Here is a 62,966-nt window from a genome sequence, read left to right as displayed (position 1 = left end):
ATGCAAATATGATTTAGATTGTACATCATTAAGTTAGCCATGCATAGATTATTTAGCTGGTACGTCATTAAGTTCGGTCATGAATTTATGATTTAGATTGTGTTTTGTAAAATTCAATGCTAATTGAAGTTTACTGGTATAATAAGGTAGATTAAGTCGTAGAATTGATTTTTTCGCTCTTAAGTGATTCTCAGTGTTACGGTCGGCATGGGTTTTATTTATCAGACGGTGATAAGAAGCACACGACCTTAAACAGTTGGGTTATAATGAAGACATGAAAACGATCGTGCTACATTTCCATCGTTGACGTATTCATCTATATGCACTCGATACGCAACGTGAATTGTTTTAATTGAATAGCTTTCTAAACCCTTTATTTACATACGTATTGAGTATAGCGCATTGTTGCTGGATTGGCTACTAGTTTTTTTTATATAGTTCGTAGTGTTTTATACCAACCGACCTCTCAGCACATCATCTGTGTTGAAAGCAAGACGATTTTAACCGACACGTCCTAATGAAATATAACATACATGTGGATATCTCGTTATATAATCAGACAATGGGCAAGTGTTATGCTTATCACAATAGCGTTATTGGGAAATATATGTATTTCAAGCGCACCAACCGACCTCTCAGTACATGTTGATATCTCGTCATATAATCCGATAATAGGCAAGAGTTATAACGTAATTGAAAATACATATATTTTAAGCGTTTTGCGATGTGAAGATCAATGTTTTTAACTACGCTAGAATACTGCAATGAGAACAAACCAGAATAACTATAATTATCGTACCGTTTATGAAAACATTTTCACAGTAATTATGGTATTATTCTTCATTTCTCAACGCGCTGTACAACGAACTATAATTAAACTTCTGTTTTTTTGCTTGGTTCTGAATGACACTTACGGTTATCTATATTGATGAACTATAATCTTTATTATATCAAAACTGTTATCTATATAAATTTACGAACTTATGATGTTAGCGTGTCCTGTTGTTAAGTAGACACTGTTCTTGTTTGGTAGACGACATTACGTGCGTTTTACCCATATAGATTTTCATTGTGGATGGCGTTTATCCTTCCGGAACACCTTCCTCTTCTTGTATTCCTTTTAAGTGTGTTTAAATATGTCTGTTTCTCATTCTTTCCTCCGTTTTATCATGTCTTTGTTTGCAACACGATTTTGTTCCCACCGCTGTTTTCTCTTGTTGTATCTTTAAATGGTGCTAATAATCTCGACCCTGATGCTCAATCATAGTAGGTAGTAAACTATTTTTTGCATTTTATGTCTACAACATCAAAACCATTGATATTTCTCTGGACCTTTTTCTACTTGAATTACATTAAACGTAAATAAGCGACATTCAGAACACGAACAAAAATGAAGTCTAATTATAGTTCGTTGTACAGTGCGTTAAGAACTGTTGATTAATACTATAATTACCGAGAAAAAGTTCTCTAAACCGGAACGATGCTTATTGTTATTCTGTTAACATTTAAACTCTTTCAGCATCTTAACCTTTCCAACCATGTGACTTCTACGTCTATAATAATTTTACTCATTGATAAATGATGCAATCATTTTCAGAAAAATACCGACTTAACATTTAGGAACAACAATGGATCTGATAAACATTAGGAAACAAAATCAATATGAACCTATGAAACATCAAGGACAACGGGACGTCATTATTTACACTAAAACATCGGAATAACGAGAACATTTTCTGTACAAATGTCTCCTTTAATATCCAGGAAGAGAGATATAATCACCAGTATAATACATCAAATAAAACTAATCTGTGATACTGTACTTTGTCAATTTTGTGAACCCTCGTCAAATAATAAATAATAAAATAGTAATAATGAAAATCTCAATACAGGGATTACCAAGGTGTCCAGAACACCGTAACTCGCACATAACACAACAGATATAAATATAGCAAAGCACGTACAAATGAAATATTAATACATTGTATGGAGACCCTTTAAACGTAGACACCTGCGATCCGGAAAATGGTGTATTGTACTTCACGTATACATATTTAACAGCGGGTCTGATAGCATCAGGTAGGCCACGTGATATACAATAACAAATTATACTTCCTCGTGTTATGGTGCTTACTTTAAAAGCGATCACATTCTACTGGGGAATACAAACAACGCCCAGTTTATTCATTTCCTTCCGCCTCATTGTTTAAAAATGTATTTCCTGGTACAAGTCTATAGATAGTTTGTGTATCTGTGCTGGAGGCGCTTTGTTAGTGCAAATGCCATCCAACACGATCACATGTAACTTAAAACGAATTAACCAGTTGTTGCGATTACCGTAAATGCTAAATGTTGAGAAGGGAATAAAACGATAATTTTTAAGGTCTGTGGTAAGTCCCGGCCTGGGGACAAAGCCTATTACCCTCAGTGTGAGGAAACATTACCCTGTGTCAATTAAAACGAAATGTGCCATTAATTCTTATTAAGAATTGTTTGACTATCAGAGATTACCCCTTCTCTTACCCTGGACAGGTTTATCCGCACTTTTACCGGTGTGTGATTTCCTTGTCTCACCCAAGGGTTGAGACAAGCTACATGTGTTCTTTGCACGTTCTCCACAATAAACCTGACGTCACTGATGTGACCCGGAAGAAGATCTACTTTTATGTGGTCACACACATACACAAGTTCGTCTGCTAATCTTGTATATTAATATTAATACGCTATTCGCTTCGTCTTACACTTGGACAGGAACAACAGGGTAAGAGAAAAATAATCATTCACCCCCTCGGGGATGAAATAGGGGGATCTCATCCCGAGGGGGGGGGGGGAGATTCTTAATTTGCCAAACACGAGGCTTTTTCTTTCGTTCTCATATTGAGGATTGTAACAACCTTTATATATTTATAAAAGAAAACATTTTCTTGAGCACCGTTTCTGCTATTAATGATACGACCCAACTGGCTACTCAGACTATAAAGACTTGATATCAACATGAACACAGGTATTATGCAGATGGTTTATAACCAGAAGTTTTATTATGTAACGACTAATCAATTGTATCCACTTTCTTACATCTGTTTCCTTATGTTTTGTTTTCCATTCCCGTCTGCAAGCAATTATTGGAAAACTGCATTTATTTCTGCTTTTGCATTATCTACATCATGTAAAATTCAGCACGCGCAGAAAAATTCAAAATGCAGCCGACATGACAGCCGGTGTAGATAGGTCTGGAACACATGTGACGACACCTGCATGTACATGTTACAAGTACTAATTAATAACTAATTCACATACAACATTAATAATATACACCATTTAATATAACGCCCTATATAGCTAGAATAAGCCGCTCTGAAGCGCTTTACAGTACATAGACATACAATTTATACAATCAATTAAATAAGCATATACATTAATCAATACAATTTTGAAGAATTCGCAGGAGCTGCTTTAACCACTAGTCCTATGCCACCTGGCTAATATCTCCCTATGTGTCTATGCCTGCTTGTGTGCATGAGATGTATTATGTCTACTGTTGTATACAACAATGTGTCTTTTCCTCAATACACTAATGATCAGCGGACTGGGACACATCACTAGATCCCACGCGTTCCCCTCACAACATGTATTTGGCTGCAGAGGGTATGTTCTTTTACTCAGTCACCGGATCGCAAGGGTCACATATTATATAACTACAGAATACTAAATGAAAACGGACTTCACGTTCGGTGCGATACAAGTCTAGTCCAGAAGAGAGGCCGTATAAAGAGGTCCTGTACTGGGAACTAACTCTATGTCAGTAAGGGTCAGATTAGAGAGAGAAGAAATGACAGACCCCAAGGTTCGAAACTGGTTCAATATAGACTAGTTGTTGTTTCTTTAATATCCCTTACAAGAAGACATAAAGTTAAACCTCCGTATTGAGATACACCAGGTCCATTTTTTCCCTGAACCTGCGCAAGGTATTACACGAGAAAGGCATATTTTAATTACAAGAACGGTCTTTTGTAAGACATCAATTCAAACGCACTCAAATTATTCCAACAAATTTTCCTGTAAAATTAGCCTACTGCCAAAATAAAAATGTCATATTCGCACCAAGTAAACATTTTATGTTTCACTAACATCCAGAATCAATACTGCAAATTAATCATCAATTTGCTTGATATCCACTTTATTGATTTTCGTTTATTTTCTAAACAGCATTCAACTTATCAATACATCATTGTTAAAGCAGGAGAAAGTATTTTGTTTAATGCAAAATGGAGAGTTCAGGTGCATTCCGTACTGACTTTGGGGGAAAATAATTATTGGACCCTGTTCTGTGTTGAACTGCGAAACAAATTTGGCTCTATACCCCTTGAAGTTTAAATCCCATTAACCTTGACATAACATGATACTTAGGTTTACATTCAGTGCATGTTTTTTGATTTTATCAATTATTCAGATCCATTTCGAAATATCGTTCTAATTTCACGGATGGTGCCGAGAGATGTGCCGTTTTCACTTCCTGTTATACGTCGTCCTGGTAAAGATAAATAGTTTTTATTGATTTAAAGGGATAGCTTTTAAACAATATTATAACACTTTAAATGTTCGTGCTTAATTTCGTCTATGGTTTTAAGCCATTCCGATTGTTTTGTGATACAAAGTACCGTTAACCTCTATAAAACCAAACAGTACTCCAATGGATATCAATAAACATTTTAGCGTTCCCGTAGTGATGGAGAGTAAATTTTGTCGCATATTGTGTATATTGCCAAATGTTAAAGATACAATCACCCGTTTGTGTGGTTCGTTCATCTTTCAAAACAGCCGCGAAAACCATTGATGTTAATCCACATCAAATATCTTATGCTATACAGTATAACATATGTATACCCTCAGGGACTAATCATACTGCAACGCAACAGAAGAACCTTACTTATCACAGCAATTTTATACACCTACAGGATGTTCAAAATATACCGCAACGTCAACACACATGTAAGTGCATACGCTCAAGGACCATTCACAACACAGCAACAATAAAGGAACGTGCTATATCACAGCAATTGTATAAACTTACAGGATGTATAAAATGTATCAGATTGTTTACATATACTGTCAGGGAGGTTATTTAAATCCCAACTGCTTAAATGTCCCTGGGAAATTTCGTGGTATTCTATTGATTCAAAAATAACAAAGATGTACAACTGTTTGTCATACTCTTGAACTTGCTATAATGCTAAACCCTCCGCCAAAACAACCCTTACCGACATTCTCAATACCGGTGTAAATAGGAAACACTAAACCATTTCTTCAAATATTTACTAAATTTTATTAAAGTATTTAGTGTAATGGCATGGATACATTACAAGAGATGATTGTAATGCTTCAACAAAATGTGTTCTTAACCGATTGTAATGTCAGGTTTATGATCAATATTTATCCCCCCGGTCGCCTTGGTGAAAGTCAAGTGCGCTATCCACTGCGCCACCCGCCACCCGACCACCCTGGTTATGAAAGCGGTTGATTTTGACAAGTAGAAATGTTTCGTGAAACATTTTTGAAGCATTAAACATGAAAAATGTGATGCATTAAAAAAGTGCGGGAACCAGAAGCGTAATAATAAGCGCCATATTCTAATGACATCACGCTTGACAACAAAGCTGCGCGCCATTTTGAATGGGATAACTCAACGCAGTTCCGACGTTTTCTGCTATTTTCTGGTATCATTGCTTATAAAAATGTTATTAATTGCATATTTATGTAAACACTTAGGTGCGTGTACGAAAATTTACCATAACAACCACTTATTCTACCGTCGCTTCATTTGAATCTGAACAAATAACCATTGCATTTGAATGCAGCAAATAGAAGATACCGTTATGATTGGTCAATACCAAAATATCCCTTTTGATATTTGTCACATTGTGAAAGATATTAGTTTTATCAAGTTGATAACATCCGGTATTTCACTAGCAAAAATGTAATAAAGAAAAGTCAACTCTACATCACGAAGGTAGCATACGCTACAATACCGTGGACGTTTTAAATGGAGAATCCTCAGAATCAACTTAAATATGATAATTCACAGAGGAATTTTACAACTGTTTTAACATACCTCTCTTTATGTAATCATATAATCGATACAACTGATTTTTCTCTATGCTGGCATGAATGTCCAAAATTATGGCTGTGCAATACGCTTTTGTATATTCCTAATACTAATAATTATATACAACGTGTATATAGCGCCCTACATAATTTGTGAAATTACTCTAAAGCGCTTTACAACATATGGATAATAGTATTAGTTATTATTGTTAAATAAAAAGGCTTACAATCATCATTATACATTAATAAGAAGATGATTATCGTAATATGCATATACATGAATATATATAGGATGGTATGTACATGACGTCTGTGCAGAGAGCCTAATATGAAGACGAGAGGAGGTGAGTTTTGATGTCTTTCTTGAATTTGGCCAGGGTATTTGACTTTCTAATTGCAGTTAGCAATTTATACATATACAGCGATGTGTATTTTGTTTGTTTTGTGTAAAACATCCTCGCAACAGCAGATAAGGTCAGATGCAGACGGGTTGCTATGGAGACACGACTGAAAAGAAAGGTTTTCTTTTGTTTGCATGTTTTAACGTCTTATATGGAATTTACGAGAGAAGGGAAGAGAAGAAATGAGATATATTTATCACATAATGTACTGTGTTTGCCAGCAACGATACCCATGTCATATTTGTTTGGGGTAATAACCCATGTAAGTGACCTATCAGCCCTGTGATTGTTTGTAAGATTTAACTGTTTCAATTGTAACGTCACGCCTAGGACAAGTACATGACGTCACATACTTACCCACTGGAGTCGAAATGGCGGCATTTAACATTTCAAGGTTGCATGAAAATTGTCGTTTTACATGAATAAATGCTACAAATCTTGATTATGTGATAAACAAGATATTACACTCGTTTTCATTTCATATGCAATTGATGAAACTCGTCACGAATTTATAATTTTTAGCTCGCCAGAGGCTCGCTTCATTGAAAAAATCTGAAATTCGTTTTAATAATCTCAAACGAAATGGAAACTCATTTAAGATCCTATGCATATATGCCAAGTGTTCCGTTTAAGACAACACATTGTCTATGGCCTTTATAATGTCCCCAAGGGCTAGACCCGGATGACAATCCCAGATCATGAAGGGAGGGGTCTCATCTGTCGTATATTCCTATACCATGCAATGGGATACAACAGGTCTATTCCAACCCATTAGCACTGTCAGTGTGATACCTCAAGGAAAGCCTAGCGTCACCTTTATGTTTGTTTCTTAGGACATTGTTGTGATTTGTGAGACGGGACGGGAAGCGCCACAATGACATTGATCTTATTGCATTTTTGTCCTGCCATGTTTGTTGTTTGTAAAACCAGTAACAGCGAAAATCATTGTGACTTCCCGTCATAAAAAAACCTTTCGAAAACCAGACCACACATATAACACTATTTCTTTAAAAACAAAACACAAATAACTGCCTTAATATTAATTTTATACAATATCACAACGTGACAGAGAAAATTAACAGAATTCTTATTTCCAACAACCAAAAGTGATAATATTTCCTAACTTCCCTTTCCAGCAACCTAACAGAAACAGCATTTACCGAAATATATTCAGAGTGGTCATATCTTGTTCTGCACATGATATGTCCATATGACTTCGCACTGGAAAAAAAAGATATTTCGACATTTTATGGAAAATTTACATCAAAAACTACCGTGATCGTATTTACAAGACGACAATAATGACGGACTAGAAGATCATCCTATGACATCCTTTGACGCTAGGCATACTTTTCTCTACGTTTGAGGTTGATGTGTAACTTTAGCGAATGCAAGTAGCCTACCTGAAATCAGTACGTAGGTGTAGACCAGGTTCACAACGGTCCTGTGTATCAACTCCATCACACACTAACTTGTAGTCGGAACGACGGCGTTGGAGTCCAGTTGAGGTTTATAATCCAATGCCGAAAGAAACGTATACCTTGTCTTTCTTGCGTAGACCACAGACGTCACAATTCATACTCACATACAATCACTAAGTAGTCCAAAGTAAACCAAGATGTTACAGGAAGTATATTGTACTGTATAAGTGGTGCCCACGACTATGCTGCTGTTAGTACAGTCCCGTCCCTGACATCCTCTGCACTAAATATACTCCCACTTTATTGATTCACATTGTAATATGTTAATTTCACACTGTTACATGGTAAATATTTGCCTTCGTTCCGAGTATTATATTCAGTTTTCAGTAATTTGGGCCGTAGTCCTTGTGACTCTCTAGATAAGATCTGTTATTTCTAATAAATGATGTATTGTATTTAATTATCCTCGGGCTGTTAAACAACTAACTAACCTACTTATATTTAAAATACTATTACTGTGTGTATAGTTGGGTGGAGTGCTGAGGTCTTGATTCGAGTAAAATTACTTGCTTGCTACCCACGGTATGCTGTAAGACACAATTTACGTAAGAATTTCCCCCCCCCCCCCCCCCCTTTACAGAGAGATAAAAAAAATCTTTTGCACTCACTACAAAACTCGTGAACTTTAAATTTCTTCTTCCTTTTGTTTCCTAGCGCCTTGTCAAGCAATATCTCACGTTTGACGTTCGTGTAGAACGTTTGCTTAAAGTAACCATGCCTCAATTTGTCGGAAAAACTGAGGGTAACATTAAAGTAGTAACATTTCATAAATATCATCAATATGTAAGAATGAAAAGATTTTTTACTTCAATTACTAATTGTTTTTCCAGTATAAGCGTGCGAAGCTTTTCCCCAACTGCTCCATATCTCACCAAGCGCAGGATGGAAGCGGTATTCAAGTTTTAAGCGAATTTACGAGATGTCACGTAAGCAGAATACAACAATAACGAACATGTGTTCGACTCGGTCAAAGGCAATGTTTACACAATACACGTAATTTCATCTTAATTGATAAAGATCTATTGCGTAGGATGGTTTACAAAACGACTTTGTTATTCATTTATGAAGTGGTATTAATAACATATGATCGGTATTAATAACATATGATCGTAATAGCAGAAGAAGTGAGGACAAATATGACAAGAAATATCGTCATTTTGACTAGTTCCATCGGGGCATGTGTGACATATTTAAATCATCATGTTCTTAACGGCACATAAGAAAACAATTCTAAACTTTGAGTGTGGTATTAATGGAATTTCATTACTTTTTGTATGCACCAAAAATAACAAGCAATAGAGGGGAATATAATCCCACAGGCCTAAAGTAATATCACATTTTGATGGGTTATTAAATTCCTGAATTTAAACCTAAAATAGTCGGTATATTTCTTTCGTTATATAGATATTTGCATTTATACTATAACCAGGAGGCGCCATACAACATCTTGTTGCATTTGAAGATGTTGCATTTGAAGAATATATAAATAAATATACATTAGACGATGTCCAACTGTAATATTGCACACAAATCATTATTTGAACAAATTACATTTTTGTTCATAATTACAAAATTTGCTCGAAGCCTAGATGACCAGTGAACAAACTGTACATACTGGTACTGATGTTTGATATCAGGCCCCACTTGCACGAAACTTCTTAATTCTTAGTTCTCAATTCTCAATTCTCAGACTAAGTACGTGCTTAGCTGAGAAGTTCTCAAAATTGGCTTTCTCGAACGCGTTCTCAAATATTTGAGAACGTTCTCAAATATTTGAGAACGTTCTCAACTAAGAACGTTTTTCTCGTGAACTAAGCGGCCTCGCAGATAACTCTTCTGTGAAGGAGGACGTTAAATTAATAAAACTACGGGGAAACTGGTGTGATGATTTCGAGGTAAGTGCCATTATATACATTGTATGTATATGTTCAATTTTGTTTACAAGTGTAAATATTATACATGCGCATTGCATACATATTTATTGTTACCGTCTGCTCATCAACGTTGTTTGACTATCGTACAAAATGAAAAACACGAAAGATACGCTGCGTGTCCGGGGCGCAAACTGGACCGAGAGTGAGAAAAATATCCTCGTAGAGGAAGTTTTAAAAAGAGAACACATTATTTTCGGAAAGTTTGCGGGGTGTGGCTCCTCGGGGGATGTCACTGTTCGTGACAAGGAAGAATCATGGACATCCGTTCTCCAGGCAGTAAATTCGTAAGTAAAATTTGACTTTTTGTTTACAACACGAGTTCCGCTTGGCACATGTGTAATGCGGATAACAGATTGATATATGTGTCAAGTTGTGAGCATTTCGTTTATAGAATATGCGTTGTTTTGAAAAAAATGTATATTTATTATGATATCTGTAGACTCTGTTGAATACAACTAAGGCCTTTTTTTATTTGACGGATCACAATGGCACCGATAGTAATAATATAATTATTAATAAAGTAGTACTATTCAATAAAGTGAAAGTAGGATCGGTCATCCGTGATCCGCACGCTACTATTCACTAGGTGTTTTGGTCGGTTTTGACTTTGTTTCAACGAACATAGTACTGAAAAATTAAAAAAAGATAGTAATTTATAGTCAGTCAGTGTGGTTGGTCTAGCTACATTGTAAATGTAAAATCAAGTCCTCACTATAACACGAAACCTGTGCCAAGTACTATTTATAATATCATGCCAGAATTATAATATAAGGCAATTCTTATGTTACAACATGCATCAATGATAAATGAATATATATATGCAATCTTTTGACAAGTTGTCAAGAAAAGATGAGTTGCACAGTAATCATTTTAAATATAGTAGTTTTCATTTTTAAGTTATCCTAAATGAATGGTTCTTTAAGGGACAAAATGAAATAATGTTCCACTGTATAAATTTCAAAGAAAATCACAATGATGACATGCTGACTGAAATAAATTTGAGAGAAGTTTAGAATTGATTGATTTTTTTTTATTTAAAAAAAAAAGAGTTTTCTGTAGCTTTGTATTCTTTTGCAGTTCAGCCATTACAAAGAAAAGTGTGGAACAGTGTAGGAAACAGTTCCACAATATCAAGCAAAGAGGTAAAATACTGGACTTCCAAAACTGTTCAGTTGATTAATTAAATAATTTTGTTGAAATAATAAACATATATTTATAAAACAGTATTTGTATATGATTTCCTGTTTCTGAGTGCAAAATACAGTACTAGTATTTTATGAAAAAATAGATTGATTATGGAAAATGTCGGGGAAAATGATATGTGCAGGCAGGCAGGGTTTCTTCAAGTACTACAGCACCCTGCCCCATTTGCACAAAATCTCTTTCATTCTGAAATATGTAGGATGCTACTTATATTCTCATTAATCTTCAGTCAAGGAGAGGCATGATGATGCCCGCTACCCAAAAACAGGAGGTGGCCCACCCATGACTTCCCCATCTCCTTCCCAGAAACTTCTGTGGGAAGGGATGGGGAATAGGGCTGGAGTGAGGGGCATTACCCTACCCATTGATTCAGAAGGTACATACAATTGTATATGGTGATGTTTTACATTTATAAGATAAGCCATACACATTCATACATTTTGTAAATATAATGATTGATTTCATCCCATTTCAATATTATATAACTATGAATAAAAACTAATTGTACATGAGGCAGAGCTTACAATGAATTATGGCATTCAGATAGTGTTTTCTTAATACTTCCACAATCCAATTCATATTTTCAATAATACAAGATAAATTGTTACCATTAAGCAGAAAATATGATTTACCTATATATATATAAGTACCCGCCTACATCTGTCTTATCCACTTACTTGTCTGTCAGGCAATGAATGGCATGTATGAAGGTTCCTGACTACAAATTTAATGAAAGTTTGCTAAAAATATTCGAATTTCTGAAGCCAAATTGAAATTCAAACTCACAAGTTTAAATGATGACCAGGCAAATTTTAAGTAAATTTCGTAAATCTAATTTCTAACTTCTTAGCCCGATGCAACATGAAGCCTTCACTGCTTGATTTTACCAATGCATACAAACTCAAATTTTGTCTCAATCACATACATTTCTAGATATTGAAGACTTAGTTGACAACCAATACCAGCAGGATTTATTGTCAAGATCTCCATTACTTGCTGAGGCAGCTGGTCTTTCTGTGGTACCTGTTGTGGCTGCCTGCACTGTTTCCGGCCCTTGTGGTGCAACATCACACAAAGGTAATAAGTTAAATTGATAAACTAACTGATTGCTTTTAGCTCTGTCACACCATCAAGGTAGGAGAAGATTCTATTAGTCTTCAGGTGGTTGAAATGGGGGAATTCCCCTAGTCATAACAATTGTATGACATCATGTCAACAATGCATCAACATGTAAATCCTGCAATTAGCCTTTTGTGTTAACATTACATTATGTAAATGATACACAAATTGTGAACAGGATAACAGATTAAGAATCATTCACCCCGTTGAGGTGAGATTGGGAATCTCAACCCAGGGGGAAAGATTCTTGTGTTGCCAAACACTTGGCATAGTGTCGTGTTTAAATTGGTAACTTAAGAATCTTCCCCCTCGGATTAAGATTCCCCTTTCTCTTACCCTGGACAGGTGTATCCACACTTTTACTGGTGTGAGATATCCTTGTCTCACCCTAGGGTTGAGACGGGGGGATCATGTATATCCCAAATTCTGTTACAAATACAAATAAGACACATTTAGATGACATAGATTTCTCTTACATCTATACTTACACATATACTTGCATGAATACATACATTATCATACATACATAACATACATACATGCATACATACAACCCTATTTATGCAATGTTACTTCAAATAAATCTATGAAACCATATCATTCTAACAATACACAATATGTTAGATTTATTAACCTTTGCACAATATATATTTACATAAATCTTGGATCAATACAGTCTAAGGGAAGATAATCTACCCTCAGCATTACATTTAGCATTAACTTGAAATGATACTCCAAATACAAACTTCGCAATAATGTATAGATATATGTGTACCTGGCTATGGGCCAAATTCCTAGACTTTTCCTAAATGTTATCAATATGTATCTATACAGGTAAAGTGTGCTCCACACCACTTACACACACCTTTCAGATCACTCTAACTATAGGTGAATACACACACAATGACATATACATGGACAATANTCTCATCCCCTTTGGGGTGAGATAGGGGAATCTCAACCCTCGGGGAAATAGGGGAATCTCAACCCTCGGGGAAAGATGCTTAAGTTGCCAAACACTCGGCCCAAGAGCATCTTTCTTCTTTAAATTAGTTCTTAATAGCCGAAGGTTTGTTCAGTTGATTGACTTTGGTCTGCTTCAAATTTCAGATATGGAAAATCCTCCTCCAGCCAAGAGGGCCAAAAAAAGGACCAATAGCTGTCAGAACATAGAGGTTGAGGTTGAGCTGCTGCTGCTGGAGAAGGAGCGGGCAGAGGCAGAAAAACAGAAACTGGACTTGGAATGCAACCTTCTCAAAATTCAAATTAAAAATGAAAAAGAAAAACATGAAAAGGAAATGGCATGTCTGAGCTCCAAAAGGAAATTATTGGAAAAGAAATTTGAAATGTTGGAGAATCAGTCTCCTGACTGATGTTCTAAACTAAAATTTTAAAATCTCATTGACAGTATTTTCTTTTGTTTAGAAATAGTTTATAATATTTGAGCTCACCTTTAACGTTTTTGTTTCACATTTTGGAATCCAGACACTCCATTTCTTTTTCCTGAGCTTATGCCGTGTTGTCCGACAATAAATGACCTTGACCCATTTTTGAGGGGTCAAATATGTTGAAACAATATTTAGTCTTCTTTAATTTTGTTTCAAATTTAATCTAGGCTGATTATTACTTTAAATGACATAAATTCCATGTTGTTAAAGGATTAACTTGAATATATTTTTTATGTTATGGAGCTATGATACAAAAAATTGGAATGTACTGTAAATAAACCGCAAAGCGGTTTATGATGAGAGTACACTCTGTTTTTTTGTGTTATAGCTCCATAACATAAAAAAATATATTCAAGTTAATCCTTATAATTTAATTTACTTTCCACAATCCCTGTGGAAATCAACTTTTATTGATGGAATCTTTTCTCTTTGTTGTTCTCTTTGTTGTGACCATGTGAGCAAGAAATTTTTGTTTTACATTTAAAGCTTTTATGCTTATTTTCTTAAAACTTAATACCAAAAAAGAGATCCCCAGGATAAAAGGCAACTTTGATTCAGATATCTTTTGTAAATTTTAAAAGAATGTGCGGCAAATATGGTCCCTTACACCTGCCCCGTCTTGAACACCACAGTAATTTATATCAAAATTGCCCTCGTCACCTAAATTCTGGTTGTCATGGTCAATGATGTCACCCTGCTCAATACCAATGTTGTGAAGAACTACACAAGCAATAATAACTTGTGCTGCCCTATTTGGGCTGACCCTGAGGCCAGTATGGAGGCAAGAGAATCTTCGTTTGAGAATCCCATATGTTTGTTCAATTGTTACTCTTGTCCTACACAACGCGTTGTTGAAATTCTGTTGCTGCTGTGACAATGCATTATTATAAGGTGTCATGAGAAACTGCCTGGTTGGATAAGCACTGTCACTCAGGAGGAATCCTTCATATGTCCCTGCAGAAGATACATACATGTAATAACTAGTTGTATCATATGAATACTGTGTTATGCAGTGTCATAAAGCCATCACATAAATTATGTTTATGTAATGTGTGTAATATCACTTCGGAAATGACGTCACATCACTGTGAAGCGGACGCAATTTTCTTGTTTCAGAGGCGGACAAGTGCAAAATATTCCTTTCAGTTCAAAATTATACAGTTTACTTTGTATTATATGATAAAATTAGTCTGTCATTTGTTTCCCTTCATATTAGAATAATGATTCTCGTTGGGAACTTATGACAGATCCTCTATATTTTATAAAAAGTAAATCTGACGTATTTTAAACCAGAATACACATATACATTTCTACACCTGTTATATATTATACATATATACATTGGTACACCTGTTATATATTATATATGTACATTGGAACACTGTTATACATGTACATACGGACACCTGTAATATTCAAGGCACTTGATCTATGTATTAATGATATTCTCTATATCAGTGGGTTATCAAGGACTCGTCTTTATACAGTAATGGCTTAAAGTTAAGGCAAGTTTTCTTATTTTCAGGTATACATTTAATAATCAGCAAAATTCCAAGTATTCAACGCATTGATTCTTCAGAAACTGATAGACCTAATATGTCGTGTCCCTGTGAAACCACAACAGTACTAACCATACTGATTTATCAGAGGAAAACTTACCATTTTCAAATTTGTGACGGAGGTTGCTGTCACGAAACATTCGCGCATCATGGCAACTTCCAGGCCACTTTGCTACACAACTGGTTATTTTGAAACCAGCATCACATGTCATCTGAATAAAGAATATATGTGGTATCATTGAATATTCTGTGTGTTGAAAATTATGAACTAAATCCTGATTTAATGAATGGGTAGATCCCTCCACCCTGAAGAATGAATACAGGTATATGTGTCTTTGCACAATTTCAGTAATAACTGAATGCAATCTTCAATAATAAAAAAAAATGAATTTGCATATATTTCAGATAACATCTGCTAATCAACTGTGTCATTTAGACCTATGTGTTTCTAGCAAGATTCATTGAATTTGCCTTTGTACATTTGTAATTCATTTTGCCTATGAATGCCAACTGAAATCAGTTCAATACTTATATTTAGCATTTATGGTATCTGTTAATCATCAAACAAATTCAATTACATTATTTTAAAGTTAAAATAATTTATGTATCGGGAATGCTTGTTCAATGAATAGAACAGCCATCGCCCGGGAAGGGTCAATGGTATCCAATGTAACAAATATGACATCATAATAATGATGACGTCAACAATCGTTCCATGGCATTCATAGCCTTATATTGCAAATGTGATATATTACAAATACCTGGCAATTTAGAGAGTGGTATCCTTTTCTGTTGACATAGTCTTGTTCATCTTGACAGGGTGCCTGCAGTCTGACAAATGTGCCATCAACACAACCAGCAACATTTGGAAATCCTGAATTTTTTAACTTGTGTACGAGATTATAGGTTTTGACTATATTGTTTACAGTGAATAAAATATTAAATAATAGTTAAATTGATGGAACTTCTATAAGCTGTTAGTATCATGTGACATGGCAGAATGCTGTTCTATGTGCCTTCAGCATAGTATTTGTGAGATAGCAATATAAAATCTGCATCAGATCTGTGCTTTCAAAATGCAGCAAATACACCAACATACCTAACTAAATGTAAGTTTTCATCTTGACAGGACACTATTTTTTATATCTTTTCTCCAATAGCAACTGTAGGTTTCCTCACTCATGACTCATTGGAAAAACCTGCTAGGAGTTTTGTTTTAACAAATTTTATTATATATATATGATATATATATATATCGAGATTCTTCTAGAATCCGCCTGAAGAAGCCCTAGAAGGCAGAAAGGCCTAGCGGACGATCTGAAAATATTGTTTTTATTCTATTTTTTCCTTCGCAAGGACTTATTTATTTATTATCTACTATATATATATATATATATATATATTAACATATATAAATGGATAAGATAACAGGATAGGCATATATCAATCTTCTCCATGATGGTGTAAGTGTTGACATTAAATATATACATGTAATGAATAAGCTATTGATATTATTGTATAAACTCATACACTCAATCATACATTCATACAATTACCTACTTACTGACTCATGTCAATACTCATTCGCTATATGATAGTTAAAATATATAGGAGTAATATTTACAAAAGGGATTCTTCCATTATTCAATTTGGATTTGAATATATGTAATGATGGTGCTGAGATTGTATCAGAATCAAGAGAGTTCCATATTCTCATGACATTTAGAAAAAAACTATTGCCAAATAAATTAAATCTAAAGCGAGGAATATTAAAAAATCTGTGTTGCCTAAGCTTATGTTTGAGGTGGAACAGCATCATTAATATAAGGTTTAACAATGTCATGTAAATATTCCGGTGTCATATGATTTAGGATTTTCTAATTGTTCTAGAACATTGTCAATACACCTTTTGTGCACTATAATTTTGAAACGGTATTATAATGTGAAAGAAAGAAGAGAGAAATAATAGAACTTTGGATTGTCACGCATGGATTTAATTTATTTCAAACAAAAGTAATAGGTCCTATTGATTTTTCTTGACTCAAACATGCTCTTATATAAAATCGTGGTCAAATTATGGTTGTGAAAGAAAATATCAGTCATGGGGTTTCCAAACAGTATTTAGTACTACGAAGATGACTTGTTAACCTACTTTTTTTTAAGAACAACCAAAAGTCATGGTTTTTTTCATGTGTTAATTACATAGCTATGAAAATAACCTACATTGTGGTATAATATTTCATTAAAGCTAGTTCAATAAAATCATAACGGGTGTATCCTGCGTTGTATGAGGGTATGATCATGGGGGGGTGGATTGCGGACACGCAGAGTCCAATACAGTATTTAGGACTACGAATAGGTCGCCGCTAGGGGGCTCTATCAGTTATTTACAAAGTTTGTGTTTGCGTACCTGCAAGAGCGAAGAAGTCCTGCTTGACTCTTTTTAGTGCTTGTCCTGTTGGGAAAATAATGAAACGGTTGGAAAGGCGGCAAAGGGAAGACGCAACAGTCGTTACACACCTCGACACTGTTGCCTCCGATAACCCGAGTGTATCTCCAATACAAGTGTAAAAACTACCGGTTGCGAAAAACCGAAGAGAACACAGCAAAATGGTGAGAGGCGAAAGTGCCTGGCTTCTGTGTGTCGGTCTCTCCAGTGTGCATCGAATCAGTGACAATATGTACATAATGGTGCATGGACGAAATCGAAACCGTTCGAAGACATCGGCGTCTGGGAGTGTTTGAAGAGGGTTTTGTAATCTCCGAAAAACTGGAACGCGGTGCTGATTCTGATTTCGATTCCTTCTGCGACGCAGACGACGGAGAACTCGGTGAATGTCCGCCATATTTAAGAATGAGACTTAAGCATGCCAAGGACCGTTCTCAAATATTGGCCCATTCTCAGCTTAAAATCTAAGAATTGAGAATTAAGAAGTTTCGTGCAAGCGGGGCCAGGCCACAGTACTCGAGTTTTCGAAGTTTCCTTCAAGACTATTTCTCGTTAATAATTCTGTAAAACTCCAACAGATGATTGAATGTTTTGGGATTTTGGTATCTTTGTTGATCAGGAGTTTCACTAACTTTACATCACTGTCACTCTCAAACCGAGTCTACAATGAATTATTTGGTGTGGTTATATTTTGTTAAACTTCCTATTAACAGCTAAGGTCATTTAAGGACGTGCCTCCATGTGTGTTGTATATGCAATCATGTGTGTCCCTCTGCACAGCATCTCGCCCGGTCACATTATAATGACAATGGGTGAACCAGCTGTTACCATTACCCTCAATGCTGAACGTTAAGCAGGAAATACAATAATGTAACTACCACTTTAAGGAATGTGGTATGTCCCGGCCTCAAAACAGAACCCATTGCCTTCCTCACCTGGGCGAACGTCCAATAGTAAAGTCAAGAATGTGCTGTTACCAATCAAGGCGCTAGGAAATAAAAGGTAGTTATGATAAAAGGAAAATATACAGATCCCGAATATTGCAATGGGGGCAGTATATTCTTTGGTCATTTTTGTGGGCACAAAACAAATATCCGACTCTGCAGGGGGTCCCTTCCTTAGTCGCCTCGTACGATACAATGACGTTGCCTGCCTGAAATCTAGTGCTTGATTGGCCAAAAGTATATGAATAGCATCATGATGATGAGTGCTAACATCAGGACAGGAAACCGGAATGCGATGCACATCCCGTGCAGGTGATCAAGAATCACTGCAATTTGTCATTATCTCTGAACAAGATTTCAGCCAATCAAAAATAACTAAAATTGACAATCGTTTAAAAAAAAAAAAAATTCGGGTAATCAGAACAGCCTATTAACCCGTTGTCAATATAACTGGTCCAACTGTAATACTTTCGTTTGGTATGGAATTTTAATGAGGTACATATAACACTCTAAATCAGCTTACAATCCGAAATGTATAACTGATTCTCAATACGTGCTGCAGGAAGGAAACTTATAAAGGAAAATGTAATTAACACAAACGACTTCGGTTGAATATATTTCTTTGTTTTCACTCGTGGTAAGGCTCATTAAAATATCAAATTATTTACTCCAGTCAGGAAATATTATTACTACTCTTCAGAAAACCACTTTGTTTCTAAATTTCATTACGACCTGTTATTGATTTCCGTATCAACTGAACGTTTGACTTCATAAATCAAGTTTGGTGTGGTTCAACCTCTCGGGCATAGCTCTCAGGAGGGAGTCTCATTATCATCGAAACGCGCATGTCCTCCGACTACAGCAGGGTGGCTATCCATCGCGGGACCACCACGACCACCACCACGCCCACTCCGCGGGACCACCACGCCCACTCTGCGGATATATTAAACTTAATATGGATATTTCACACGGAATATTACCACATGGAGAGAGATTCTAATTTATTGACATAAAACTTAACAAAGATGCATCCGTTTTATCTTTATATATGCGATAGTCCTTTAATGTTGAGTTTATCATAAAAGACCATGTTATCATCATTGACCTGATTTCATTCATGTCTTCCTATTGTATTTTTCATACCATTGATACTAAACACATACTCCAAACATCAATTGGCTTGCTGGCGAAAACACGTCTAATGGAGTGTAAGAGATATTGATCTCAGATTATTTTTAGTTAGCTTTTCAGATCTCTAATAAACATACACCAGTACATGTTTATTTCTTTTTCAATTTCATGTCAAGAAATTCTTACAAGAATTTTATCTTGCGAGGTAAACATGTTTCGCTAGATATCGAAGATGATGCAGCATTAGTTCCAACCTGTTCAGTCCATTTATTGGCCTATGCATATGTATGTGTTTCTTAAGTGTTAAGTTAGTTATATTATTTACTGATTTAATATGGCCTTTAACCATCATTCGCACGTTATCCTCCATTATTCTATCCGGTCAAAAAGAAATTCTCTAAAAAAAACATACGAACGATCATGTGTTAAGACGAAGCCGCGCATAATCTAAGTAGTTTAGGGTTATGAGTCTGGAAGCGTGTGACTACTGTTAGGACTAAATTGTGAAGTCTGTCATATCGCGCCTCTAGTAAGTGTTGTATTGACTAGTCTACCGTAGCGCGACTACTGTCACAATAATAAATATTGTAAAGTATATGATATCCAGCCTGCAGTTAGTGTTATATTGACTTGTCTACTGTAGCGTGACTACTGTCAGAATAACATTGTGATATCTGCGATATCGAGCCTATTATGTTGCCTTGTCTACTGTAGCGTGACGACTGTGAGAATAACATTGTAAAGTCTACGATATCGAGCCTATTATGTTGACTTGTCTACCGTTTAGTGACGACTGTCATGATAACATTGTGAAGTCTACGATTTCGAGCCTACTGTTAGTATTATATTGACTAGTATACCGTAGTGTGACTACTGTCAGGATAACATTGTGATGTCTGCGATATCGAGCCTAAAGTTAGTATTATATTGCATTGTCTACCGTAGTGTCACTACTGTCAGGATAACATTGTGAAGTCTATGGTATCGAGCCTAAAGTTAATATTATATTGACCAGTCTACCGTAGTGTGACTACTGTCGGGATAACATTGTGAAGTCTATGGTATCGAGCCCACAGTTAGTTATATATAGCATTGTCTACCGTAGTGTGACAACTGTCAGGATAGCATTGTGAAGTCTGCGATATCGAGCCTAAAGTTAGTATTATATTGCATTGTCTACCGTAGTGTCACTACTGTCAGGATAACATTGTGATGTCTGCGATATCGAACCTAAAGTTAGTATTATATTGGCCAGTCTACCGTAATGTCACTTCTGTCAGGATAACATTGTGATATCTGCGATATCGAGACTAAAGTTAGTATTATATTGCATTGTCTACCGTAGTGTGACTACTGTCGGGAAAACATTGTGAAGTCTACGATATCGATCCCACAGTTAGTTTTATATATCATTGTCTACCGTAGTGTGACAACTGTCAGGATAACATTGTGATGTCTATGGTATCGATCCGAAAGTTAGTATTATATTGACCAGTCTACCGTAGTATGACAACTGTCAGAATAGCATTGTGAAGTCTACGATATCGATCCCACAGTAAGTTTTATATTACATTGTCTATCGTAGTGTCACTACTGTCAGGATAACAGTGTGAAGTCTATGTCATCGACCCTACATTTAGTATTATATTACATTGTCTACTGTAGTGTGACAACTGTCAGGATAACACTGTGAAGTCTGCGGTATCGAGCCCACAGTTAGTATTTCTATGACTAGTCTACCGTAGTGTAACCACTGTCTGGATAACATTGTGGTGTCCACGATATCGATAATTATATGGCGAATTATTCCGTATCATTTCACAAACAAATTGTATTTTTCTTTCTTTTTTTCTTTTTAGGCTTTTGAAAGCGGAAAATGTAAATATAACCTCGTCGATACAGGTGTTTTTTTTAAAGCAGTAGTTTATATCACTTTGTTTTATGTAGTATCACAAGGAAATACTTTGATTGCAAGCATCGTCAGAGAAAATGAAATAAAAAAAATACCGATAATTTACATATTTGTTTCCTTCAAACGGTGGCGTAAATCAGATACTGATCCTTTTTTTTTACTTAAAAGGAGCATCAGCACAAAACAAAACACAATTGCCAGGAAAACCACAACATTTTAAGAAATTGGTAGAGAAGACAAAAGAGAAAAGATGAAGATCCAAAGATATAGATCCCAATTGAATACCAAATCAATATCGATTTCTTCACTGTTCAATAAAAAGATGGTAGAAAAACCAATGATTATGCAGGGGACCTACTAAAGTCTACTCGTACGATAACATGTAGTGCGAACCGACACGTATATTGTTTACATGAACCTGCAGATGTTAGCACGATAGCTGATGTATACTCCCATCAGATGTTAGCACGATAGCTGATGTCTACTCCCATCATATGTTAGCACGATATATGATGTCTACTCCCATCAGATGTTAGCACGGTATCTGATGTCTGCTCCCATCATATGTTAGCACGATATCTGATGTCTGCTCCCATCATATGTTAGCACGATATCTGATGTCTACTCCCATCATATGTTAGCACGATATCTGATGTCTTCTCCCATCACTGCTACACCCCAACGCTTATCTTTAGGAACACGGGCGAAGACGTAATTTACATCAAAACGATTTAAATATACTGTATGAATTATAATATAGCTATTTATTGAAGATCTTTATCTTTAAGTGGAGAACATGAGACATGTAATTGAATATTTACACATTTAGTATACGCTGCCGAAATATCATTACAATTCTACCGACAATGATTTAACGTTCACTCGAACACTATGAATACTGTGATAGCTATCTACCGATCAATATCGCCTATTGTACATATTTCATGATCTAAATATCTCGTGATATTTTTAAATAAATATATATTAGGTAAAGCCTAACTGAAAACGTGTGCTGACAAACCTTTAACTTTAGTCAAAGCGACCATAGCTATGGCTGTTGATAGGACGTTTAACCAAATTAAATCAAATAATACTCTCAGACAATGAAAATTTTCCCCGGGAGAATAAGACAAACAAAACATCTCAATCTTAAGACGATAGTCTTTATTGTTTAGCCCTTGGCTGGCTTGAAGCAGAGCTTAAGACACACGAGAATCCCACCACGAGCGTTTAGATTTGTCTGGTACACCTGTACTAAATACTCTTTCTTCCACAACAACATGTTTGAAAACGGTGGTTGTCAGGGGACTGATGATCCACTTAACCGTGATTTACACTTGATCTGTCCTGTTGAAAGGTTATTGTAACGTCAGCTTCTCCTTTCCGAGTGACGTCATCGTATTGTTGCTACGTGATAAGTGTCATGTTAAAAGGGTTGACAGAGAATAAACAAATATATTACCTGTAACTGAGCGAGATCGGACTATCTCAGTCGAGGGTTAAGATTATGTAACAAAATCCTTACCGAGGCGTACGCCGAGCTTGGGATGTTACAGAATCTTAGCCCGAGACTGAGATATCCCGATGGTGCTCAGTTACAGGTGATCTATTTTTTTCTCACACCATTTTGTTCGATAAAAACCTTTTCAAATTTGCTAAAAGCTACAAGTTTCCCGCCTTGGGCCTCAAGTGATAATGACCTCTTCACTACTTCAGCTACATTTGTATGCTTCCGCGTGAAACGTAGTCCGTCCTTACATAGATTACAACGTATTTTGCAGTGTTGATTGTATTTTATCTACAACATCAAATATCTTACAGCATCAAAACTATACATATAACGACAAAAAAGAACATTTATAATGCATATTGTCTATTTCGAGCAGTTAATGCGCGGATTAATACAACGCAGTGTAAAAATTCCTCGAAATGTCACGTAAAGATACAAGACAGATCTGACGATATAAACAAAAATAGCATGGGGTAAGACGTGGGATATCTGTCTGAGGTGCGAGAAAAGAAATAACCATCTAGACTGACAAAATCTCAAATGACGAAAATACTAAAAAAAGTTAACGTGAGTTATGTTTTGACCTTTGACCTCAACCCATTCAAAATGTGTGTCTGGACATTTATAACATACTCTTTCATTTGGAGTAACTCGATTTGCTTTGAACACTGACTTCAAACATTGACGTAGTTTGTCCAAAACGTATCCTCTCTACTATTCCTCCTGACGTAACTAACTCTTGTAGGAGATTATAAGATATGCTGTATCCAAAGCTAGTCACTGTAATTGTGATCAGTGTGGACAACCATTCGACAATGCTCCATTCTATATCAGGAAACTTTCTTTACAGCACGTTGATCCTGAGTTTGGTGTAGATCACTTTATCAATGTTGGTCTTTCTCCCAGCGGATCTTATGAAGATTGGTGCCTTGAGAGACACAACAGTCAGGGTCTTATGAAGATGGGTGCCTTGAGAGACACAACAGTCAGGGTCTTATGAAGATGGGTGCCTTGAGAGAAACAACAGTCAGGGTCTTATGAAGATGGGTGCCTTGGGAGACACAACAGTCAGGGTCTTATGAAGATGGGTGCCTTGAGAGACACAACAGTCAGGGTCCTATGAAGACACATGCCTTGAGAGACACAACAGTCATGGTCTTATGAAGATGGGTGCCTTGAGAGACACAACTGTCAGGGTCTTATGAAGATGGGTGCCTTGAGAGAAATAACAGTCAGGGTCTTATGAAGATGGGTGCCTTGACAGACACATCAGTCAGGGTCTTATGAAGATGGGTGCCTTGAGAGACACCACAGTCAGGGTCTTATGAAGATGGGTACCTTGAGAGACACAACAGTCAGGGTCCTATGAAGACGGATGCCTTGAGAGACACAACAGTCAGGGTCTAATGAAGACGTGTGCCTTGGGAGAAACAACAACTAGGGTCTAATGAAGACGTGTGCCTTGGGAGACAACGCGAGAAACACTGTACTTCGGATCTTTTTCCTTTCCTGTCTTTCTTTTCTACCCCTGCAGGTATTGGGAACGAATAGACAATCAACCCAGCCACAGATTGTGCCTGGAACGACAGATAGTTAGATCGACCATTGGAACAATTTATGCTGTAAATTTTACCCACCATCAATACAATAACATGATGTTTGCTGAGATAAGGTGGTTAGCTTTCTGCAAACAATACATACAGGAATTTGAAATCAACAAATCGATTTATTTCAAATGAAACCGAATGTCGCAAGTGAAGCCTTAGAGCTAATACAGATACACGCTGCGGTACTTTGAACTGTAGATACTAATAAAACTGTTTACTAAATGAAGGTGGTATTGATTTTATTCAATTGATACAGACGACACATTGAAACAAATAAACAAAACACCCCCAATACAGAGCTGAAAATATTAACATCATTGATTCTATATAGGCAAACACACATTCCAGGGGGGAAAATCAAATTAATTAAAAAAATGTCGTAGAAACTGTATTTTTTTTTATTATAAACCCTTTCCCGATATTTCATGGTGGAAAATGAGACTCTGTTTCGTTTACATTAACTTACTGAATAATTAGAATATAAGACTCTTTCATGCCCAGGGGTGTAGGGTAGGAATATTTCAAATTTAGTAAAACACAAGGATGGAGTTCCTAACCCTACACCCTTGGGCATGAAGGATTTTTTTTTTCTAATTCCGACCACCATTATAAGCTTAGAAACCATAAAAATGCGTTTGGAATGGCCACCATTTTAAAAATAATAATCCCCCTACCTGAGCTTTTTAGACGAAAACGAATCAGCCAGCCAAATTTATCATATCCCATATTTGCCAACAGTGTTTGCGCAGAAACGTTAATAACATCTTTCTAACGTGCACGGTAAATATATCGTAAAAGGTTTTAATTTCATCACATCGGCTTTTCCGCATTGCGCCATCGGAAAGTTCCAAATTCGTGACGTCACATCATTGTAGAGCCATTGTGACGTGACGCCACGTGAAATGGGGTGTAAGATTAATACTATCGTTTACCCCTTTGGGGGTGAGATAGGGGAATCACAACCCGAGGGGGAAGATTATTAAGTTGCCAAATACGAGGCTTTGCCGAATATTTGGCAAAACTTAAGTATATATCCCGGAGGGTTGAGATTCCCTTATCTCACTCACAAGGGGGTGAATGATTCTTTTTCTCTTACCCTTTTCTCCCATTTTGTATCATATACATAATGTAATGATAACGCTGCATGCTTAATTCAGGGTTGACGTGATGTTGGTGGATTGTTGACGTGACGTCATTGTATTGTTGAAGTGACGTCATACCATTGTTATGAAGAGGGGAACCCCCTGTCTCAACCCTAGGGTGAGATAAGGAAATCTCACACCGGCAAAAGTGCGGATACACCTGTCCAGGGTAAGAGAAAAACATTTCCTACACCCCCTTTTTACCCTGGACAGCTCTACCTTACACACAGGGAAATGAACGAAAGATGTTCTTTTACTTCGTAAGATTAGTAATGTTCCTCTTCTTTGGGGAATAGAAGACACCAAGTTGAATCTATTACTTTTCCAACTTCTCTCCTCTTTCCTCGTTCCTCTTTCCTTTCAGCGCCTGTCTACTTGTGACCTGGCTGTTGGGAAAACGGATGTAAAGCAACAAATGGTTTGTTTGTATGCTAATTTGGTTTTACCTTCTCTACATTACATGCTTGAAAATAATGTTTAGTTACTTTATTGTAATCTTGTTTGTCCTGACGCCTGGTTAATATGTATCTGTCTATTATGTTTGTACCTGTAACAAATGCAGATGTAACCAGTAAACGTAGTATCTAATTGACAGGACTAAATCAAAGAAATACAGATTATATATATTGACATTTGATTAAGTAAAATCATAGTCCTTAAAAAATGGTGGATAAAAGTAAGTACCTGCTAAATGTTTATCATGCAGGGTAACCACTACAACTTGACAAACCGTTATCACCAAAGTTTGACCGGTTGGAATATTTTGCTTGGTGATCTCGATATGGTATTTAAGTGAGGTAGCACTCTAAAGTCGGCATCAGATCCGCGCTGTCACTCTGAAACAGACAACAACACAACGTATGTAGCACACACGCATATATGACACACATGGAGACACGTACTTAAATGATTTCCACTGTTAATAACCAAAGCAAACAGGAAGCTCTCTACTATCTATTAAAAACTTTGGTCAGATATAAGTACCGGGAACTCAATTATAAATAGAACTCTTGTGATACTCTTGTTGATATTGATAACAATTTTAAAAGTTTGTTTGTCTTAGTTTAAATAAGGTCAGATATTGAACATATTTGCATTAGTGTGAACCATATCGGAAGTGTTCGCTACAAATCGATATTCAAAGCTTTAGATGATACTTAAACACAATGTCCACTTCAAGCGAATTACTCAAACTAGACTCCAGTAGAGATACTTGGGTGAATTTTCAGCTAAAATAGATAACGGATTTCCATTGTTCAGCATTGAACGACCTTAGCTGTTGATATGACGTTAAGTCCTATACAAACAACCAACCAACCGACTACAGAAGGTTTGTCTAATTAATTCAAAAGACAGCTCTACTTTCAAATAAGATAAAAAAAAACAAAAAAAAACATTAACCGCACCATAAAAAACAACAGCAAACGAATACTAGACATACGAAGTAAAGAAGGAAATTGAGTTTCTAGAAGAAGAAAGCCGAACGGTTACGTTTTACTGTACAATATTATGGTAAGAAGCTGCACGTTATGATAGCTATAATGTTCGCTTGCAACGGCGAGTGTTTCAACGATCAGACCAACAGTACGCAAAATACGTCCGTATAGCGGCTTGACCAAGTGTAGACTACATTCAGTATTGTCGGGCACGATAAGTCATCACCTTCGGGCGAGTCGACCTGCTCACCGAGCCTACAGAGTTGTCAGCTCGACCTCTCTACAAATGCATGTTCACAACAATATTGCCATTTCGGTTATAAACGTGTAGGTCCGATTATTCAAAGAGAAATCAAGAGCGACAGGCAACATAAAAATCTACCATTTATGTGAATTCGTTAGCCAAGGCTATGTCATATCCAAAAAGTATTACAGGTCCACCAGTCCATGCCAACAACACTGTTGTGAAATAAACAGAATAGCAATAACAGTAAAGAAGAGTAAAGAACATAATTAATACTAGAAGTAATACTGAACAGATATTTAGCAGCTAAGATGACATCATTGCATTATTTGCAGAAAACAATGCTGAATGCTTTATCTGAATGAAGGAATGAAAACAATTCAAACTACATGCTTCAACATTTATATCCGACTCAAATCTATTCTTCTGTTTGAGTACACTTCAGATTTTACTTTCGATAAAATTTGGTATTATAATTAGAAAGGAACATAACTGCTGTGGTAATTATGAAAAAAGCAAACATAAAGTCCTCGCTAACTAATAACACACCCCTATATTGTGGTTGAGGTTATGTATGTAATAATACCTTGTTGTTGTCGCACAACTCAAACCTGTGATCATTGACACGTTGTGCTTATTCTGTTTACAGACAGGACTAGTTCATACAATCATACCTGACATATATAAAGCATCTTATTAGGTTTTATTGCGTTTAGCGTAAACTAAACAGTTAAGATGTCGATATCTCGGTCAGCGACAGAAAACCTTCCTAACTGAGGCGAACTGTCAGCACAAAGGTAAAAATATTAATCTTACCAACTGAGGCGTTAAGATAAAAAATGTTTAGCAAAAGGAGAACAAAAATATAAAGAATCCAAATCTTGCAATGGCTGCAGCAGATTCATGTTAAATGATTTTGTGTTCCTATTTACTGTACTGAAAATAAAATCCCCTGTTTTGCAGTTGGTTCCCATATGACTTTTTCTTACCGCATGAAGTAGATTTAAAAGCAGGTATCATCTTTTCTCAGTCACCGATTTGCAAGGTGAGGGAAGGGTGACGTTCTCCAAAGTCATCTATTCAAGGAGATCTATATAAAAACTAGGAGGCAGGTTATTGATGAACTCATGAAAATATGAATTTATTGGTAGAGATAATTCATAAAATTTACTTCAAACCACACGTTTTTTAAACAACAAAAGGAGATCGCGGAAACTTGAAGACATCAGTTAAGTTATATTTGGCCTTTTGAGATTGTAGCTACTATATATTTGGTAGTATCTAGGTGAATTGAATTAGCAATCACAATCAGTGAGACATAATATACTGTTGGTTTCAAATGCCATATTTACGTTGAAACATATTGTTATATTACATCATTATGTATCCGTGTATAACTTAAGTTATACAATTGAAAGCAGTGTTCGTCAGCTGACATGACGTTATGATAAGTAAACCCACGTAAAGATGTGTTTCCCAGTTCCAGATGAGTTCATTATTAGTCACAGTCGCCAATTCGACAGTTAGAAATACCGGATAGCAGGTATGTTACTATCTGTTTAGTTCCCTTTTCAACCTGTTTGACAGAGTTCTTTCAACCATGCTTTATTTCAATATGTGATTATCTTTTAACAGATATTTCTAACCTATTTTGCAAGAGATGGAGGTAAAAAGTCAATATTCTGCAAAATGTTTCACGTGCTATTTTACACCTAAGGCTTTGTTATAATAGTTTCACGAAAGCCTTTATGACAATATATTTGTAACCTTATAAACAATTCATTTCGAAAAATGAAAAGAATGAGAGAAAAAAATAGAAAAAGATTAAAATGGCATCAAAATATATAACTGGATGGCCAGCTTGAACACAAAAACTAACAAATAAATATATTTTTGTTTTTTCTCAAAAACAGCAGTTTTCATACTTGCGTTAATAATTAATGAAAATAGAAAGGATGAAATCAACATGATTGTGTTCTTTCCTTTCAGAATGTGCACAAAATTAATTACCTTTGGGAAGTGCAAAGACAAAGAACATGCAAAACTGTATGCAAAATATCGACCCTCTTATCAAAAGGAATTGTACGACGAAATGAGAAAATATTGCCAGCAATCGGACGATAACGATTTAGGTTTAGCTATTAACGTTGGCTGTGGAAGTGGACAGAGTAATCTCCCTTTGGCCAATATATTTAAGCATGTTATTGGCATTCATATCAGTAGAGAGCAAATCTCAAAAGCTATAATCATTAGATTGACAAATCTACAAGTATGGGGAGGTGAGCCGCGTGCTGAGACCAGGAGGTGAGTTAGCTGTGTATTCGTTCAGACCCGATACAATACGCAACAAAGACGCACAGCAGCTTGTATGGAAGGTATATAAAAAATAATCTGGGGAGTTTATGACGAAAGGAAAGAGTAGGAAAAAAAGAGAAACTTTAGGGATTTGTAGAAGCGACAGAAGACCAGTTGTGTTCAATACTTTATTTCGGTCGAGCTGCAAATATGTCCACAGAGTATTTTATTCAGTAATTTGTCAGTCAAAAGAAATAGTTTCTCATTTAAGTTAAAAGTTCTCATTTCATTTGAAAAGGTGGGCTAATCTTAATTATAAAACGTTATTTCAAAATCAACCAAACTGTATTCCAATCTTTAGTAGTCCCATTTCACCCCTTTTGAAACGCCCGTATTAAAGTCGACGCAACTCAATAATCTGAAACAGTCGATGTTCTTCTGTGGTATTTACTTTTGTTCGAGGTTGTCTTTTCACTCAATGAAACTGTTAATCTTGACACTCAATCCTTTGCCTTGTTGTCATCCTTTTTGAAATCTCAATTGAAATATATAATAAGGACGTTCGATAGTTTTATACTGATGGTTCGAAAGATGACCGTAAGGTTGACGCAACCATCGTTGCAGCAATCTTGGTAATGCAGGCTACTAAAAGAGGCATCGTTATTTTTTCTATGGAAGCCCTGCTATTTATCTTGGCCTTTTACACACCTGGTTCTACCAGGTAACGAATAGGAAACTTGCACCGCCAAAACGGCTTTATTTCTACCACCTGTTGATTTTAAACCGATAATTATATTTTGTTAGGTCAAAGTGGCAAAACATTGCAATTAATACGTAAACAACAAGTTACCCTCTGTAAAACCTCAACTATATTAATGAAATCCTAGCTAAAGAGAAAACCGCCGAGACGAGGTTGTCCTTGTCCGTCTCTGGGTTTGTCATTCATGCATTACCTATGTGTTTGTTGACAAGCAAATATGAGCCGCAATTCATAAACGTTAATAACAAGATTGTATTGACTTTCAGCCGACAACACAAAATTGTCATAGTTATATAACAGATTTTTCGAAATATCTGTACAGTTATAACCTACCTATACGTTGGTTGTTCAAAAAAAAATAACTAACCACAGCCATTTAGCTTGTTTATCTCATTTCCTTTGACATGTATTTTAGGTACATTTTATTTGCGCAATTGTGTGTTGATGGGCCGTTCAAAACCCAAAAGCAATACAAATAATAATTAAAAAGGTGTGTGTTATTCTAGCAAGGATGAACGTCAAAACCTTTTTGACATAAATAGTTCCTGTTGTCGTCCTATTTCTACTATCAGAAGCTTTGCACATTAACTAACATTTATTGACTCTTTTTTACCATTTTTCAAATTAAAAAAAACCCACCTGCTGTATTTTCTTAATAATATGTACAAGTAAGATTCACAGCTTAAATACAGCAGTGATGATGTTGTGTGTTTATAATATTGTTACAGATTAAGGACACTGTATAGAGACGAAAAGTCCGGTGAGTTCCGTCCGATTGACCTCACTACACCGATCTATATGCTGCTGGGAAGTAAATAAACAGATATAATACCGGACAAAAAACTATAATTAAAGCTTATCTGGTTAAACATGCTTCATTACATACGTTTATTGCTAAAGTATTATCTGAACATTCACATTATTTTTATTCATATATCTATATATTTTAAAATGTCATAGCAACTTTAATTTAAGGAAAAATGGTACATTGTAAACTCAGTTTATTTTCTTTATCATTTGTTTATTCGTTTTGAAGAAAAAAATATTTATATTCAGGTTGTCCATTATGCGTCATAAATCATTCCGTTTTATTTCTGTGACCTTGATTTATGTAAATATACATGCATGGCACGTACTACAAGTTGGTTTGCGATATGTTCCTGGGGCTACCTGTATAAAGTATCTCAAAGTTGATGAAAATTTAAATCAATGTATTGTCTATTAAAAATGTAGACTTGAGGACATCTAAAGAGTTGAGATAGTATATACAAAAGGGGCCTGCTGGCGTAATTTAAACGACGTTATATATATATCAGTAAACAGAATAAAAACTTCCTTCTTGTTTTTCCTAAAAACACAAGGTTGAAACCTCAACACTAACTACAGTTGCGTGCTCAATATCATTGGCAGACAATTCTTTATATGGTTGATGTGTTCATTTTTTAATGTCTTTAGTGATATAGTTTGTTGTTCCGAAAAATGGAGTAAAAAATATTTCGCCGTAAATCATTACAATACCTAGCATATTTCTTTTGTGCTGAGCGTTTGACTAAAATAAGAAGGAACTGGTCAGTCATTAAAACTTGTTATTTTTGTTAAATCCTCGACATTTATAATTTAATAGGAAGTTATTAGAACTGGTTAAACCACTGCCGGGTTGCAAAATTTGCAATTGTGGAATTTCAGATTAAAAGTATTTTGTTTTGATGATAGTTAAGATTATACAATTAAGCAGTAGACTGGAAGTTATATTTGAAAGGTATGAATGATTAGCAATAAATAAAGTTTCAACTAATATTCGATACTTTCGTTTTCCGTTCACTGTGTGATAGCTAATTTGCTATAACGCAGAGGCTCGCGGCTAGTGAAGTACAAAAACATAACTAAACTAGAAGAAGCCCCTGACGAGGATTTAAATCGAGCGTCTGCTGATATGATCAGCGAGCTAACCTTCCTTTATAGAACCATACTTAAGCTTTGTAAATCAAGTGAGCGATAAAGGCGGAAAAGAACGTTAAGATTCCTCCCCAATTTGTAAAATATGAGAATATTTAGAGCTTTAAACGGTTCAGTGGGTTGTACAGGGTTCAGTGTCCTTTTAACAGCTAAGGTAACTTAAGGTCGTTTTAAGTTAAAAACAATTTGCTTCAAAATATTTAAAAGTAAAGTATGCTATCGAGTTTTAGTCTGAAAGTGAGACAGAACTTCATCACGATGAAGTATAATGTGCCGTGTTCACACAAATGCGTGAAATTAATTGTGATGTACCAAATACAAGTATAAAATGCTTGTTTGATACAGTTTATATGCATATTTATATTATATTAAGATATGATGATTTACTTTCAGTAAAACCTTACAATATAATTTGACATATTTTTCTTCTAATGTTATAAGTTCGTATTCCTAAATTTAGGGTAGTTACGCACATCTGCGTCTGTTTCAACATTGGTGTAGACAAATTGGGATTTCCACCTTTTTGATCCCTGTCATCACCAATGAGCCATCGAAGGACAAACAGCGGTATTGTGCAGTGTAACACATTTTTCGCATGTTATATCATTTCTGCAATTAAATGTATGTCTCTTAGAGTCATTTCTATGACCGATAAGTTTGGTGTGTTTTTGCATCTCTACGCCTTTGAGGTTTTTATATATTGTGTCGTGGGAGCGTCTGGTTCAATAGTGTTGTTTGGCCCTAAACGATTAACATTTCAATGAGATGGTACTTTTTTGTGGACTTTAAGTGACATTATCAATTACACACCATGTCACGACCCTTACTGTTGCATGACGGAAAACCATAAACAAACTATTATATATATCAGTGTTGTAGTCATCTCATTCTACAACCACAACACAACATTGTAATAACGTAGGGGAAATACACCTTACAACAGGACACCTGATCTTAACACTTTCCGTACGTACTGCAATCCGGTTCGGATTCCGTACTGGATGTCGTGACTAGACTCGCCCCCGCGCAAATAACAAAATGGCGGATTATTAATGTTCTTTTTAGACGAGGTGTAATTGCTGCAAGAATTAAACAGGTAACCGTGAACAAATATTGTTTATGTTTCATGTTGTTGTTTATAGACACACACTTCTTCAATTTCGCAGCGTAATAACTAACTGGCACCTAATTATGACAGAGAAATCGGCGTCTGTTCGGCAACAAACGATACGAAACCTTGCTTTGAAAACAGCGTTGTAGTGGAGGTCCCTAATAGGGATTGATTATTGTTTACAAGTACGAAGTCGTTAGGTTTGTTTTTCTAATTAGGAGTAAATTTCATTAAGACGACTTATATTAAAATATTCAGTTTTACTTCCATAAATCTAAATAAATATTTGGTGAATTTACGAGAGTTCATATCGAATTAAGTTGCCGCCATATTGTTTATATTTGAATCACCAAACGCAAACATCTTGCGGAAGATTCGAAAACAATAGATCACACAATATTTATTGTGTACTCTGCACCTGTAAAACTATTTCTTTTCAACTGATGAGTACTGATTTTAGCGACACTTAATTGTATTACGTGATTGTCGTGTGCGATAACCAGCTAAACATAAGACAAGTTACACCAAAGTCTGTTGTCGTGTTTGTACACGACAACGGGGATGAGACGGCTTATTATTCTGTCGTCTGTACACGACAACGGGGACCAGGATGACATATTGTTGTCGTGTCCATCGTGTGTACACGACAACGGTACGGAAAGAGTTAAACGAGTTTATATCCTCGTAAGCATCTGTTATATTAGCGACGCAAATATAATGATTGACTTAAAACTTATTATCACTTGAATCAGAGTCTAACTAAATAGCTGTAAGTAATTCTATGCACTCCAGCATCCTCAACAAGTCTTTAATTATTAGGTTTTTATGAATAAAACATTCACGTTTTTAATATCTGGTTTTATTACATATTCATTTATGCACGAATACCTATATTTACATAGTTTCAAAGCAATACGTGTCAGATGAAATGGTGTTATCATAAGTGAATCCACGTGAACTGAGTTGACCCGTTCAAACTGATTCATAGTTCGTCACACTCGTAGCCTTAACCAACGAACACACCTGATATAAGGTACGTGATCATGTATTTAAGTATCAACTGTACAGACATCTAAACACAACTACCATTCTACATGTAGGACATGTTGTGAGTTTGATACAGTAAGTATACTTTTTTGAGAATGTTCCGATTTTAATTGCTACACGTTCCTCTCCGACGACTGACAAATGTTGACAAGAAATAATGACTTCGGAGTAATGTCGCGAACATTTAAAAGGATTTTAGTTTAAAGGGTTAAATGGATATTAGAAAATATATCGGGCTGCTTAACCAGTAGTAAGCTTAAGAATGAACTATATTGACTGATTTTGATTTTAAGCAACAGTCAATAGTCAGGTTTATTAATTGAAAGCATGAATTTGAGCTCCGGTATGGCGACCCGAGTGGGCAGGTGTGGTGAGGTTCACCTCCGTGTATATTTCTATTTTACTACTGTTTCAGTAAAGTTTTTCTCCCATAATTTTGAGATGGAGTCTCTATGACGGACTCTTTATTATTTGCTCTTGAACTATAATTATACAAATTATATTGTCAAATATATAGAGAATATATACATACAGACCTAGCTATTAGTAAAATATAATGCGGCATATACGCATATTTGCGTTGGTGTCTCATCAAATAATGCTATCCACCTACCGTACTACCTACGGATGGCACTTTGGAGTGAATCTATGATTTGCTTATCGACTACTTTAACCTGATAATTTTGTGGACTGCGCTAGGTGCGTAAATTAATCATGTTAACACTGGTGTAAAGATGTGGTTGAAGGCAGTGCATGTGATGATGTCTTGGAGAAAGAAGTCCATGATGTAAATTTATTGGTCGCATTAGTCACATGACATATTATCAGCCATATTATTGAATATTCGTTCTATGAATCTACCTGTTCTTGCAAGTTAATCATTATTCGATCAGTTAGAGATCATTTTCTTTAATCATTTTATAGACATCTTAAAACCCTGTATGTTTTACTGAAACTCACCTAAATTCTGACAGATATAACAATGATTTATAAATTAATGCACCTTCCAACTTATATCTTAGAGATCGACAGGTATTATAAAATACACTATATAATAATCTTCTCATAAATTGTAGAAATGATTTTTAACTGAAGACATTGAACTTGTAATGTAAGAAATTAACACTTCAAATAAAACAAAATATCTATGTTGCCTGTATAGGCCTCCTAATGTAACAATTAATTATTGGAATAAACTTGATAATATATTAGATAATCTCTAATACTAATCATAATATAATTATTACTGGTTACATTGATGTTGATCTGCTAACAATGAGATATAATTCACATCTATCAAGACTTTTGACTAAATATCAACTAATAAACCTGATACAAACTCCAACACGCATTACAAATACTACTGCTACGTCAATAGACGTATTTATTACGAATAATGTTAACATTTTTAAATCGACACAAGTACTTTCACCTCTCTGTAGTGATCACTGTCCCATTCTAGCTAACGACTGTTTTAAAACTCTAAAAAGGAAACCCTTTAAAAAATAATATATACCTACAATGAAGCTAAATGGGATGAAATTAATAAAGAATTACTCAGTAATGATTGGGTTAGAATTCATATAATACCAATTCTAATATCAATGATCTATGTTCTATTAACGTAGACAAAATAAACTATGTCACTAACATGCACCACATAAAACAAGTACTGTGCATCCTGACGACAAACCTTGGATGACGGGTGAAATTAGGCATAAACTGAGACAGAAAAACAAATTACATAAAAAAGCTAAAGATAAAAATAGAGAACAAGACTGGGCTAAGTTAAAAGCTTGTCGTAAAGACAGCATTGATCTTATTAGGCAAACTAAGATCAATTATCTGAAGAAACTGCAAAATTGTCTTGCTCTAAATGAAAAACAATGTATGTATATATATATATCTGTTTTTGAGCGCCTATTTTATTATTTTCTAAGTGACTTCAAGGTTCAGTATCGTTTATTAGAAAACAAATAACCCCAATATTCTCAATTACATCAAAGTGACAATGGACTGTAACGCAACACCAACACAGATGTTATTTTGTTACACACATCATCACACACCCCTATATATCCAGGACAGAAAAAAAGAACATACCTGCTGTTAACCACTGTATTGCAAATGACAGCTTCTGTGTGAAATCCTTCAAAGTTGGGGTTTGCTATAGTGCCCTTTACTTAAGGACACAAGTGTGATCATTCTGTTACACTTGTTGCAACCTTTCAGACATACATATTTATCTCTTATTCCTAACTTCCTTTTTGTTTATTAACGCCTTGCTTCGCAACGCCGTTTTTGTTGACATTTAAGTCCAACGTTCGTCCAAGAGGAGAAGACAACGATTATTTTACATAACAGTGTTATTTAAAGTTACAACTAGTACATCTAGTGTATCTACTGCTTAACGAACTATTATACGATTACTCTTTGCTGATGAACCATGTAGTCCAACGTTATCCTAACAGTGTCCTGACATGTCATTGACCATCTGTTAAAGAAACACTTGAAGCTGGAAAACATTTTAATACTCATAATTAAAACCGCGTTTAGGATGATTCGATATGAACGGTTAAAAAATACACAAAATAAACTGAATAATTTCGTTTTGAACATTTGCAGTAACGACCTTATCATCAGAATGAACTCCAAACAAATCACCTATCGTCAATTTGAAGACAAAGAACATGCACAACTGTATGCAAAGTACAGACCATCTTATCCTAAGGAATTATACGACAAAATAAGAATGTTTTGCCGGCAATCGGACGGCAACGAATTGGCTTTAGCTATTGACGTTGGCTGTGGAAGCGGACAGAGTACTCTCCCTTTGACCAACATATGTAACCATGTTATTGGGATAGATGTCAGCAGAGAGCAAATAGCAGAAGCTAGAAAGGCCGCAAGTGTTATTGACTTCAGAGTCGGTCAAGCCGAGGATCTGAGTTTCCTCGGAGATGGAACTGTAGACCTCGTGACTACAGCTACAGCCATTCATTGGATGGACATACCTACATTTATGGGGGAGGTGAGCCGGGTGCTGCGACCGGGAGGTGTAGTAGCTGTGTATTCAATCGGCACTGATACCATACACAACAAAGAAGCACACCAGCTTGTATGGGAGGTATATAAACCTTTTTCTTTAGCTTTATGATAATATTTTCTTATTTATAAAAAAATCCTTAGGTTTCACATTGTACAACAGGTTATAATTCACTCTATAACGGATTATTCGCACAAAGCCACTTTCAGTGTACATACTCGGCATATCATGCTTTAATGGGAAAGCTGCAGAACCACAGGTCCAAGTTATTGCTGATATTAAAATAGATTTAGTATCCTCCATATAACGCCTATTTCCCCTAATATTCAATTTGTGTAACATTTATGGTCATTTTAACTTTAACATTTTTTAAATTCTAACCAGTGAGATATGTGAACGTATGATTGTCAAAGAATATATATTACAAGGTTTTTGTTTTGTAGGATTTATATACCAAGACTTTGGGGGACTATTGGATTGACACAAAATTCCATATCGACAATGGCTTAGCTATGATAGAGCTCCCTTTTGCGGATTCAATCAGGTAACTTTTTGCATCGTTGTATTATAAATTTTGTTTGCCATTTATAACTGTCGTTGAAAAATGCTATTTGGATATCCAAACGACGATAATATCGTGTGAAAATTATCTTTCTACATAAACTAAAGGTTCGTGGTACTCCTCCAAGCAAATCTTTCATCTATTTATGATTGTCACAGACCGAGGATGTTGATGACCATAAGGCCAAGAAGATATGTTATTTAGTTGACTGTTTCGAAAAATATACAAGGTTTGGTTTGGTTTGGTTTTATATAGTTAAACGTCCTACTAACATAAAAGGCCATTTAAGGACGTTCCTCCATCTGTGTTGTGTATGAGTGCATGTGTGTATGTGTGCCGGAGGGTATGTTGATGTATATGCCTCCTTGTGATAGCGCGGATCCGATGCCGTCTTTTGAGTGCTTTCTCACTGAAATACCATGCCGAAGGCACCCAGCACGGCATTCCATCCAGTCATGGATGATGAAGAGTTTTTAACACATTTTTATCAGGGTTTGTCGTTCGACAACTATTTTCATCGTTCGCACGATATAGCGGTGGCCTCTCGATTTTATCTACGTGCTCGCGATGCGTTGGACTAAACATTCTATTAAGGTTCGAGCGATGCGAAAACTGTTAGAATGACAAACCCTGAAACACAATGTGATATAATATAAATACTAAATATTGACGGACAACCATGTTCGCCCCTATCCACTTGCTCGGGGTTTCCTTTTTAATATCGTCATATTGTCAGGATGTATTACAGTTAACGTGTTGCTTCTATGTCTTTCTATCAGTTGAAGTCAAATAAATAAGGTGTTCACCGATGATGGGGTCGCTTCAAAGTGTTATATCACAGACATGTTGTAACCTGGACACAGTAAAAATACAGTTTTCACTTTAATGTATCAGTACATGTTATTATTTGTGTGTCGCCTGCGAAAAGCTGGTGACACCAATCTAATTAAAATTATATCTTCACATCGCTCCCGTTTACTGATATGTCGCGTTGAAGATCTAACAACATCCTGTAGAGGGTCATGTTCAGGCGACCTTTGCATAACCAATCAGAGGAGAGCTTACGCATTTCTGTAAGTGATGATGTAATAATTTCGGAACACACTTGCTATGATAAAACACCAATTTTTGGATTTTGCTTTGAAATAAGAGAGACTTCCTCTTCTGGTGAGGTTGTCGTTAAAAAGTTTAACAACCTGAAACTAAAATTAACCAATGACAGGCTTCGCAATATTCAAACTATCACTGGACCAGACGAAAAAATGGATTTTGGGCTACGAGGTGTCTGCATTAAATGCCACAGGTCCTGCTTTCTGATTGGTTGAATGAAAGAGTTATGTCGCGTTTTGATTGGCTTGTTATAAATACGATAATGCCTTCATGTTGACCTCTGACGTGGCCCTCTATGGTATGTTGTTAGATCTTCAACGCGGCATATCAGTAAACGGGAGCGATGTGAAGATATAATTTTAATTAGATTGCTGGTGACACATAGGTATTGATATGTCGGCGTCGGCGGCGTCGGCGGCGTCGTCCGCACAGAGGTTTTCGTGCGATAACTTGAGTTTATTTGGGCCTCTAAGACTCACACTTCATGCAGTGCTTTCTTACTAAAAGTGCTTGCTTGAAATTGCTTTTCAGGTCTGAAGGTTAAAGGTCAAGGTCACTGTTACTATAAATAGAAAATATGTTTTCGTGCGATAACTTGAGTTTCCTTGGGCCGATCAAACTCAAACTTCATGCAGTGCTAAGCATACTTGCATTTTCAAGAAAAAAAATATGGATACTAATGAGGCGATGCTGGTCTTAACTCAGAGTAATTCTTCCCAGAACAACAGATTATATAACAAAATGATGCCACCAAAAAACATAATCTATGATTATTGCTTACTTTTAACAGTATTTCTTGAAATGAAAAGTGTATCTATTTCTTCCTAATCTTCCAGCTTCCTGCGCAGACGACACATCCACTTCCGTGGAATTCCTGTCTTTGTTTATATGCATATTTATTCTTTCTCTAATAGAGAGGAGCCTTTATTGATTAAGCGAGAAGTTGAGATAGATTCCTACGTTGGCCTGTTCAGTACATGGTCGTCATGGCGACGGTTCCAAGAGAAGAATCCAGAGTCAAATGCGTTAGGAGAGTTGAGGACAAGGTAATAGAGTGCAAGTAAAAGCGTCGTTGTCACCAAACTCATATTTTCGCTTTTCACTGACGTTTATAAACACGAGACGATTTATTTCAGCAACTGTTCTATCAGGATATCATACATATATACATTATATATAGTTATCGGAAACAAAACCGTTTAAAACAATGTCTTTTCTATCCACACTTTTTAGGAGCTTTTCACTTTCACATTCTGTAAAATAACTTTTTCATTTTATCCTCAAAATAGAAAACAATTATATTGTTTTTCAAAATGATAAGTACATTTAATATTTAAAGATGACGATTATGATGTTCAGTGTTCATAATATTGTTACAGATTAAGGACACTGTATAGAGACGAAAAGTCCGGTGAGGTCCGTCCGATTGACCTCACTACACCGATCTATATGCTGCTGGGAAGGAAATAATCAAATATAATGCCGGACAAATTTGTATTTTTAACTTGTCTGGTTTAACATTTTAAATTGGATATATTGATTGTTAGAGACACACGCATCTATATGAATATTTATATGATATAAATGTAGTTATACCTATTATTTAGTATCGCCATGTTAAAGAGTAGATAAAAACATTCGGGAAAGTATGTACATTGTAAACTTGATTATTATTTTGTTAATAACATTTTGGAAATAAACATTTCTATTCATGCGTTGTATTATGTGTCTCAATGCATTGTATTTGGTTTCTGTTTTCTTACATTACGCGAAGTCGGAGCCTCAATATTTAATACATTTTCGTTTCCTAAAGCCTTAACAGGCAATTTCTAGTTAGGTTTGATGTACTAATTTGTGTGAACGACTAACTTTTTTGTGCATCTCCTTGGTGTAAGCGATTGTTCAATCAAAGAATTATATGGACGGACTGTCACTATAATTGATATTTTCTGTTGTCTGCTGGACGTTGCGAATTTAATAGAAAGCGATAAGAATCAGTTCAACCGATGCAATTATTGTGTGGTGCTAAATAATTGTGTGGTGCTAAATAAATGTCGGCCAGCAAAATTTGTAATGGTGGAATTTAAGATATTGATGTATCATTGTATTGATGGGTCTAATCCCAACTCACAAGAAGATGAGAAATTGTAGTCCACAGGTAGGTATATTAAGTGACAAAATGCTAACTGCAAAGGTTTTTTTTAATATTGTTGCAACTATAAAGTTACCTGTTTAATTCTTGCGGCAGTTACACCTTGTCTAAAAAGTACATTAATAATCGGCCATTGTGTTATATGCGCGGAGGCGAGTCTAATAAATACATCCGGTACGGAATCCGGACCGGAGTTGCGGTACGGAAAGAGTTAAGCAATAACTTCGTTCCTCGATCTCTTAATAATGACTCATTTTGCTTCAACACAGACACTCGCGGCTTGTGATGTGAGAAAAACACCTAAAACGAGACGATTCCCCTGACGAAGAGTTGGATCGAGCCTCTGCATATATGCGAGCTTATCTACCTTTATGTATTGGTTTGGTTTAGTTTGGTTTAGTATTGTTTAACGTTTTATCAACAGCTATGGTCAATTAAGGACGGTTTCCCCTGTGTGTAAGATGCATGCGTGTAGTGTATACGTGTGATTTTTGGGAGGATGCGATATGTTCGTGTTTTGTCTCCTTGTGATAGCACGAAACTGATGCCGACTTTATAGTGCTCCCTCACTGAAACATACTGCCGAATACACCAAGCAGGACATCCCACCCGGTCACATTATACTGACAACAGGCGGACCAGTCGTCCCACTCCGAAATTGCTGAGCGTTAAGCAGGAGTAGAAACTAACATTGTCACATACTCTGGTATGTCTCGGCCAGGGGACAGAACCCAAAGCCTTCCTCACAGGGGCAAACGCTTAACTAAAGGCCAAAAGTGAGGCATTATCAATGGAGAAATTAGGAAGAAAAACAGTTGTTCAGAAAGAAGGGAACAGATAACAAGTATTACGCCCTACCTGCAAGACAGACCTGTATAGAACCATAATCAAGCCTTAAACACAAGTGAGCGATGTAGACGAAGTAGTACGTTAAGATACCCTGCCCAATCTTTATACTTAAGAATATTTAATGCTTTATAATGTTGGTCGGGTCGAAATGGGTTTAACGTCCTATTTACAGTCTGTTCTAAACATGTTATGTGAAGTAAAGTATGCTCAGATTTAATCTGAAAGTGAGGCAGAACGCATAATGATGATGTTTAAATGAATGTGCCGTTTTCGATTGTGTTTGCTATTTTATGATCCTAGCTCTTGCAGGACGGAAAGCCCCACAGTAAACAATTACATATACAATTCACACCACACTACAACGCACAATACAACATTGCAATACTATAGAAAGCATATAGTTGTTAAAATAGAAAGCTGTTCGTTATTGTATGCACTACAACATCATCAACAAGTCTTTAATTACTTTGTTATCATAAATAAAACATTTACATTTGTAACATATTGTTTTATTGCATATGTATACGTATACCCAGTATTTGTCAGAAGTAAACATAAGTGACCTCAGGTGAAGAGGAGTTTACCGGTACCAGGTGATACATAGTTCATCACATTCGTAACCTCAACAATCGGACACACCTGATAACAAGTACGTGATCATGTATTTATCTATCAATTGTACAGACATCTAAACACAACTTCCATTAAAATGTAGATCAGCTTGTGCGTTTGATACAGTATTCAAAATATATAGACTATGACGTTGTGATACTATGAACTTAACCTGAAGCCTTTTTTCATACCGAAAACATGAAACCTATTTTTTATATAAAATATTAAACTTTATATCACATAAAGTTTTTTAGTTTAGGGCTTTGTACAGTTAATCTATATTTTGAGTCGCTTAGATTCAAACAACATTAAGTATAGGCGTTTATTTGTACAGACCAATTGTGATACAAATGTGACAGTTATTGTTCGGTGCTAAAAGTCGGACCGTGACAACTAGTTTACAAGTGTTACGCTCTGCTGAATGAGCTAAAGTGAAATCCTCTACAGCCGAGTCGGTATACAACAGCGAGTATTGTGTACCAGGGTGAAACGAAGTTTTATTCAAATTTGCAAACTTTAAAACGTAGCAAATCAGTTTAATTACCCGGTACTTTCCTTAGTGCTGCTGCTAAAGCAGCCTTATGTGATTCCTTATTTCCAGGTAGCCGATAAGACTGTTTTATCAAATATTTATTTATTGACAAGAATTTTAAACTCCTTTATGTTTTGAACACCAATGGTAATTAAAAACTTGTTTCGCGAGCTTTCAAACACGTCTGTTTCTTGTGTCAATTAAAACGTTCCTTGACTTTATACTGCTGATAAAAATGTGACGAGCCATGACTTAAGCTATTATAATGACAGCTTCTCGGCAGAGACGATTCATATGGCACTGATATTTGTCTCGGCTAACACCCATGTTATACGACGGACTAGGCGTCCTTACGGGTAGGGTAGGCTTATTTCATTGGTCAGCCGATCAGTTTATAAACAACAGATTTGACGTAACAGCCAAGTGAATTTGGCTTTAAAAGAGAGTTTTAAAATGTTATATGTCTCCTTGATTTTCACACAATTATGTTCCTTATGCGAAACTAGTGCAATTATCATACAGCGATCATATATACTAAAAGTACCAAAACAGGTTATTCGAGGTAACAAAACGTTTGCGTACTGAAATGCGCGCGTGTATATCCATGTGGTTCAAACGAAAAGAAGTATGCAACGGATAATTCCTTTTTTATCATTTAGTTGTGAGATGCGTAAATCAAGTGAAAAATATAAGATATGCTAGTGAAGAACGATGTGTTTTTTTAATATCCTTAATTCTTACAATAAAACGACAGACAATGTCTAATAACCTTATATATTTTTCTATGTAAGGAACAAACTGTTATTTGAATGCTATAATAATATAATATACCTACACAATTGTTAAAAATATTTTTTGTTTTTGCCCCGTTATTGTAATTGCGATTCCTGTTACCATATAGGGTTTAACGGATATAAGAAAATATGGTTTGCTAAAGCATAAGCCATAACACTGCACACGTTCATTGGTACATTTTTGGTGTCATTGATGAACAAATAGAACAAAATAAAAAAAACACGGTGCAGTGAGGTGATACAATGCTTACATGACAAAACGTTCTTAAAGGTCAGAAGCTGTTGACGGGACGTTCAACTCAGTTACCATACCAAGTTATTTACAATCAAATGATCTTTACCATAGGCTACAACCAATGTATTTGTCTACTAATGTAACTGTCTCGAGAATCACGAGATGATGTTGTGGGTTCGACTTGATGTTTAATATATAAAAGAACCTACAAAAAAAAAAAAAAAACAGAAAAAAATTAACCCCCACACTCATATCTTCACATATTGCATACACAGCAAAGATTGATAACTATTTACTTACATTCATATTGCGATTCAATTAATTAGTCTCATTTATACATAATGGAAAGATGTTAATTGTATTTTACAATATACAATTTATTACTAGAAATATGACTTAACATCTATTTTCCATTTAAGAATAAAAAAGATAGCTACGGTTAAATTTATTAAATCAACACACATCAAGAACAAAGCATTTACTACATTTATAAAAGATATGGATATATCACTCCATTACACAATTACTTCTCACTTGATGAAAGTGACTTTAACCAAATAAACATATACATATACACACTCACCCTACGATATATTGCAGGGGTTAACACAAGGCTTATGGATCCCCGACCGTTCGCCTAAAAATGTAATGGGGCATTGTTTTTTTACGGCATCGCTTTTGCATAAGCACATCATTTCTGAACAATCACCCGTACAGTGTACCTTGCGGGAGTTTCTTCAGATTTTTTAGAAATTATGAAATTTCGATTTTTTTACAATCGAACAAAATGAAACAAAATACATATTATTTGATGCAGCAATTGTTTATTAGAAATATACCACATACAATTAATTACAATGTCAATATTGATGAATAAAACACCAAAAAAATTTCTAACAATAATACTAAAACAAACAAAAATGCCCATTACATGAATCAAGAAAATTCTGAGTGCCAATGCAACACGTTAAGGACAACGAAAAGAAAAGAAAAGTGACAAAAAAGAAATATCTAGCGGACTTACTTATTCTACATTTTTTTTTTATAAAGATACAAAAAACTAAACAAAATTGAGAGACAACTCTTACCTTTGTACCATAATAATTATAAATCCCAAAAAGTCATATATTCAATTCACAACATACAATATAGCACTTTTTGTATACAAATATAATACAGTAGGCATTACCAACCAATTCAATTACTTCAAATGTAAAAACCAATATAAAACAAATTGCACACGGTGTATGAATACAGTAACATTATAACAAACAATGTACTTTACTGTGTCATAGCAAAAATTTCACAATGAACAACAATAACAAAATCCCACACACTTTACACAACGATAATACATTTCTACATACTGTACAAATAACATACTATGTTATGATATAAAAAATCACACTATACAACAATAATAAACTTTTACAATCTGAACAAAACAATAATAAACTTTCAAATTATGTACAGATAAAAACATACCATATTATGATATAAAAAATATCAAACTATATACCAATAATAAACTTTTACATTATGTACAGATAACACCATACTATATATATTGTGGTATAACAAATATCACACTATAATAACTTTTACATTATGTACAAATATCAACATACGATATTGTGGTATAAAAATATCACATTGAAAAAATAACACGTTGTAAAAATAACACATTGTAAAAATAACGCTCTTGTATGCAATATATAAAAATGAACTTAAAATATAGGCCTATTGGGTATATTATAACAAATATAAAATATTGTATGTATAAAACACTTCCCAGGTCAAAATGTCTTTCCTGTTGGGTATTGCAAAACCGTAGCTTAGTACCGCATTCCTTACAACCTTTCTGGTCCAGGTATATAGATAACACCGCGAGTTCAACCACTCGTCTACCATGCGACCAGGTAAAAGGTTATTGGCGTATTCGTGATCACTAGTACTGGAGGGATCCTCATCGGACGTCGGTGTCGGCTCAATAGTTAAATTGTCAGTAGTATGGGCCTCAGTAGTCAGCGTCTCTTCAATGTGTGAACGAGTGTCATTTTGTTTCGTCGCATAATCGTAGTCTAGCAGTTGATATTGGACATCGTTGTTGTTAATATTATCAGTTATTGCGTTTAGTTTGCATTTAATACGGACGTTTTTACGTCGGGTTTACGTGTTGGCCCTGACTGCCACGACGACGTTGTTTACATCGTTACGACAGCTTTTTTTCCCACACTTTCGCGATTGGAGATTTTCAACGCAAGGGACACAACTCCGTAGTCGAAACGTTATTCAAACAAAATTATTCAAGGGAAGATAACGACATTGTCGAAACAGTAATCAGGGCAGGTGACTCTAACACTGAAAAATTACAGTTGAATTCTTTAGTGGTTTGCTCTGCCTGGGACGGGGATCCTTAAGAGCCATACAGGTCATTGCCAGGGACAAAGGGTTCACGTCTAAAAACAATTTTGACATGAAACTTTTAGCAAGAATATTCATGTTTATGTAGTTATTACTTATTCACTATAAACTAGAAACTATTTAATATTTATCGTCATCTAATTCTAGACAACGCCCACCTAAAATGGTGGTAACTGCCCATTATAAAAGTTAATAATTGAAGACAAATATAATTATAACTTTTATAATTAAACCATTATTTAAACGTTATAAAGAGTGAGCCTATACCTGATGTTATAAACTTGGTGTATAATAATTTACCAAAACAAGTATAAAATGGTATAACTTACCACCAAATGCAGACAGGCCACAGCCTAACAAAGCTCCTTTAAAATGAAGAACTTGCACCTCAAAGTGCCAGGTGTGAAAGTGGATAGAAGTCAGGGTGAGGTAGAAAGCAAGAAGTTCATGTTAGTCTTGTCCAATCACAATCCCTATTATTTGTCACATGTCAATCCATGAATATAATTAAAGACAGGTCACATGTTCACAAACATTAAGGCAGCACACACCATCACATTACAGCATTGACCTTTAAGGCATCCCTTGACAGTCTTTATTTAAAACTCAACGCGTTAATTATATACAATGATCACATATTATAATGACAGAATAATTCAACCTGCCACACTAACACGATATTGAGGAGACCAAAATCGATCTGCTATTCCAGTTACAACAATGTGAGTACTTTATTCTATAAGGTTTCAGTTACTTTATGTCCAAGAGCCATCCGACTCATAGGTTGGATATCAAAAAATTACATCATATAGTACATGTTCAAGAGATTTTTATACGAATTTAAATTGATAAAGTGGAGAGTGAACTTACAAAGTACACAAGTAGTTTTCCATATCAGACATTGATTTCTCTACGTTTTCTCGTAGCACAATATAAATACTTCCCTAGATTGTATAATTCTTTTACATTATTAGAACTCAATAATTTTGTTAACTTAAAAACATTAGGACTTCTGTGATAGGACCGCTTGATATATTTACATCTCAGGTCTTGATATAATGGACATTTTAGGATGAAGTGAAATTCATCTTCTATACCACCAGATACACAGCGAGTACATGGTCCATTCTGCAGAACATTATTGTTCCGTCTACCCACTTCAATATTTAAATTATGAGACGACAATCTAAAACATATAATGAGGCGTTTGTTCTAAGATTCTATAGATTTACATAAGTACAATTGAAGACAAACATTATCAACAAGGTGCTGCTATAAATAACCTTTAGATGACCTTGATCATCTTCTGTCTACAATTATCTAAAATTCTTTGTTCTATAATCTTAAAAGCAACATTAACAGGTAAATTGTTTTCGAACATATATTTCAAACCGATACTAGAAAACTCATGCTTAATATTAAATATCCAGCCATCATTTACATTAACACATTCATCATAACATGATTTTAATATACAATTGCCACTCTGTTTTACCTGAAGCCAGTATCTAAACATCCTTAAATTTCTTTGTATTATTTGAGGAAATCTACCTAGCTCACAATAAACCAAATCATTGCAAGTGTTCTTCCGAACTCCTATCAACCTTTTACAAAAATTAAGATGTACCTTTTCTATATCGGGTGATTTGTGAAAACCCCAGATCTCGGAAGCATAACACAAACTACTATTAACGTACGAGTCAAAAACAGAGCACTGGGTTTTGATATCTAAACAATGATTACTACTTCAACAGTCCTTGATTTCATTTGGTACTACTTCAACACTGTGAGTCATTAATTCTACGGCGTACTATGTCATCAACTTGAGTCCTTGATTCTATTAGGTAATACTTCAACAACGTAAGTTCTTGATTCTATTAGGTACTACTTCAAAAATGTGAGTCCTGGATTCTATTAGGTACTACTTCAACAATGTGAGTCCTGGATTCTATTGGGTACTACTTCAACACTGTGAGTCATTGATGCTATTAGTTACTACTTCAACACTGTGAGTCCTTGATTCTATTTGGTACTACTTCAACAATGTGAGTCTTTTAATCTATTTGGTACTACTTCACCAATGTGAGTCCTATACTTTCTTAGGTACTACTTCAATAATGCGAGTCCTTGATTCTATTAGGCACTTTTTTACAACATGAGTCCCTGATCCTATTAGGTACTACTTCCTTTTAATGGTGTCTCCCACGCCATCCGAACTACTGTATCCTTGCAGCCATTGCTTGTAGGTTAACTAAAAACAATAAAAACATGTATTCTTCGTTTCTGAACGGCTATTTCATTGTTTTTCGAAATGACTTCAGTATTCTTAATTAGAAGGGGAAAAAAATTGACACAAATATTCTCCGTTACAGCAAAATGTCAATGGATCGTAAAACAATACAAAACAAAACAGCTCCGGTTACACATATCATAACACACTCAACAGGTCCATAATGTGGGATCTCCTGCAAAATTTGGTTGGCTATTGTGTCCAAGTCTTTGCGACATAAAACTGACCAAAGCAAGTTTGTTTTACTTATTGCAACTTTTGGGATTGTTCAAGAAGGGAAAACAACGTGTTTTATCCTCGTGCCAAGACATACCAATACTTACGGTTTGCTGATGAACCATGACGACCGAATCAAACGTTATCCTCACAGTGCTCTGACATATCATGGGCCAGCTTGAGAGTATAAGAAACATTTGAATATAAAAAAAAAACATTTCGATATTCATAATTAAAATCAAATTTATTTCATTTTTATTTCAATTCAATTTTAATTATGGTTATCAAAATTGTTTTATTTAGAAACGAGGTGACAGCTAGGGGAAAAAACAAAGTAAACTGAATTGTGATTTGTTTTGAAAATTTGCAGTTAAAACTCGTGAATTATAATGACCAAAACAATTCTGCTTTTATTTTTAGAATGAACCCTACCTATCGTCGATTCGAAGACAAAGAACATGTCACAGGGTATGCAAAGTACCAACCATCTTATCCAAAGGAATTGTACGACAAAACTAAAAACGTATTGCCAGCAATCGGACGGAAACATGCAAGCAGCGGACAGCGTACTTTCCCTTTGACCAAAATATGTAAGCATGTTATTTGGATAGATGTCAGCAGAGAGCAAATTTCAAAAGCGAGAAAAGCTGCGAGTAATATCGACTATAGAGTCGGCCAAGCCAAGGACCTAAGTTTCCTCGGAGATGGAACAATTGACTTCATGGCTGTAGCTACAGCCATTCATTGGATGGACATACCTATATGTATTAGGGAGGTGAGCCGCGTGCTGCGACCAGGAGGTGTAGTAGCTGTGTATTCGTTCGGACCTGATACAATACACAACAAAGAAGCACATCAGCTTGTGTGGGAGGTGTATAAGCATTATATTGTGTTATGATCAAATTTCCTTCATTTCTGATACTTCTTTATACTTCACATGAGACAATAGGTCAAAAGTCACCTTACAAAGAAGTGTTTGTACAATACCACTTTCAGTCTTACTATTCATATCAGGATATATTGGGGAAGCTATAGGATCGCTGTTCCAAGTCATATCTAATATAAAGATAGCTTTAATGTTAACCATACTACGCCTACATCCCTAATATCCAATTTTGTTTAGCATTATTCATGTTTACTTGTTAAACAATGAAATACGAGGAGGTATTTGTGTCAAAGAACAGATATAACCCCTTGGTTGTTTTATAGGGTTTTTATAACAAGACTTTGGGGGATTATTGGAAGGACACGAAAGTCCATATCGACAATGGCTTAGCTATGACAGAGTTCCCTTTCTCGGATACCATCAGGTAACTATATGCATCGCTGTGTTATTACTTTTAATTGGCATTTAGTTCTGTTTTGGAAAGATGTGATACAATTATCTTCTATATACAACATTATAGCAGCTACCGGTAGCATGATAAATTTAATACTACGTATTATCAGTATGAGAATACTATAGAAAAAGTTGAAAACATCTTGAGACAAATTGAACATAAGGTTGCCTACAAAAACGGAACGTTTGCTCTCGTCAGCTGACTTCTTGAACCGGAAATAATATCCAAATAAAAGTGTATACTATATGGTCATTGTAACAGTCAAGGTCAAATCACCAATGTGTTTACAGATGATTGAACCTCTGAGAGTGTTATGTCACAGAAATGTCGTGGCCTTGACACAGTTGATATACAGTTTTCATTTAAATTTATGGTAACATATTATTATTATTTCCTTGTTTTCATGCATTTCTAAACCAATACTCTTTCTCTAACAGAGAGGAGCCTTTATTGATTAAGCGAGAAGTTGAGATATATCCCTACATTGGTCTGTTCAGTTCGTGGTCGTCATGGCGACGATTCCAAGAGGATAATCCAGAGTCAAATGCTTTAGGAAAGTTAAGGCCAAGGTAAGAGAGTGCAAGTAAAATGGACGTAAATTGTCACCAAACTTATTTTTATTCCTATGTTGTCCCCATTTATCAACATATAATCTTCAGTGCGATGGTATATCTGTGGCTTATTCACTGACAGTTCATAATCACGACAGGAAAGCTTTCAGTAACTGTTATATCAGATATTTCCTTCATATATATCTAGATAGTTATCAGAAACTAAACCGTTTACAATGATTTCTTCTCTATCTTCGTATTGAGACGATTGATTTCAGAAACTTTCCTGTCATATTCGCCGAGGTTGATATCACTTTTTCAGGTTCATATCAAATCATATTTAAGTAATACCTCTGACTTAAAACTAAAGGAAATTTAAAAACAAAAACGTTCCCTACATTTGCTACTTTAGTTTCCACATACACGCTTAAAACTATTGTAATGTGAGGGCGGGCACCAACACAGCCACTGACTACGCGTGACTCTGCTGAACTAGTGGGCGATTCCCAGGGACATGCAGCATCGAGGAAAAGCTAGCTTGCCGGTAAGGCAGTATTTCTACTTTTATAACTCGGCTGTTACACTATTCCCTCCAGGCATTTTACTGGAAACTAGTCTTAGAAGGTACCGCATGGTCACGACGCTGCCACCAAATGTAACGCGCGAGCGGGCACTCATCTTGCCACTAAACACGCCCTCTAGGATATTCAGTTTTCATTTGATTAGATATACATGTGCATACAAAGTAGTATTTTTTTTTTAATTTTCGCTCAATTGCACCGGTTTTCGTTCAGCAGTTTGGTAAATGGCTAAACAACCTAATGAATCGACATCAGTAAAGTGTTTTTTTCTCATCTATGGAATTTATTTTAGTACGTGCCTCCCTGTGTGTAATGTATGCATAGGAAGGCGTTACGTTGGGTTGTACATAATAAGGGTTGAAATGACTGTTGTTTTTAGTGTAATTTATATACCTACATGTAACACATGTGTTCTGCCGAGCTTTGTACTTACTCAAATACACGTTTGCCAGCGTCCCTTCCGCATAATTTTAACCAATACAAGTATTTGTGTCTGCATACATGCATGTAAATGTTAGTCCACACTCGGAAGTTGTCAGAACTTTTATGTCCTTGGCTTTTTTCCAGGACGTAAATACTAAAACAAAGGTGACAGCAGTGACCGGTCGTAAGGTCACAGATACCCGCGTTAAAAAAACCCGATAGAATTCAGAATTTGTCACTATGTAGGAACATCCACATATGCAGGTAAGTAGATATGTATTTCTTTGATTAATACATTTGGAAAAATACTTTTTCATAAATGTTGTAAATTAAAGAAAGTTCTACATTCGATTTAGGATGCAATATCTGTCATTTGTTTCTGAAATGTGTGAAATTCAGTAGAACTATTATTGATAAATTATTGAATCTGTTTTATTAATACTATGGCCTCTAACGAGATTCGTCTTTTTTCATACCATTAATACACGTTTGTTAATCATATTTAGAAGAAAAATCGTCTTAATTTCATTATCTTAATGAATCACACTTTGCCGGAAAAAAGATTATTACTTTGATGAGAAAATGTAATGCTCGACTGCTTTATACGGAGTACATACGTTAGCAAACATATCATGAAAAAGCGATATATATATTTACAACATTCCACGTGACATTGGTTGTACATTCCAAAATTATCAAATTGTCAAATTAAAATGATAACTGCTTCGATAAGAATCCTTACTCTAGTCAACTGTTTTTCTAATTTGCTTGTGCTATTCTTTAGATTTCATAGCGGTTTTTATCATTATCTTGTAAGACTAGTACATCTGTTTTATTATTTAAATGATCATTTGTTTAAAATACGCTTAAGTTCATATTTCTTTTTTTCTAAATAATTCATAGCTGCTTTTTATCATTATTTTTGTAACAATGTAACGATGCGTTGACGACTCAATGGAAACCTGGTGATTGTAAAATTTACATTAAGAGTGAGTTAGCAAAAGACATCCGGCTCCATTTGATATATTTTTAAAAAAACACACAAAAAAAACACGATAACAAATAGAGTTTTCTGGATGATCGTCTTAAATATACGATATTTTTTCCAGCAAAATCTGCTTTCGTCTTGTTAAGTTGACTGGAGGGTGAAAACAAAACCAGTTCTTTCCTTCAGTATGACCAGCAAAACAACCACTTATCGACTGTTTGAGGGTAAAGACCATGCACAATTATACGCAAAATATCGACCGTCGTATCCCAAAGAACTATACGACAAAATAAAAGATTATTGCCAGCAATCAGACGCGACCAAATTAGATGTAGCTATCGACGTTGGCTGTGGGAGTGGACAGAGTACTCTCCCATTGACCAACATATGTAAGCATGTTATTGGGATAGATATCAGCAGAGCACAAATCGCAGAAGCTAAAAAAGTCGCAAGTGATATTGACTTTAGAGTCGGCCAAGCCGAGGATTTGGGTTTCCTTGGAGATGGAACAGTAGACCTCGTGACTACAGCTACAGCCATTCATTGGATGGACATACCTACATTGATGGGGGAGGTGAGCCGCGTGCTGCGACCAGGAGGTGTAGTAGCTGTGTATTCGTTCGCACCCGATGTTATACACAACAAAGAAGCACATCAGCTGGTATGGGAGGTATGATAACATTTCAACGGTTAATTATTGCTGATGACTACTTACGTATCACAACAGATCAACATCCGTCGCAACACTTGCACAATACCACATAATAGTAGATCTAGTCAGAACTGTTAGCACCGCTCGTCTACTTTCATTTACTTCATAATAAAGTATTCTTACACAGACTGCTTCCGACGTAGGGAATTTTGGTAAACTTTGAATGTTCAGCAATCCTTGTTCAGTGATATATAAATTATACAGATTTAACCACACAAAGTTTTAAGGATTGCCGATCGACTGTTTTTTCTCATTGTATGCAACTGCCTTTAGATTTTATCATTTTTTGTCTGTAGGATATTCTTTTTCGGGACAAAAATATAAAAGTGCCTCGTTTAACATGTAACCGCAATAAAATGACCGTAATATAAATTGTTGCAGGATTTCTTTAACGGTACCTTACGTGGCTGTGGGAGTGACGCACACATTCATTACATCAATGGTTTAGCTTTGATAGACCTCCCGTTCAAAGATGCTATAAGGTAACTACACCGACACCTGTATACATCTTCTTCATTCACGTATCATACATCTCTGAAGCGTTTTGGGTCTGTTAAGAAACACAAAACAGCAATGCATAGAGAGCATTATGCCTGTTTTTAATGGCATGAGCTCAACGGTGGGCGAAAATAAAACGTTCCACTACACTTGTTTAGTTAGGAAAGGTTGGCTCTCACTGTCCATAGAGTCTGAATTGAAAAACAAAATGCTGCCTAGGCGCATCTGATACTAATGCGTAGTATGTTGCAAGTATGCTGATGACAACGCAAACAACGTTTCCTTGCCTACAGTGTGTACACTTTACCTGGTTTACATTGTAATTGAATCATGTACAACTGCCTAATATATAATGAAAAACGTTTTTTTTTTAATTTATAACATAAGTACAAGTACATGTATGGACACGCATATTTTAATCATTTGTTGGCGACTATATGTTCACAATATGCCCTGGGTCAATGGATATCCAATCATTTAGATATAGCAAATTAATGGTTGCAGAATATTCCGTTTTTTATGTTCAACTTACCTACTTAATTCAATATCCTTTGCCCATCAGACTGGAACCTTTAATGACCGAGAGGGAAGTTGATGTAGATTTCTTCATCGGCTTCATCAAGTCCTGTTCTTCCTGGCAGGTTTTCCAAAAGAAGAACCCCGATTCTAATGTGCTGATTGACTTAAGGCTAAGGTAAAGGTAAAACGGACCCTTCAAATGTATATTAAAAGGGACCATACAACGGAATTCAACACTATATTCATTCATTTATTTCTCTTTGGCCAATTTAGGGTTCAAATTTGATAGTTAATTAGTTGTTTTTTCAGTAATTGTTCAGTTATTAAAACGTGTTTGCTAGTCTTTAGTAGCGTTTGAATATTTTTTGAAACTCATATAAGTGCTTATTTTTTATTTCAGTAATTGTTTAAAATTACTAAAATAAAAATAATTGCATTATTTTAATGAATGTCTCCGTTATCAAAGCTTTCAAATTAGTGTGTATATATTTAAATGTATAACATTCCGATCTCACATCCTGTCTAGTTCAGTAGTAAAGTTTGCAAGCTAGAACTATCATTGGGTCTTGAGAGTTGTAGACATATTATTTCATTCTGTTGACTTCTTCCTGCGTCTAAAATGGCCGAAATACTGAAATGATGCAGTAAAATGTTTCCTGCATCGAAAAACGAAAGCAAATTTGATATTGAGAAGTCGTTCATTTAATTAATCTTTTCCAGCAATAAGGCTTGAGATGTTTTGAAACTGACAGCATAACTTATTAGGAGTAAAAAGAGGTGATATCATATGTTCTAGCTTCAACACATATTTTTTGGTTAAATTGATGCAAACATTTGAAAAACATAAGAGACAGAGATTCATTGCTGAAAATGACGTCTGAAATATTTTTATGAGATCATTTTTCAGATTGAGGACTCTGTATGGAGACAGCACTTCCGGCGAGGTCCGTCCAATGTCCTTATCCACACCAGTATATACCCTGCTGGGAAGGAAGGGGAACTTATAGTCCGCAACAAACGTGTATTACAACTACTGGGACGGAAGGGGAACTTATAGTCTGCGACGAACGTGTATTACAAATTACTGGAACGGAAGGGGAACTTATAGTCTGCGACAAACGTGTATTACAAACGTGTATATATATATACTGCTGGGAAGGAAGAGGAACTTATATACCGCAACAAACGTGTATTACAACTACTGGGAAGGAAGGGGAACTTATAGTCTGCGACAAACGTGTAATACAAATTACTGGGACGGAAGGGGAACTTATAGTCCGCAACACACGTGTATTACAACTACTGGGATGGAAGGGGAACTGACAGTCCGCAACAAACGTGTATTACAACTACTGGGACGGAAGGGGAACTTATAGTCTGCGAAAAACGTGTATTACAAACTTGTATATATACACTATTGGGAAGGAAAGGAAACTTATAGTCTGCGACAAACGAATATTACAAACTACTGGGACGGAAGGGGAACTTATAGTCTGCGACAAACGTGTATTACAAGCTTGTATATATACACAGCTAGGAATGAAAGAAAACTTATAGTCTGTGACAAACGTGTATTACAAACTTGTATATACACTATTGAGAAGGAAAGGAAACTTATAGTCCGTGACAAACGTGTATTACAAACTTGTATATATACACTGCTGGGAAGGAAAGGAAACTTATATTCAGCGACAAACGTGTTTAACAAACTTTTGTTGCTGTAATCCTTAATACATGTAGTTTGCATTTTGTTTAAAATTTCATATCGATTGGTACATTTTAGTACGTATCAATAGAGACATGATAAGATCGGGTGATGCATTTAACAGCATATGGCTGTATAATATAACTCCTACATTTGCTGCTACAGGCTGTCACAGTGAATCAATATGATGTATATATCGTAAACACAGTTTATGCCCTTTGTATATTTTGATTATATGCTTTGTGAATAAATTATTCAGATGTTTTTTGTTTCTTTATCGGTGGGGTATATATACTTGGTCAGCAACAGCTTTTACATATTCTTCAGCAATGATTTGTTTGTTTGTTTGATTTTGTTTAACGTCCTATTAACAGCTAAGGTCATTTAAGGACGGCCTCCCCTGTGTGCAAGATGCATGCGTGTAGTGTATGTGTGTGTATTTTGGGAGGCTGCGATATATTCGTGTTTAGCAATGACGACTAACACAAGTGTGGTAGGCAATGGGTTCGTCTGGGACTAACAAACGTCCTTAGTTATGGTTTCTGTTTTTCCCTGCTAAACCTTTAGCATCTAGGGTCATTTCTCTCGTTGTCAGTATACGGTGACCAGGCTGAATACTGTGCTAGGTGCCTTCGGCAATATATTTCAGTGGGGAAGCAAATATACCAACAAACCCTGTCTCAAGCACACGTGCACACATTCATTAAACACATCATTCAACAATCTTAGCTGTTAATAGGACGTAACGCTCTATAAAATAAAATAAAAACCAAATAAAAAAACATAAGTACTTCTGAAAGGTGAGCAATACTATCGTTTTACCATAACCAATGAGAAAAGATATCGATATTGCTGGAAATCATTTACATACCTGTATATTTATCGATGACGACGACCATAGCCACTCGCACTGACACACTCACCTGTATTGATTAATTAGTATTCGTTTAAAAAGCAGATACATGTCGTATGCAAATGTCGACCATACAATGTACCTTAACATTGAATGCACTGAACCAGTCAATAAAAACCAACGAGAAGATGCAAAATACAGAACTCATGTTAACTGGACAAAAGCAGGGTAGAGTGTTAGCAGAATTGAAATAAGGGGACACTTAAGAAACTCAAAAAAATATGATTCATCCATTGGAAAACTAGGATCGCACATTGTGTCCTTTTGTCATTTTATTCGGTTAGTTTTCGGTGATGTCTCCCTAAACCCCGTTTCCATATGACCTGGCCTAGACGCGAAACAGTAAAGAAACCAACAAACAAAAATATTCCGTCTTTTCGTATTGCAGAGTTATCTGCTCTTGTGAGCAGGTATTGATTGTTACGTCATTAGTTTGTGTGAGAAAATTACGTCGTTTCTCAAAATGTTATGACGTTAGTCTCACAAACAAATGACGTAACAATCAATACCTGATCACAAGAGCAGATAACTCTGCAATACGAAAAGACGGAATACTGTATTTAATATGCTAATGAGTAAGGTTTGTATAGAGCTGTATATGTATTGCTCCCGACAAGGTCAATGCATTAGCATATATAGTTATAAATGTAAGAAGGAACAGTCTGCTATTGTACTAATATATAAATGATACATATGTAAAATACATGAAATGGAGCATTTATTAAGATAGAAAGTGGCCGTATCATGCTTGGTAGCTTTTTATAGTGATAACGAAAATATATAACCAGATCAATATGTGCAGGTGAACAAATATATTATTTAGACGAGAGCTGTATGAAGTGTTTCTAGTGCGTATTTAAGTCTATGGGTTGTATCAAATGTATTCATTAACAAATATATTTCTAGATTGCGTGCTGACCAATAAGTGTTAATATTTAAGATACGGAGTCTTTGTGGTTTCTTTGGTATTCAGATTTTTATCTTACGAGTGCTTGTTAGTCCGTATTTTTTCAAGTGAATGTGAATCAAGATGAAGACTAGTTTGTTGACGAAACCTGTACTCGTAAGATATCGGTGTATCCTACTGCACCAATAAGATCCAACATGTGCAATAGGGAATTTTCTTCTACCTTTTCGAAATATAAATGATATTTGAGTAATTGTGCTGATCTGAAGCCCTCTTTCCGACACTTGGGGTCTTGAACTTTTCATTTTTCTCCTAATGTCTCTTTCAGCTCGGCAATGACCCTCGATGCACCTGGATTATGTCCCCTTGCCGGGACATGCCGAAGTCCGTCAAATGGTAGTTGTTAGTCCCTGCTTAACGTTCAGCAGTAAGAGTAATCAGAAGTGTTTGACCTGTTGTCAGTATGACGGACAAGGCGGAATATTGTGTTGGGTGCCGTGGGCATGGTATTTCAGTGAGATAGCACTACAAAGTCGAAATCAGACGCGCGCTATCACAAGGAAGCAATTACACCAATACACATTCAGCTCACATTCACACATGCGCACATATGCCATGCATCTAATTACCTAAGCTGTTAATATGACCTCAACAAAAATGACAAAATAAAAAACTACGCACCTCTGGTTAGCCCGTTTGTTTATGACTTCACACGTCATCACAACATGTTAGGTCATATGAGGAGAGGTGCCTAGGGAGACACCACTGCATAGAAAGGTTGAAACATGTAGGAAAGAACGACAGGAAAGATAACATGACTTACCACATCAGTAACATGATTAAACATTCAACTAAAAAACGTCATTTTCGGGAAAAATTGTAATAAAACGGGAACACACCGAAGCGGGTATAATATGGCGTCATTGATCAATGTAAATTTGAACTAAAATCTGTATATTTACATTTGTGCTGCAATGTCTCTATGTTAACCAAGTGAATTTGGTTGAGGGTTTTCATACTATGAACCGAATTGAGTAGTAATACGAACGTGACCAAAAAGTAAACAAATAATACAGAAGTCACGTGTGATTCTGATTCGATGTGTTGGATAAGAAGTTGAATATTCAACAACATTTTTAAAGCGAAAATGTTTTGTACAAAGTGGTCAAATTGTTTTATTGTAAAGTGTCCACAGGAAAATGCACGTTCTTTGTGGCATTCCACCAGTTTAACATTCTAGTGAATCTTCATGGGATTTTTGTAATATTAATATCGTTATATTTTAAAAGACACAAAAAAGTAAAAATGTTAGTATAGATATTAAATGTTTTCAGAAAAAAACAGTTCGTATGCATGTCTACTCAATCAAGTACACTCACAAAGAACTAGTGTGTTTTATGTATATTTGAGTTGTCCTTCCTTGAACATGGATCACAGTCACCGTTCCGAAACATATATCCTAATCAATGTCGATTAGGTTGACAGATGTGTGTTTCCCTCGAATAAACTAAATTGTATTGAAGGCATTATGATGGAAAAACAAATTGTGTTTCTATTTTATAATTGCCAAATGTACTCTTGAAAAATAATTCATTTGGTGATCTTTTGAATTGAAAAAATATAGTATCTCCTAAAGGTAACTCGGCATTATGCTAGCGACATAATTAGTTGCTTTGTTAACACATGGTAAATAGACTAGAAATATATTATTTTGTTAAACAGAACATCGTGAGATCATTTAGGAAGAATGTTATTATTTGGTTTTATAAAAATTATATGTTTGGACACTCTTTGTTCTCTACAGTGACCTTTGACAAGTCCTGTCATCAGAAGAAACCCATGTTACATCACCTTAGCTGGTACGAGGACGTCGAATCATACACAAACAAACCACTAGGACTGTCAGCATTTTATATCTATGCGCAATATTTTTTGTTCTCATGTACATGATTATAGATGATCATTCTACACCAAATGCTAGCTGTTTGTACACATGTTAAATACTAGGGTTGGTAATTCATAACATATTGTGTCCTTCTTTTAAAATAAAGAAAAAGAAAAAAAAATCTAACATACAACCTTTATTTTGTCACCTTATGCTTATTATATTTTAATATATCACCTCACGTAACTTACACCACATTGTATAGGTTATTTACAAACGAACATATCGCAGCCTCCCACGACCATAGCTGTGGACAGGACGTTAAACAATACTAAACCAAACAATACTAAACCTAAACAATACTAAACCTAAACAATACTAAACCTAAACAATACTAAACCAAACAATACTAAACCAAACAATACTAAACCAAACAATACTAAACCAAACAATACTAAACCAAACAATACTAAACCAAACAATACTAAACCAAACAATACTAAACCAAACAATACTAAACCAAACAATACTAAACCAAACAATACTAAACCAAACAATACTAAACCAAACAATACTAAACCAAACAATACTAAACCAAACAATACTAAACCAAACAATACTAAACCAAACAATACTAAACCAAACAATACTAAACCTAAACAATAGCTGCTCACTGGAATGATATATGTGATCATTTGCGTAAATTCGTAACTACATTACATATAAGTTTTAGCAAAAAGGTGCATTTAAGATAGTTGATTTCCAGCTATGTGGCTTTCTTTTAATACCATGCAACTTAAACAAAATAAACATACATAACATATTGTCCTAAATCAAGTTTTTAACATGGCATGGTATAACATCACTTATAGCTGATATAAACTATTTTGATATATTGCTTGATTTAGCTTATATATATATATATATTATCTAACACCACCACGTGTTACTAATTTCATTTTTGTTCATCAGGCGTGTACACATTATATTACATAAACATTAGAAAGAGGAGATGACCAAAAATATCACCAGTGGACGTTGAATCTGAACCAGAGACTGAGATAACCCGATCTCGCTCAGTTACGGGTAATTGATTTTTTTTTTCGCATTTTTACAGTGTAGATTATATTTTATCTACAACATCAGATATCCAACAACAACAAACAATACACATACCAACAAAACGCAATATTTATAATGCAGACTGTCAATTTCAAGCTGTTACCTCGTGGATGAATACATCGCACTGTCAAAATTCCGCGAAATGACATTTAAAGGTACCAGACAGATCGGACAAGAAACAAAACTAGCCTGTGGTTTGACGTGGGATATCTCTGTCTGAGGGGCGAGAAATTGCATTAAATAACACAGTTGTATGTTTTCACCTTCTTTGCATCATGTGCTCTTATAACAATATATAAAAATGTTCGGGATATGGTTTGATACTATATCTACATGATATAAAAGTTATGATATTAATAACAAAAAAATTACGTACCTGTATAGCAGTACGTGTCTCGTTGTGAACCAGGTTAAATGTAATCTATACCACTTATCGTATACCCACCTGTATATGGCTGGTGTCCAGGTATAATTATTATACCTGTCCTGTAGTTTGTTTCTACCACTGAATCGGTCAAAAGGCACCCATTGCCGCTGAATCATTCTATGTAAATGGCTGGTGTCCATGTATATATAGTAACAGTGTTAAACCAGACCAGAGAGTGTTACCCTTATCACAGCGTCAACATAATTAGGGAACACTAGCATGTACCTCAGAATTACAACTATGTAGTAACAGTGTTAAACCAGGTCAGAGAGTGTTACCCTTATCACAACGTCAACATAACTAGGGAACACTAGCATGTACCTCAGAATTACCACTATATAGTAACAGTGGTAAACCAGGTCAGAGAGTGTTACCCTTATGACAGCGTCAGCATAACTAGGGAACACTAGCATGTACCTCAGAATTACCACTATATAGCAACAGTGTTAAACCAGGTCAGAGAGTGTTACCCTTATCACAGCGTCAACATAACTAGGGAACACTAGCATGTACCTCAGAATTACCACTATATAGTAACAGTGGTAAACCAGGCCAGAGAGTGTTACCCTTATGACAGCGTCAGCATAACTAGGGAACACTAGCATGTACCTCAGAATTACCACTATATAGTAACAGTGTTAAACCAGGCCAGAGAGTGTTACCCTTATCACAGCGTCAACATAACTAGGGAACACTAGCATGTACCTCAGAATTACCACTATATAGTAACAGTGGTAAACCAGGCCAGAGAGTGTTACCCTTATCACAGCGTCAGCATAATT

The 62,966-nt window shown here is 35.5% G+C and overlaps 4 protein-coding genes across 4 annotated transcripts; 3 read left to right on the top strand and 1 right to left on the bottom strand.

Moving 5' to 3' along the window:
* The first annotated feature begins 10,008 nt into the window (after positions 1-10,008).
* On the top strand, positions 10,009-13,613 carry LOC110453288. The gene is made up of 5 exons (XM_021502181.1): positions 10,009-10,202; positions 10,996-11,060; positions 11,351-11,497; positions 12,055-12,198; positions 13,351-13,613. The coding sequence occupies exons 1-5, from the start codon at positions 10,009-10,011 to the stop codon at positions 13,611-13,613; spliced, it is 813 nt and encodes a 270-aa protein (XP_021357856.1).
* A 649-nt stretch (positions 13,614-14,262) lies between these two features.
* LOC110453279 (putative nuclease HARBI1) lies at positions 14,263-18,093 on the bottom strand. Its single transcript, XM_021502170.1, has 4 exons — positions 17,658-18,093; positions 16,009-16,121; positions 15,348-15,459; positions 14,263-14,642 (listed from the first exon to the last, which is right to left on the bottom strand). The coding sequence occupies exons 1-4, from the start codon at positions 18,091-18,093 to the stop codon at positions 14,263-14,265; spliced, it is 1,041 nt and encodes a 346-aa protein (XP_021357845.1).
* Positions 18,094-34,815: 16,722 nt separating this feature from the next.
* Positions 34,816-41,217, top strand: LOC110453434 (putative methyltransferase DDB_G0268948). Its single transcript, XM_021502380.1, has 5 exons — positions 34,816-34,866; positions 37,417-37,918; positions 38,281-38,381; positions 40,424-40,555; positions 40,889-41,217. Exons 2-5 carry the CDS (start codon positions 37,436-37,438, stop codon positions 40,977-40,979), a joined length of 807 nt encoding a protein of 268 aa, XP_021358055.1. The 5' UTR covers positions 34,816-34,866; positions 37,417-37,435; the 3' UTR covers positions 40,980-41,217.
* Positions 41,218-53,479: 12,262 nt separating this feature from the next.
* On the top strand, positions 53,480-57,181 carry LOC110453423 (putative methyltransferase DDB_G0268948). Its single transcript, XM_021502369.1, has 4 exons — positions 53,480-54,166; positions 54,590-54,690; positions 55,269-55,400; positions 56,133-57,181. Exons 1-4 carry the CDS (start codon positions 53,684-53,686, stop codon positions 56,230-56,232), a joined length of 816 nt encoding a protein of 271 aa, XP_021358044.1. The 5' UTR covers positions 53,480-53,683; the 3' UTR covers positions 56,233-57,181.
* Positions 57,182-62,966: the final 5,785 nt, after the last annotated feature.

Source organism: Mizuhopecten yessoensis, unplaced genomic scaffold (assembly GCF_002113885.1).
Source record: "Mizuhopecten yessoensis strain PY_sf001 unplaced genomic scaffold, ASM211388v2 scaffold855, whole genome shotgun sequence".
Taxonomy (NCBI): domain Eukaryota; kingdom Metazoa; phylum Mollusca; class Bivalvia; order Pectinida; family Pectinidae; genus Mizuhopecten; species Mizuhopecten yessoensis.
The sequence above is the reverse complement of the archived record's forward strand: the minus strand, read 5'-3'. Positions and strand labels throughout refer to the sequence as shown.

Coding starts and splice junctions, on each gene's coding strand:
- LOC110453434 (XM_021502380.1), top strand. CDS start 37,436: ATGAACTCCAAACAAATCACCTATCGTCAATTTGAAGACAAAGAACAT. Junction 38,382..40,423: donor CCTTTTGCGGATTCAATCAG/GTAACTTTTTGC, acceptor TTTCTCTAATAG/AGAGGAGCCTTTATTGATTA. Junction 40,556..40,888: donor TTAGGAGAGTTGAGGACAAG/GTAATAGAGTGC, acceptor ATATTGTTACAG/ATTAAGGACACTGTATAGAG.
- LOC110453288 (XM_021502181.1), top strand. CDS start 10,009: ATGAAAAACACGAAAGATACGCTGCGTGTCCGGGGCGCAAACTGGACC. Junction 11,061..11,350: donor CCACAATATCAAGCAAAGAG/GTAAAATACTGG, acceptor ATTAATCTTCAG/TCAAGGAGAGGCATGATGAT. Junction 12,199..13,350: donor TGGTGCAACATCACACAAAG/GTAATAAGTTAA, acceptor TTCAAATTTCAG/ATATGGAAAATCCTCCTCCA.
- LOC110453279 (XM_021502170.1), bottom strand. CDS start 18,093: ATGGCGGACATTCACCGAGTTCTCCGTCGTCTGCGTCGCAGAAGGAAT. Junction 16,122..17,657: donor GGACTTCTTCGCTCTTGCAG/GTACGCAAACAC, acceptor TAAAAAATTCAG/GATTTCCAAATGTTGCTGGT. Junction 15,460..16,008: donor ACCACTCTCTAAATTGCCAG/GTATTTGTAATA, acceptor TTCTTTATTCAG/ATGACATGTGATGCTGGTTT.
- LOC110453423 (XM_021502369.1), top strand. CDS start 53,684: ATGACCAGCAAAACAACCACTTATCGACTGTTTGAGGGTAAAGACCAT. Junction 54,167..54,589: donor CACATCAGCTGGTATGGGAG/GTATGATAACAT, acceptor AAATTGTTGCAG/GATTTCTTTAACGGTACCTT. Junction 55,401..56,132: donor CTGATTGACTTAAGGCTAAG/GTAAAGGTAAAA, acceptor ATCATTTTTCAG/ATTGAGGACTCTGTATGGAG.